The 72,089-nt window shown below is 38.5% G+C and overlaps 5 protein-coding genes and 1 long non-coding RNA gene across 6 annotated transcripts; 3 read left to right on the forward strand and 3 right to left on the reverse strand.

Moving 5' to 3' along the window:
* Positions 1-5,999: 5,999 nt before the first annotated feature.
* On the forward strand, positions 6,000-25,665 carry LOC135472385 (lysosome membrane protein 2-like). Its single transcript, XM_064751861.1, has 13 exons — positions 6,000-6,448; positions 7,416-7,582; positions 9,118-9,259; positions 13,884-14,096; positions 14,359-14,450; positions 16,199-16,248; positions 17,684-17,753; positions 17,999-18,177; positions 18,574-18,692; positions 21,789-21,862; positions 22,616-22,670; positions 23,223-23,387; positions 24,343-25,665. Exons 1-13 carry the CDS (start codon positions 6,329-6,331, stop codon positions 24,406-24,408), a joined length of 1,512 nt encoding a protein of 503 aa, XP_064607931.1. The 5' UTR covers positions 6,000-6,328; the 3' UTR covers positions 24,409-25,665.
* A 2,629-nt stretch (positions 25,666-28,294) lies between these two features.
* On the forward strand, positions 28,295-33,899 carry LOC135472444 (putative ankyrin repeat protein RF_0381). The gene is made up of 2 exons (XM_064751951.1): positions 28,295-28,689; positions 29,460-33,899. Exon 2 carries the CDS (start codon positions 29,498-29,500, stop codon positions 31,049-31,051), a length of 1,554 nt encoding a protein of 517 aa, XP_064608021.1. The 5' UTR covers positions 28,295-28,689; positions 29,460-29,497; the 3' UTR covers positions 31,052-33,899.
* A 559-nt stretch (positions 33,900-34,458) lies between these two features.
* LOC135473996 (NTF2-related export protein 1-like) lies at positions 34,459-40,636 on the forward strand. The gene is made up of 4 exons (XM_064753972.1): positions 34,459-34,529; positions 37,731-37,823; positions 38,666-38,810; positions 40,299-40,636. The coding sequence occupies exons 1-4, from the start codon at positions 34,512-34,514 to the stop codon at positions 40,454-40,456; spliced, it is 414 nt and encodes a 137-aa protein (XP_064610042.1). The 5' UTR covers positions 34,459-34,511; the 3' UTR covers positions 40,457-40,636.
* Positions 40,637-42,459: 1,823 nt separating this feature from the next.
* LOC135472874 (uncharacterized) lies at positions 42,460-45,061 on the reverse strand. Its single transcript, XR_010444562.1, has 3 exons — positions 44,983-45,061; positions 43,469-43,610; positions 42,460-42,550 (listed from the first exon to the last, which is right to left on the reverse strand). It is a non-coding gene; the product is annotated as an uncharacterized LOC135472874 (long non-coding RNA).
* Positions 45,062-48,124: 3,063 nt separating this feature from the next.
* Positions 48,125-59,040, reverse strand: LOC135473415 (sushi, von Willebrand factor type A, EGF and pentraxin domain-containing protein 1-like). The gene is made up of 11 exons (XM_064753265.1): positions 58,939-59,040; positions 58,201-58,392; positions 57,350-57,460; positions 55,018-55,191; positions 53,867-54,049; positions 53,068-53,241; positions 52,257-52,502; positions 51,179-51,309; positions 49,818-49,975; positions 49,347-49,501; positions 48,125-48,294 (listed from the first exon to the last, which is right to left on the reverse strand). Exons 1-11 carry the CDS (start codon positions 58,970-58,972, stop codon positions 48,125-48,127), a joined length of 1,728 nt encoding a protein of 575 aa, XP_064609335.1. The 5' UTR covers positions 58,973-59,040.
* A 4,055-nt stretch (positions 59,041-63,095) lies between these two features.
* Positions 63,096-67,752, reverse strand: LOC135472222 (uncharacterized). Its single transcript, XM_064751614.1, has 6 exons — positions 67,727-67,752; positions 65,461-65,580; positions 65,089-65,159; positions 64,587-64,675; positions 63,835-63,930; positions 63,096-63,188 (listed from the first exon to the last, which is right to left on the reverse strand). The coding sequence occupies exons 2-6, from the start codon at positions 65,577-65,579 to the stop codon at positions 63,171-63,173; spliced, it is 393 nt and encodes a 130-aa protein (XP_064607684.1). The 5' UTR covers position 65,580; positions 67,727-67,752; the 3' UTR covers positions 63,096-63,170.
* Between the last annotated feature and the right edge of the window lie 4,337 nt (positions 67,753-72,089).

Here is a 72,089-nt window from a genome sequence, read left to right on the forward strand (position 1 = left end):
ACATTGACTAAATCGCGTCAAAACTTTTTTCGTGTATTATTTCCTTCATCAGGTAAGTCTCAGGTTATCTAATTAAAGGTATTGGCTGTGGTTCATTAATTAAGAATGTACACCATTTTTTTCTTACCTTATGCGCTTATGTTAGACCAGAAAACAACGTTGTTTCTTAATCACTTAATAGCTTAAGAGCTTACAATCGCTTCACCTTCCGGTGATGCCATCTGTTACTTCTTCGTGTTCAACAACCATGCCGGTCCGTCATCAGCGTGTGCTCCTACCATACCAACCAAATAAATAAATAAATCCTACAATACCATTTTCATACTACAGTTATATTACAGCTTCCCTAAAAACATCTGTTGTCTGAGTGATATATTCTGTTATTATAACATAATGCTGTATCATATTCAACTTAATATTCTGTTAGTACAATACAGTACAATCACTATCTTAAATTGAAAAATATGTTTGCTCAGTATTTAATCACAATAATTTGTTGCAATAACAGAATTAATTTTAGCATCAATCAAACAACAGACTTCCTCTTCAGTTTCATAATTTTTTTTTTTTTGGAGTTGTATTTATTATCCAAACAATAATCCCTGGTATAACTGAACCTCGTAACCATGTGCCGAGGATACATGTACTTAAATATGTAGACCCATACCGTTCAGAGAAACTTAAGAACCCCTCCTCACACAGAAAATGCAAACAAGGTTTTCGCGAAGACAGACGTCTCTTCGCGGTTACATGTGAAGAGCTCTCAATATGTACATGTATTCGAGACTACAACCGCCACTTTTTATGCCGGGAACGCGTGCGGTCTGCGGAAATGAAGTGGTTTTGGCGGAAGTTGTTCGACCCCTTGTGGGCACCCGGCAGATAAGGGGCGTCTGGTGTGCAACAGACTAATGCTTAACCGAGTACCAGGGAGCTCACCATCAGCGGGTTCTACCAGCGTCCGCACCCAGTCACAGGAAATGGAAGCCAGCTGGATCGGGCATTGTCACTATACGATATGAACCCGTTATATGGCTTATGGTTGTCATCTGGAGTGTATATTGTGACGGGAAGTTAGACAGTTGTGAGGTGTTTGTCGAAAGTTAAGGGCGTTTGAGAGCAGAGGTTATGGTGTTTATGAAACGTAGTGATCTTTATACCAATTGCTGTCATGTACGTGTGTGGGCAAGTGCAGTTAATTGTGGTTTACAAAAAAACCTGTGAAAATATCTATATAGGTGCATTTCACGTGTAACCGGGTTACATATAGGGTATATAGCCTACGATGATAGAAGCGGGGAGGGGCATGACCGAGGGGATAGCGTGCGATCGATGTGAGTTCAAGTCCAGCTCATGCTGGCTTCCCCTCAGGTCGCACTGCTGTACTGATAAACTAGTATTAGATCTGTATATGAAGACGAAAGGAATCATGCCTGTTACAACCATACATTCAAAGATTATTTAGCTACAAAATGTTTGTGTATGCGTCGGTCGTGCCATGAATGTCCTAAACAGCTTATTTTAACCGTCCTGAAATGCAGAATATATATAGTTCTATATAGGTGGACAGTTGGAATACCCGTACATCATTTATCAAAATTCCACTGACCAACGCAATAACACAGGAATAGATGAAAGAAACGCATGTAGTGTTATGAAAAGATCATCATGTGTCAATCGCCAACTCCATCTTTATGTCAGCAGGGCGAGAAATTCCGGCGAGATATGATCTCAGCGCCAAATCAGTGCGCAACGGAAGATGATTATATTCTCATCCATCAGCGCTCTATCGGTTAAGGACTTGGGGCCTGACAGACGTCTAACACTAATGATAAATGAGATATTCTACTTGTGGTCTCTGGTGGCCAGGACGTCAGCCTGCAAGTAATGGCCTCCTAAGTAGAAGAACCTTAACCTCCTGCCGGAGGGACAGCTCAGTTGCTTGCCTCAGGGGTCGGGCGTCTTCAGACTGCATGGGATGTGTAAAGAGGTCTGGAGAGTGTCGCAACCAACACGGCACTTTCGAAATGCATGTCCAAGGCGGGAGCGAGACTGCATGGTTAGAACCGCGCGGTGTATTTATTCATTTATTTGTATTATTGGTGTTTTACGCCGTATTCAAGAAGATTTCACTTATACGACGTCTATCAGCATTATGGTGAGGAAAAAGGTGACGCCCACAACCATGCGCAGACAGTTGGCAGATTTTCGCACGCTCGACTGGAGAGGAAGTCACAATGAACAGGATTTGAACTCACGCTAACCATTCGGCCCCGGAGACCCCCGTTCCGCGCGGTGTATGCTAGAGAAATTATTACGTTCTTGATTTCGATTTTTGTCTTGGTTGTTGAGCGATTACTTGAATCGTTAACAACTAAATTAACACTTTCATCTGTTGAACGAATGACAGCTTATGTCTTAATGCCTTCATCGGTTCAGTTCTTTGTTTAATTGTTATTATTGTTTATTTAGATATAGATACATTAATTATTACCTCCTTTACATATCTCCGAATGACTGGATGACTGATTCAGTGAATTATAACTTTAAGGGATATGATGCATGTAAGTATAATTAAGTCTCCAGTACAAATTCTATTCTGGTATACGATATATATAGGCCTATATCTACGCTTGAGTTGTCCACACAAAAAAAAATTCATTTATGTTAAATTTTCTTCATTTCATGATTTCGCCCACCTGTTGACCTGTTAGCGCATACAAGCAATCTTTCCAGTCGTCTGATCGAATCGAAGTCGACCCTTGTATTTAATGTCCGTTATAACAGTGATAGATTGGCGAAGGGGTCTGTAGCCTCTTGACCCTAATGAAATGTGCGACAAAGTATTTTATTTATTTATTTATTTATTTGGTTAGTGTTTTACGCCGTTCTCAAGAATATTTCACTTATACGACGGCGGCTAGCATTATGGTGGGAGGAAACCCAATACCATCCGCAGGTTGGTGACAGACCTTCCTACATACGGCTGGAGAGGAAGCCAGCATGAGCTGGACTTGAACTCACAGCGACCGCATTGGCGACAAAGTAGGCCCCAGGAGGACTATATATGTAACTGTATATATCACATTGCATTGGATAGAACAATAGAACATCATTCCAAATACACGTGTACACGTAAACTTTGTACTCGTCTCAAAACATACACTATGATATCCACTCAGCTGCTTAAAGCGAAAACTCGCTTCAAATATATTAAATCCCCTGACCAGTGAGGTCAAGCGTTCGAATCCAGCTCTTGTTGCTCTGACTTTAAATCGGGGTGTTTGTCAGTTATCTAGTGATGGTCGGTGGTTTATTATACTCCATATTTTCCATGCACCCATAACCCTGACAGCAGTATTATAGGCCTAAGTGACAAATCCTTGAGTACTGCGTTGAATACCAATGAAAAAAAAGAAATAAATAAAAGTATTATATTATATTATATTATATTATATTGTATTATATAAGGCGCTTAAATTTAATGACATGCTGTTAAATCAAATCGTTGTATAAGTGACCTACAAAACACTGTCAACGTGAGCAATAAAAAAGACAAGGTAAAAGTTATGTATTCAACCGTACCGATCGATTCAAATACACTGCCCTATGCAGGTCTAGGCCTATATATGTATATGTATGCTGAAATGAAATAATTGAAATGATTAACTCTAGGTCATTTAACTTGGAGTACGTTCTACTCAATACGAATCGAAATATAGGCACGTGGCCAATATGAATCAGGGTGAAGATTCTGAGAAATGACCCTGTAAATTGGGAACATAGTTACATGCATGTATGTCACTGTAGGTTTATACATGCCAATCACAGATGTAACCTAACGATTGGGCTATGTATTTTTTATGCTGTCTCTATCTTGAATTGAAATTATTTTATTTCACCGACTCCTTAAGTTCACTATGAATGCATTGTTCTATTTTATGATTTCTGGGTTGACAGCAATACGTACTGATGAGATCAAATCTGATTAAAGGGGGGTAATACATGAGTATAATGATGTCAAATTACATGGTAATCTCCCCTGTTTCGTCAGCGGAGAAATCAGTATGTTCAACTTATGAACCATCTATATGGTTGCATATTTGGTAATTTTTTTTCTTCATAGATAAATTTATTATTGAATTGTAATCAAAGAACGCCATCCAGGCAACATGTAACTGTTATCCGACTACAGGACAGTATCCCCGTAATCCACATGTATACTTGATATACATATTTATTTAATTCGTGGTTTTCGCGCTAAGTCCGGGGAAACCCACGCCCATCCGCAGGTTGCTGGCAGACTTCCCACTTACACGGCGGGGGAGGAGTTCAACATCGAGTTCACTTCAAAGCAGGTTATACAAAACATATGATGGCTTACCAAGAAAAACTTCAGTTTTCATATATACCGGTACAAATTTCTTCCATCCACTTAAAAGCTGTCAGTACGCCTCATTTAGAGGTGCAATTTATACAATTTCTTGATGCATGTCACAATGTCGCCCCTAAAGTTTAAGATCAAAATATTCAACTTTTTAATAGATGTGCACCTGGTTAGCGTCATGCAAGCTCCACATATACTTACCCCGGTCAGGGTTAAGATAACCCGTCTAATTAATGCGCGCATGCCTGTAGCTATCGCTATACAGGCGATGACGAGGAGGTCTTTATTTGTTTTATTTATTTATTTAATTCAGCTTCGGGTGTACTTAGGAAGGTCTGCAGCAACCTGTTGATGGTCGTGGGTTTTCCACCGGGTTCTGCCCGGTTTCCTCTCACCATAATGTTGGCCGCCGTTGTATAAGTGACATATTCTTGAGTATAGTGTAAAACACCAATGAAATAAATAAATCAAATAAATATTTAATTCAGGTTTATTTTTTATTTCATACTTGGAAATATTTCACTTTTATGAATATGTAATGTCGGCCAGGATGATGGGATGAGAGGGGCCTCCGTGACCGAGCGGTACGTCTTGGATATGTCTTGGATTTGATTCTATTAAGAACTTATGGTCTGTCAGTGACCTGCGGATGGTCATGGGTTTCCCCCAGGTTCTGCCCGGTTTCCTCCCACCATAATGCTGGATGAGGTCACATAAGTGAAATATTCTTGCGTATAGCGTAAAACACCAGTCAAATATACAAAATAAATAAATCAAGAATTTGGAAGTGTGTCGGCATTGGGCCTGCTGTTAGCCCAATAAGTACATGTAGGCCTATAACCAAATAAGTATGGACTCTATTTTCTGTTTTGATGTTTTTGCCTTCATGTTTGTGGAAAAGTTTGCATGCATGTGGCATGGGACGCTGCATGCCACGTCTCTTATATACACCAGTAGGCCTATAGAATACAAATTGTAGGCTACACCTGTGTAGAGGCCTAATGGAAGACGACACACGTGTCTTCCAGAAATGTTAAGAGCAATAGTGAAGTACAACCCTGAGTAATGCTGCCATTTTGTTTCGATTTCACTCAAAACTATTTCCAAAACCATGAACGGGTCGACTAATCTTACAAAGAAATCATAGACAAGATAAGATAGGCTTAAGTCAAACTTTAAATTGGATTGACGTGTGAATTCATAGGCCTAGAGCCAGATTGTGAACGGACACACAAGTTAACAGTGATGCATGGTGCACAGTATGTATAGACTTGCAGTAGTTTTTATCATCTTTAACAAATGCATGGTTACCCGGTTTGGCCTATATAGGCCTACCAATAACGAAAATGGATTACAAAACGATCCAGATTTCAGGTAAACCGTCCACATTTTACTTCATAATACAAGAGGTTAACAATGGTCATACAGATAACATTGTGTCCCACATGTATGGCCCCAGGCTACAGGTGTAGTATGCCGAGATACAAATTCAAATGTCAGTGGGTCGCAGTGCTCATCGGGTCACTACCGAGTTACTTCCCCAAGAATACAGGGGAAGTAAGCATGTGTGGACGAATCTCAGACGGAATGTGACTTCTCTGCGCAGATTTGATCGTGGAGCAGACGACATTTTGAGTGTTACTCCGAAGGACGTTGGAATTCGGTGTTTGATTTGACATTAGTGCTTGGCAATCCTGTTGCTAACATTTTCGGAAAGGAACCTTTTTTTCCTGACTCTCAGATTGGAGAATTATCACGTGAACGTTGAGTTTAAGCAGGCCGAGTGCACTCACCCGCACAACTGATAGAAGTCTTGTCATGTGACGGTGAATCTTTGCGTTCATTGTGAAAAAAGAATGCTTTTATTCTGATGACAGCGTATTCTGGAAATCTGCCTGTCATTGTATGATGGTTGTCTGAGGGTGGTATTTTACCGTGAGAATGGGTCGGCGTGCTGTCGTGTGTGCAACTCTAACAGGTGTGATAGGACTGGCATTCCTAGTAACAGGAGCTGTCCTCATCCCTGTACTGAAAAACATCACTGTGCACAAGGTTGATGATGTAAGGCATAGTATAAGGACATGTGTACTAGAACGTCTGTAGTCAGCTAGTTTTTACACACTCATTAATACAGCATGCAACCTTTAATCATGGATATTTTTGAAGCTTAATTAATTAGCTGGTGATCGATTTTAAGTATATGCATCTAATTTATTATATTAGTTAGTTTATAGTGTGTTAATTATAGCTAGCTGCATTTGAAGTCATAGTTCAATTAAAGTAAACGTTGAGATCTATTTTCAACACTTTCTGATATTTACCTGCCGATACCAGAAATTGTTGAAAATAGACCTGAATGTTTTTTAAGTCGATATATAGGCCAAGTCACAAGAGACGTAGGATCAATCCCACTGTCAGACTGAATTTTCAACAACCGCCCGTCCTACCTCCACATTTTATGACATTCATTTTGTGGGTCGACCGAGAAGGTAAATGTTAGAATGTTAAAGAAAGAGGAAGATCAATTACCTTGTGTAGTCTTAGATCAGTTCGCTGGAGACCACTTGCTTTTCACCTGTGTCACACAGGGAAAAGCTTGCTTTAACTTGACGAGTGTTGGTGATTTACTCCAGGCAGTCGAATTTCTCTTACCCGTAATGTACTGGTCACCATCATATGGGCTGGAACTACATGATATAAAATACATATATGTATAATAGATTATAGCCCCAGATCGGAGTGAAAAATTATTACCTTGAGACAAAAACAGGAAAAAATGAAAAATATTTATTATATATACCGTTATACAGCTGTAAAAAATTTTTGTAAAGATTGTTCAGTTCAGTGATGAAGCATTCAATTTATTTATTTTGTTTGAATGGTGTTTAACTAAGCCATACTCAAGGATATTTCACTTATATGACGGCAGTGAAGTATTCAGTCATGTATATTATTTATATTGCATATATATATATATATATATATATATATATATATATATATATATATGCTAAATCATCATTTTCAGACGATACCAATAACAGAAGGATCTGTGACTTACGATGCCTGGAAAACTCCATCGGATTCAGCTCCAATATACTTTCAAACTTACCTCTTTGACCTGGTCAACCATGAAGAGGTTATCCTGGAGGGGAAGAAACCAATCCTGCAGCAGAAAGGACCTTACACCTACCAGTGAGTAACCATGCAGTTGTAGTATAAACATTTGATCCAGTGGCCCTGGAAGATGGCCATGTTCTGCAAAGAAATTCGCCTCAAATATCTTGATATCTTCAGATATAACACTACTTGGCATTGGAATAGATCTTTTCGAACTGTCAATCAAGAACATGAAATTGACCAATTAAGCAATATTGTTGCAAATAAGTCAACCAGATGTCCCACACACTGGTTAAAAATGTTCGTTCATTCTATGACGTCACAATGGGGACCTGTCAGACGCCAGGCAGCAGGACCTTGACTTTGTTTTATGGGAGACTCGAGGACGAGCTATACAGAAGGTCCAAACGAGAGTAAAACACATTGTTTTTTCATGTGACATTGCAGCGCCCCTGTACTTCATATATGTTTTATGAGCACACGTACACTGACAATTGTGATGTGATAAAGGGAAGAACAAAAGAGTACACAGCTTTGGACTGTCTTGATACAGACGGGAAGGAGTTTTACGAGTGTATGTAACAATGGCTCGAGGTCCGCCTTCACACTGATGCCTCCTCACGGGATTAAAAAATATGCAGCCTCCCCATTGGTATCACTGGGAATGGAATGTAAAGTAACAATGTTACGAGAAGGGGTGGTGGGACATTGGATGTATTGGATCCATCTATTTGTGGATTCCAAAAATCTCACTATTTGTGGGGCCTTGGTGACAAAAAGATGTTGATGATGCTTGTGTGGTATATTTCTGGCTATCTGTACAGTCTTTCGATGAAGACCGCTTGTCTTCCACCAACATGGCCTGTGTATCAGGGGCCATTTTGACAAAACTTTGTCAAAGACATCTGGTTTATAGGTGACGTCATTTACGAAAAAAAGCCACTGTTTTCAGAACTTTTTACATGGGAGATATAGGAAAAATTGAAATCTGGACACCTTGCTGAAAAAGGCCCTCAAAAAGGACAAAATAGACACCCTCACATTTCAATTTCAGCCTATTAAAAAATGTGGCTGGTGAGAGGGGTTGAAGCTAAGGTTGTCTCATTCAGCTAACGAGATGTTCTTACCACACCTGATGGGCTTCTGACAAGTGAGACACCAGAGATATCAAATTCTTGATGATTTAGCTGCGACCTTAAGTCAAGGGGTGTCTCTGATATCTCCCCTTCCACGCTATTATAATAGAAAAATGTCAGTGTTAAAATACAAAGGAAATCAAGGAAATAAATAAATGAACTCAACTGCCTGCAGTATGTTATAGTATGTTGGTTAAAGAAGCTAGGCCACAGATTTTTGAGAAAAAATCGATTGGCCTAAATCCATTCCAGTTTTTGCTGTTACACAATAATTACTACTGTATATGTACAGGTCTGATATTTACTAAAGGGAGATGAGTTAATTAAGCTATTCTTACTAAATAGCAGTATTTTGTTTTTATTAGCAAATATGCAATTTTTGCAAAAAATTTCTCCAGTATAGCCTCTGTAAATTCTGTTTTGAATTCTCTTTTCATAAAATATTCTCAGATTTGTATATTTTTTTTAATACAGGGAGAAGAGAAAGAAAGTAAACATAACCTTTCATGACAATGGGACAGTATCCTACAGAGAACTACATTATTATATATTTGACCGTGAGATGTCAGTAGGGGACGAGAATGACACATTTACAACAATCAACTTACCAATGGTGGTGAGTACATTTGATAACCCCAGGATGCATGTAAGGCCATGCCAAATGTATTTCACATATCAAACGGGGCTGAGTTATCTTTATTTGCTTGTTTTGTGTGGTCATTTAAAAGTATTTTGGTCTTTTAATCAAGCTTGTCTTAGCACAGATCTACAATTTATAGGCTTTGCCTCCATGTAAAGAGCGTATGCCAACGTTTTCAGAAGTGTTATCACACTAATTGTTGTGCAGTGTGAAGCAACAAGTTAAAAGGCCATATGATATGTCTGAAACAAAAAGAAATAAGGATTGGTGGAAGTAATTTGATTTTCAAATTTTAGAAGAAAAAGAAAAGCTGTTTTAACTGAGTCTGCTCATGAAGGTATATATATATATATATATATATATATATATATTTTTTTTTTTTTTTTTTTTTTTTTTTGATTGGTGTTTTACGCCGTACTCAAGAATATTTCACTTATACGACGGCGGCCAGCGTTATGGTGGGTGGAAACCGGGCAGAGTATATATATATATATATATATATATATATATATATATATATATATATAGTTTTACCCCCATGGCGTGTGTATGAAACTCAGTAGACATACACAAGACATAATTCAACAAGGCAAGCCCCTGTTTCGTCAATTTGACACTTTGAGCATAAGGGCATTTGTTTATTTTTCTTATGCCAACATGTTTTTCACGTAAAGACACAGCCGCTGTTTCTAAATAACATAGGAGTTTATACAAAGCTCTGAACCTGAACCAGATTTTGTTAAAATTCACAATTCATATGTGCTGTGGAGACTGTTATCTAAAATACTCCAATTTCCAATTGTAGTTTTCAAAATATTAATAGTACTGTCATGACATTGGTGTTTTCGTGGCCTCGAATAAGTCCGGAATATGTGAGAATCAATAACTGCTGCATATATATTGTTATAAACATGCAAATATATAACTCTTGTACAGTAAGTATATAGACACTGCATGTTGTAACCCAAAAGCAACTATATGAAAATTGTATGAATAAAGTGGTGTACGCAAGGGAAGTAGTCTTAAAAGAAGTCCTTCAGAACCATAAGTACAGTTTTATAGCAATTCTGCTTCTCTAATTTTGTAGTAATATTAATTGTTAAAGGTGTGGCCTGAATCAAAAAGTGTGAACCCTGTCAACTTGGGTTTATCAATTATCTGTGTATCTGACATTGTCATACAATGTAGGCTGAAATGAAGATATTGTTGACCCTGTGCTACGTGGACATATTAACCTCTTATGATGAGTCTGCATTTGTAGAGCATACACAGTTTTAGAGCATCTGATATCTATATAGGCTTCAAAAGCAGGGGGCAGAAAATTCCAGGTCATCCTTTACCCTTAAAAGGTGTACTGGAGGTATACTAGAGGTACATCTGAATGGGTACACCCATAGGGGTGTAGCATATCTGAGCTGAGGTGTATCTAAGGTACTCTAAAGTGTATTGAAGGTGTATCTGAGGTACTGCCAATTGTGCAAATTAATTAATTATGCAAATTACACCTCAGTGGAAGTGTACCCTGTAAATATTAGGTAAAAAATATGATGGATGCATGAGGTGTATGCTTATTGGCCAGGTGGATACAGACTGTTTTCAATTTTATTTGATAGAAAACAAGCTCAAAACACTTAAATATCGGCTGTATTAATTATAGATAAGTTTAAGTAAGTTTCTAAGTGCATACTGTTCTTTGTTTACAGTATCTGTAAATCTCAGGTGATTTACAACAACAATTAACAGTGATATACATTTATATGAGGCTTTCTAGCTGCTTGTTCAAAATTTACTACTTCTCATTTTCTATGTCCTTCAGAACTGTTCATGTGTCCAAACAGGTTACAAATTGTGCCCCAGGAAACTTCAAGCAGTGCATAATTGGGTTGTTTTCCTGGAATATGTATGGCTGCAGACCTCTATTAATTTTCCATAAGCGACAGTGTTAACATTTAGCGCTGTAGCTCAGATCAGAACATTCCGTGGCCAATAAGCTCTGGTGCATACCTGGCCCAGCCTGTGAGAAAGCAGCCATAAAAATCTTGGCACAGGTTGACCAGCAAAATCTGGACCTTTCTGTGCCGGCAGCTCAGAGGGGTGGCTTGCAACGCCAAGGCGATGTCACTCGCAGCCTCATCACCACCTGTCTCCTTGTGTTCTCTCGCCCGGAATTTCATCATTAAAACTCATATTTGCCCAAAGCTTAGACAATTTCCATCCTTTTGATACCAAGCATGCATCTGTACACCAAAAAAATGGCAAGCTGGCAGCGAAAAAATACTTTACACCCCAAAATTCTCTGCTGAGAAATGGAAGTGCTAATGGGGTCCTGATTCCATATATTTGCATATTGTTCAGGGTAGCCATCTTGGAATAATGAGGAGCAAATATATCCGGTCTCTGTAATTGGTCAATATTTAAACACTGAATTGCAAGTCAGTATAGGGTGAGGCAAAGACTTATATTATTTTAAAACTTTTAGAAAGTGACTGAGGTATCTGACCTCTAAATTATAATCAAAAATTCTCAGAGTTTCTAAATTGTACCTGAGGTACACGTTCTAAGTGTTAATTTTTTAAAAGTTGCTGAGGTGTATTATACATTATCTCATATTCAAAAACTGCTCAAAAACTTCTAAGGTGTTTCTAAGGTGCATCATTCATTTTTTTTAACTTTCAAAGTTTCTAAAGTGCACTTAAGGTACATGTTCTAAGTGTCAATTTTTTCAAAGTTCCTGAGGTACATCTGAGGTACACTGTATAGTCATATGGCTGGGGTACATGTATACTTGAGGTACAGTACACCTCAGATAATATAGATTAGGGTGTACTTCTCGTCTATACCTTACACTAAGGTGTACACGAGGCATACACCCCATATACACCTCATCTATACCTCACACTGAGGTGTACACTTCATGTGTGTAAGGGTGACCTCAACAGAATGGGAAACTTGTAGAACTTCTTCCCACCTGTGTGAAGACACTCAATAGCTGTGAACTCATTTGTTCTTTCCTTTTATATTACATCACAGTTATCGGTGTATGTGTCCTCATGAAACATATATGAAGTACACATGCACTGCAACATCACAGAAAAAAATGATGCACTCTGCTGTCATTTGGATCGTTTGTCCAGCTCGTCTTCAAGCCTTCATTAGCTCCAATACAGCATGTACAGCAAAGCAAATCCTGGGTTTAAGTCGAGTAATGTAGTATAAATAAGACTTTGAAAACTGACAATTTTGGTGCATGCACATGTACATTCATTTGGCACGGATTGAAATAACACCTGCCTACCTGCCACTGTCAAGAAATTTGAGAGGTGGAAGCTGAAGGAAAAACAAAAAGATTCACTTTCAAATGCAGGGTTAAGGAGATAATGCTTTGTGTGATTATCCTCTCAGCAACTTAAACCTGTGGCACTAGTTCATGTAACTTTTTCAGAAACTTTTTTTATGCCAGTTATACTCATCATATATATTAAAGTGAGTGGCTATGGACCAGGTGTTACAGATACGCTCCCTCAAAGTGTCATTTAAACTGTAACAGGGTGGGGTACTTATTTATTTGATTGGTGTTTTACGCCGTACTCAAGAGTATTTCACATATGACGGTGGCCAGCATTGTGATGAGAGGAAACAGGGCAGAGCTCTTGAGAAATCCACGACCCTCCACAGGTTGCGGACAGACCTTCCCACATATGGCTGGAGAGAAAGCCAAAATCAGCTGGACTTATACTCACAGCAACATCATTATGAGAGGCTCCTAGGGACAGGATGGGGTCTTTGACGTGGTGTTCCTGAAGGTGGCAGGATAAAAGTGTTAAATACACCGATCAGAATAATGGAAAAGTTGAAGAGGTGTTTGACTCTAATAAGTCTTTAAAATAAAGAGCCATATACAATGACAGTTTGAAACCCTTTAAGTATCCAAATTAAAGTATACCCTAAAAAGCTTAAATTATGGGAAATTGTGCATGATAATAGCTTATATGTTCTTAAAAGTTCCCTGTATTCATGTAAATTGTTATAAGTATTTAAAAGTAATATTGACACTATAATTTGCTACACATTAAGACATTGTGAAGGTTTCTTAATATCTGTAAATATTTTAGCCAAAATCAGCCCACTAACAAGATGCCAAAATGAAAAAGCTGTATTCGGCCGTAAACCAAAAGTTTGAACATCACAGCAAACAGCCCTCTACAGGCGGAAAGTACTCACATTTAACTAAGTAAAGCAAACAATGTACTTATCCATTTATTTGGTTGGTGTTTGCTCAAGAATATTTCACTTGTGCGACAGCAGCCAGCATTATGGTGGGAGAAAAGCAGGCAGAACCTGGAGGAAACCCACGTCAAACCGCAGGTTGGTGCAACCCCCTCCCAAGAACCACCAGAGAGGAAGCACAAGTAATGTATGTACACTGTATATTTATGTTCATTTGATTGGGTTGTTACATGTATGCCACACTCTTGTATATAACTCATTATATGTGATGATGCTCCAGGCCTTATAATTAATGTATCACTGCTCAGTGCTGTGGTTGAAGAACCTTTTTCAAGACATTACCTGTTAAACATTTGCATGTTGACTGTTGCAGACCCTGGCCAACATGTTGAGGTTTGAATATGATGTGATCCTCCAAGGCCTTCAAGCACTGTTTACCACTGTGGGGGAGAACCTATTTCTGGAACTGTCAGTGGCTGACATTCTCTGGGGATATGAGGATAACCTGTTGAAGGAGGCCAAACACATCCTAGCTGATTACAACCTTACGTTTCCCATTGATGATAAGTTTGGACTTTTCTACAAGGTGATGCAGTTGTTTCTGTTCAGCTTAGTTGGTTATGAATTTTGATCATGATAAATAGATTAGATGTATAATGAAGCTGTTTGTTTATTGTTTTAGATAGAGTTTAGCATTCAGATTATGTTTGGTTGTATTTTTTTTGCCATTTTCCCAGAGAGAGAAAAAGGAAAACATTTTACATAAGAAAGTTGCCTAGGTTTGTCATATATTTTAACGTACAAAGCATACACAGTTAAATTAACATATATTCAAATTTCTGCTACAGCAAAACACCTCAGATGATGGGGAATATATGATATACACTGGCCAGAGTGACTTGAGAAACTTTGCGTATATTGAGTCTTGGAATGGAAAGAGGTTGGTTTAATAAATATTTGTAGATTTTGGAAGCATGTTCAAATGGACATATGTAATCATTAGGAATCATCAGATGGCCTGAAAATAACCTAAAATTTTTAAAATTTGATGGATAAGTTGCACATTTTGCCTGATTCCCGAGAGTTCAATTGATCTTACAAATTTTGTTTTGAGGTTTGGAAGGTAGAATAATTTCTGAGGCAAATTTTGAGATAATTTAACGTGTTACATATTGAGAGTGTAAATAGATAGAGTCTATCTTTCCATACTTGAATAGGCAGACAAAAGCAAACTTAATTTTTTTTTTAACATTTCAGTCACTTTCAGGAGTAAATTTCATCCCAAGATGGTTATGAGCACAGAATCATCCACTTCACATTAGTGTGAATTGGTCTCCTAAATTGGCTCGTAATGTCCATGAACAAAATCCCTGTTGAACTCTTTATGGAATGATTGATTGTTGCTTTTGTCTCATTATTTATTTATGTATTTGTTTGGTGTTTTATGTTATACTCTAGAATATTTCACTTATATTTCAATATACGACGACAGCCAGCATTATGGTGGGAGAAAACCGGGCAAAGCCCGGGGTGGAGTGCTGGGAAATACAAGCCAAGAGTGTTAAAAAAACGTACATGGAGGTTTGAGAAACCCTATGATAAAACATAATTAAAGATTTTGCACATGGTTGTGCTATATACTCATCATGAATGCACAGATCAGCCACATCGTATCATGTCCAGAAATGAGATTCAACATGTGGGATAAATATATGCATTAGTCCTGGCAAATACCAAGATTTACAAATTTGTTATGAGCAGTTAAAACATAAGTATTGTAACATAATATTTCTGAAGTGCTGTTATACAGATATTGGTATTTAGTTATTTATTTATTTATTTGATTGGCGTTTTCCGCCGTACTCAAGAGTATTTCACTTATATGACAGCGACCAGCATTATGGTGGGAGGCAACCGGGCAGAGCCCGGGAGAAACCCATGACCATCCGAAGGTTGCTGCAGATCTTCTCACGTACGACTGGAGTGGAAGCCAGCATAAGCTGGACTTGAACTCACAGTGACAGCATTGGTTAGAGGCCCTTGGGTCATTACGCTGCGCTAGCGTGCTAACCAACTGAGCTTTTGCCTCATAAAGATGTATACTTAATTGTTAATCCCTGTATAATCCCTGGATAATTCCTGTTTTCATTTAGATTGAGGCTTACAGTCACAGTTATGCTGGAGAATTAAACTGTTACATATTTTGTTTTAATTGCATATTATACACGAATAGTGGTTCCTGAATTTTTGTCCTTCACTGCGCATGTTTAAGGGATAAGGGTGTACATTCAGCTGTGCCAAGCCGATTCTGAAATTTAATGACAAGAATTTCTCAACATTTGTGCATGCACCTCTTTTGGGATCACACTAATATGACTAATCTTCAGTTTGATCTAACACAGGTAAATTATTTTCATGCAGAAAACTATTTGTTAGTGCCTTGTGGTGTACTACACAAATGCATGTTGTGGAAGGGTACTTCAGTTTTTTAAGCCTTATCCTGTACAAAACATGCACCGTTGCTGGTTTTTAAACAGTAAACATGTCTTGAAAAACCCTAAAAAACCATCAAAAATATTTATAAAAATAAAGGTTTAATAAAATTTCCAAATGTTTATTTTGTGTATGTATCTCTCTATATATAACAATAAAATAAGTATCACTGCATCCTTGTTGTTTATTTTGTAGTACTCTTGATTTTTGGACGACTGATCAGGCAAATCAGATTAATGGTACAGGTAAGAAAATCTCAAACTAATTAATAATTAGCATTTCAGACTTATCTACACTTTCCAATATTACGTTCAAAACAGAATACTTAAGACAATATGTGCACAGCTTTTTGATTGCCAATTTGTTAGCTATAGGGTTGATGTTGCTTTCAGTATTATTCTGACAGTCACCATTCGATGACAGATATCTTATAACTGTAAGCTAGACTTATACCAGACTGAGAAATTTAACCTCTTTGAGATAGAATTTAGTACATTTACTGCTACGTGGTTTTACATAAAAGCTCCCATTCAGTGTCAATTTTACTGATTTCAGACCATAAAAGGATTGCAAATGTTGATTCCTCACTTGTAATGATCAGGGGGTGAAAATGTTTGATATATCAAGCTCCTCAAAAGTCATGTCATCCAAAATTGTGAAATATATTACATTCAATTAATAGAGATTTTGTTAAACATCATGTAAGAGCTTTTATGGGTGTAAAGATATGAATACTTCAGCGACACAAAATCATTCTTGTGGTTATCACCCCTTGGTCATCATTTTTATTTTGAGCTCATAAAAATGATAGAATGACCAAATATATTAAAACCTGAACGAAACATTCTCACGTAACAACTTAAAGGTGAAATGCCCAGGGTTGAAAGCTTTCATTCTCCTCTTTCTTTCTACATCAGGTAACCACTTTATCTATAAATTAAATTGTGCAAAAAAATTAATTCTTAGTTGTGTCACTGAAGAATGACTCTTCCAGAAAAGTAATGGCCAAATTCCTCTCAAAAGTCAAATAAAGAACATTACAAAAGTCCCTGGCCCAGATCACTAATCAATATTAGACTCAAGTCAAAATTTCATACCACTTTAAAATTGTTATTTCCTATGTAACAGTGTCAAAATATTGCTTCACATTGTACATTCTTGGTAAGTTATTGTTAAACAAATTTCAGCTAAAATAATGAAAATTTTGTAAACAAAGTTTAATGATTGAAATTTTGACTTAAGTCTAAGATCGCTTCGTGATCCTGGAGCCTAGTATCAATTAGCACTGCTTAGACTACTGGGCCCAGTGAGAGACCTTTCCACAATACAAGTGCCTTACCCTCGGTTTGAGTTGCCAGAATCACAGCTATGGCAAATTCAACAGCAGAGGAAAGAAACCAAAGACCAAATCAAGACCAAAGCTAGAACTTGATCTAGCTGTGGCTTGTTTTAGTGGGCCCTACAGGAAGCCAAGCACCAAAATAATATGCATAATTCTCAAACAGTCATAATTTTTGTTGAAAAAGAACAAGATGAGTCGGCAGATCTGTTTTATGAGGGACTGATACACAAGGGGTACCAGTAAGGAAACAGCAATAATGAAAATTAGGGTCAATCACTGTCAAGGAAAGAATTTATCACAAATTTTATTCGTTCTTGTATTCAATTTCTGTCTTTTAGCTGGAACTATGTACCCACCTTTTGTGAAGAAAGAAGATATTCTGTATTTGTTCTCATCTGATATTGGCAGGTAAGATTTGGCATTAGCTGAAGCTTAGCCAGCTTTCAATCCAGAAAACCCAAAGACTGGCAAATCAATGCAAATTTCCATTGATCATAGAGGATGTGTTCATTAATATTTAAGACTTACACAGGCTGAAACAGCATGCCTACCATCAAACATAAAATGGAAGAAACTTTATCAAATCAAACTTTGTCAAAGAAGCAATCAAATCAAACCTTTATTATTAGTTATATGTTCATTTTCTTGCACAGATCAGTATATGGGACATACACACAAGACCAGAATCTGTATGACATAGAACTCCTGAGGTTTGTGCCTCCTAAAGCTGTGTTTGAGAACCACACTCTTAACCCAGCCAACACTGGCTTCTGTGTTCCTGTAGGAACTTGCCTGGACTCTGGTGTCTTAAATATCAGCGTCTTTAAACAAGGTAGGCGATATTCAATCCTGATATAACTTTAGCTGGCCTGTACAGAGTACAAGATTAGCTTATGCCCTGAGTGTTGGATAACAGGGAAAGTAATGTGAGGGGTGGGTGTTTTAAAAAGACTGCGTGTATTGGGCCCAAGTTTTGCACACATGTATGGTACAACAACAGGAGAGGGATTGTATTGTTTATTAGCTAAAATCAATGTTAAACAAAATATAAGGGTTGGTATTTTAAAAAGTACTGCATGTACTGCCAAACAACCTCCAGATCATGAGAAATGTGGTTGTAAATTTTAGATCTAACCAAATTACATGTAAGACCAAAAACAAGATGCTTAAATTAGGGTAATCTGAGTAAAATGTACTGAGTAATCTGTCTCTGGCTTGTGTAATGCAGGTGCCCCTGTAGTGATGTCTCAACCTCACTTCCTGGCCGGGGCCCAGAAGTACATCAGTGGTGTGGAGGGCATGCACCCAAATCAAGAGGAACACCAGACCTTCTTTGATGTAGAACCTGTGAGTCTGAAGTCATTATATTACCAGATGATTTCTGTTTACAAATCACATTCTTTAACCAGGGCAGAATCTAGAACCTTTTTTTTTTTAATTCCAAAAATGTTTGAGCTCCCATTCTACTTAAGCTGTATTGAAACTAACAAGTAAATTGAACAAAAATGTGTTGGTTTACCAGTAAAAAGTTAAGGTTTCATAAAAGCACTTCAGAAGCTCTTTGTAAGATTTCTTAGTGCATGGTCATAATGTCACCATTGAAGTTTGGGATAAGGTCCTTAAATTTTTCTAAACGGCCTTGATATGGCTCAATGGTTTTGTGATTAGAAGGATATCAAAGATTGTAAGTTTCACCTGTCATGACTTCACAGAATGATTGAGTATCATTACCATTGTGTGGCCGATGATTTGTAACTTTTTATTATGTTTCTGGTAAAGGCATCATGATGCTTGCAGAAAGATAGAACCTGTGTATGCAGCAGGTAGTAAATAATGCTTGGCAGCAGTGTGCAGCCAGATTCACTTGCACTAGGGGAAAAGGAGATCCTACAAATTTCCAGTAGCTGCATTTGTGATAAATGAGATATTCATTTGAACTTAGTTCAGTAACTGGGGCCTCCGTGGCCAAGGTGGTTGACGTGGCGCAGCGCAATTACCAATGCGGTCATTGTGAGTTCAAGTCCAGCTCATGCTGGCTTCCTCTCCAACCACATGTGGGAAGGTCTGATAGCAACCTGCGTATGGTTGTGGGTTTCCCTCAGGCTCTGCCCGGTTTCCTCCCACCATAATGCTGGCCACCATTGTATAAGTGAAATATTCTTGAAGCAATTCAGTAACCAGGGGTTGATTCCACGAGACAATTTTGACTTTGAGTCAAAATTATAAAACAGGATCCTAAAGATACTGCCCTATACTATCGATATACTCTGCGTCTATCATCCTCCCATTCTACGCGCATCTTGATCAGATGTGGAGTGGATCATATGGCCATGATGGGCGGCCCATGCGCGTGTTGGCACCATCCTGATCGCACCTTACACGGATCTTGATTGGCCGGTTCTGCAGTCTCGTTAAGATCGTTTTACGGCACTTTAGCCTTTGCTAGCTATAAACATGACAGGATGTATCTTCAGTTTGCTTACCTGGTGGTGAGCAAGCCTGGTGAGTATTAGTGAATTGTCTATCATTCGCCAAACTCTCACTCATTCAAGCCAGCAAAACAATCAGCTAGCCCAATGCATGACTTCTGAGTTTTGCTTTTCTGTTTCTCGACAAAGTTTATTTGTGTCAGCGGAAATGTAAAATCGTAACCGCATTCCCGGACAACAGAGATGATGCAAGTTCTTGCCAAGAGCTGAACTAATATTATAAATTAGCCAGTCATGGTGCCTAAATTATCACATTTAAGTTCTGTTATAACTATACACTATATGCAGCATTAAATTGACTTCCTCAGAAAATTTTGGACTGAAGAAAATCGTAGATTGTACATGTAGAATGTGGTTTGGCATTTTACTTAATAATTTTTTTTGGAAACAGTCTAAACTCGATTTGCATATTATCATGATTATGTGCGAATTAGTAACCACGTTGAGAACTACACCTTTATTTCGAGAAAACAAACAAGGTTGGCAAACAAAGTGGCATATGTTTTAAGTTAGATGAGTTTATGTGTGAATGTTAGCTCATGGCGTAAAATCCTACACGGATGATGGTCAGATCCTATGCCCGTTCTACGCAGATGGTACACCCATCTTGGCTGTATGATCGACGTATGACGTGATCTTGCTGTGATATTACGCCCTTCTAACGCAGATGTTCTAATCCATATCAGTGCCAGATATATCCTTAGGATCAAGCAGTACTGTATACTAGAATCACACTTTCTGTGTGTGCATCTGTCTTTCTGCCTGTAGACATGATTTTTTCCGTGCAGCTCTTCCTAAAGTACTGAAACTATTTCCATGAAACATACCATGCATCTTACCTTTCATCTGAACTGGTGCATACTTAAATTTAATGGCAGTCAGGTAATTATTTTCATAATAACCCCCATTTAGGACTTTGTGTAATAACTATTTGTTTTTCGAAGTATTCAGATTTTGTCCAACTCCTTTATTAAACCTATTTCCATGAAAATTAGCACATATCTTCCCCATTACCCAAACTTGTGCATGCTGGAGTTCAATTACCTTTGGGTATTCTTGAGTATGGCATGAAACGCCGATCAAATAAATAAATTACAAATCGGGTAATTGTTTTCATAATTACTCCCATTTAGGAACTCTATGCAGTTATAATGGATTGTGGATTATAATAGATTATAATATAATTATAATATAATTGGATTATAATGGATTATAATAGTTATAATGTAACTGACCTGCTACTGTATTGCACCAATTTGATCGAAACTTTTGTGTCTTTTTACATCATCTAAACATCTACATGGTTAATAATAATGATAGTCTGATTATTATTTTTAGTTTCATAGGTATCCCCATACATGTACATGGCCTTATGCTTGTCATACATACAGCCAAATGGTCAGGCCTAAGAAACATTTCATTATCATGATGTTGTACTCAAAGTTCTGTATTTCAATAAGTATTTGTCACTATCTTTTTGTCTATTGTTGGAAAAATTGGGTGAAGGAAAGTGGGTATTTCGACCATGTGGATTTTAGTTGCCCATACAACTGCTACTAGACCAGTAGCTGAATCCTTATACCCTTAAATTTTATACGCATGTTCAAGGGCCTGGTCTAAAAGTCACAGCTCTGGTGTAAGAGAATATTACAACATAAACCCTAATGAAATTAGGTAAATTGGGTATTTAATTTGTTACATGTGCAGTGTAGCCTTAAACATTATCCCGACAGTCAGACAAACTGTACTATGAACAAAGTCACTGCTGATTGAAATTCAGTTCACCTACTGGTAATCCAGTGTACATTCAGCAAGCTGAGAAGTTGACTTCTGACTCATCATTTCAGCCAATATGTTTTGTAATGAATCCTGCTCCTTAGTTTAAAGTGATACTTTCCAAGTACGTGCACATCTTCATGGAATTTGTTTATATTTTGCATTTTACTGATTTCAGACAACAGGTGTTGTGATGAATGTAGCAAAGAGACTTCAGGTTAATGTGTACCTCCAACACATACCCTTCATAACGTGAGTCGCATTGGTTTTTTAATACCACAAAGGCATTGTGTTTGTTGTGTGTCCATACTTCAGGTAAATAAAGTATTTCAAGAATGCTTTTACTCAGTTAATTAGAAAAAGCAAGAGACATATTGAATTCTAAGATTTGTTGATATGTTTTACCTCTGAGCAGAGTTTTGAGAATATTTTCTCTGAGCAGAGTTTTGAGACTGAAAATATTTTCTCAAGATTTCTTTTATTGTGTGTCAGGCATTTGGTTTACACTGGTGCCAAGAAGCCTATTGAATTTCAGGTCTTCAGTCTTCTTGGTAAGTTGTACAAGAGCTAAACATAAGGGGCTTTCCGAAAATATAAAAAGATACATGTATATTAAACTTGATTGTGCATGATTTCTGCAGATGAGTTTCATGAAGGAGTTTCTGTGTAACTGTTTCTGACATGTTTAATTTAAGGAATAATGGTTCTTCAAAACTGTGAACCAAATGATGATTGATTGACGCAGCCAGTTTGCCATAGGGCTGTTTTAGTGCTAATGCTCTGCTTTTTTTTTTAGTTAGGTAAACTATTGAAGGCCTCAATTGAATAATAATTGAGAATAAAACATGTGATTGCGTCTTATTCATAGTAGATGTCAGATTATAAGCAACCTGTTAATTTCACACTTTTCCACCACACATTTGAAAGCTGGACATCTGAATCATAAAAACTATACTTTAATGTTTGAGAAGTACATGTAGATGTTTGTGATTGGTTTACTTACAGGGACTTGGAGAAGATTACTAAGCCAATACTGTTCCCAGTCGTGTGGGTCAATGAAGTAAGATCATGAATAGAATTTATTTTGGGAGCAATTGAACACTTTTCTGATTTGGACCCAAACTAAAATGAGCATTGGCCAGTAGAGCTGCTTAAAATATACATGCAGAACTGTTTATATGACATTAAAACATGGCAAAAGACATGAGAGAGAACAGAGCTTTATTCTGAATTGCTTCAAAAGAGGAGAATTTGCCTTAAAGGGACAAAAATGGCATATTAGAAGGCACTTCATAAAATCTGGTAGTAATAATCATGATTTTTGCCTGTGCAGATGTGAAATAATTTTAAATTTCACCCATGACTATATTGCTTTATTTGACTCTGACAGTTCTGTAGATCTTTAAAGGTATTTTTAGGTTTGTTCAAAATTTTGCGATGATATTTTAGTGTAAATGTGCATTTTTCAGTAGGAGGCCTATGTTATCATATCTTACCTCTAAATTAAAATGCACTATTTTGGGAGAAAATCTAGATCACTTACCTAATGTATACTGTTCTAAAAATATGTTTTGGTAAACTTGTGATTTTCTGTGTTGTCATTAAATTCTAGAGTGCCACCATCACTCAGAAGACTGCCAGTGCTTTTAAGAAGCAGGTTCAGGATCCGATGAAGCTGACTAAGGCACTGGAGTATACTCTCATCATTGTCGGTGTTGCCATGATCATCTTTGTTCTCGCGTACTTTATACGGAAGGCGATCTCCAAGTTTAATCAGGTCAGTACAACTTCTGAATATTTTGAGTGACTGGACATATTGTAGAATTTCATTTCATCATTTGATTTTATTTTTATTTATTTATTTATTTTTTTTGGTTTTTACATGTCAGTATCCTTGTGATTTCACAGCCAGGGTAACAGGTGATATGTTCATGAATGCGAAAGCCCTTGCTCACTCACAACAAAAAGCACGGACTTGCTGTCATTTCCAGGCTTTAGATCAGTCAAATTGGGTGTGCAAATCACTCCTGTGGTGATGGTTTATGGTTTATGTTGTCAGGAGGGTGGTGGGTTTCTGTGGGCAGTTTAACAGTTTCCTCTACCCATAAACTTGACAGTCATCATAGAAGTGAAAAAACAAAAACAATGTCTGTGATTGTTGTTCTTTTAGTTCAATATACTTAAGAATATTTCCCCAACACAACAAATATGGTGTTTGCAGGTGGAGGAACATCCTATTCCAGTTCTACAAAACCATAGGTTAGAGTTGCTTATGTATAGTTTATAGATAAAATGCATAACTTGGTGTAATGTTAACTTAAAGCTGATAGACCATCCAGATCATCTGTTAATGAGGGGAAGAATGTTTTCAGTCGTGACAGAGTGTAAATATTGACATCACATGTAGAGAAATGGTCGGACGTATGTGACAACGTTCTAGCTGGATACTTTGTCCTATCTGGTGTCTTTGGTAAGGTATTTCCAGGAGAAATACGGCATCTTGAGAAGCTAGTGTCATGCAGAAGTTGTTGTATGACAGAAATGGTGAACACGGTGAGTCTCTAGTTTTGTTGAATGTAGTTATTGATTGATTGATTAGTTTACTTAGCCCATGAACAGGACTTCTGATTGCACAGCAGTAGTCGTTGCCCTAGTTTTCCCTGTCATGCTTTTCATGTAGCTGCATGGTGTAACATATGATCTCTGATGATTCTTTCCTTTCATCATTTCAGCCAGTGAAAAAAGAGCTGAACCATGTAGAAGACGTCAGAGACACGACTAACTTGGTGACTGAATGAGACTGCATTTCTTCCGCCTCACTCATATAGCACTGTGATAACAACTGTAATTTTGTACAAACTTATTTGATTTTGGGGGCTTTCCTGGTTAGCACCCCAGGGCAGCGTAATGGCCCAGGAGCCTCACACCACTGTGGTTGCTGTGAGTAACAAGTCCACCTTATACTGGCATACTCTCTGGTAGTACGTGAGAATCTGTGAGCAGCCTGCAGATGGTTGTGAGTTTCCCAAGCGCTCTGTTCAGTTTCCTCCCTCCATAATGCTGGCCTTTGTGGTATAAAGTGAAATATTCTTGAGTGCAGTGTAAAACACCAATCAAATAAATAAATATGAAATAAATTAAATGATTCCAAATTTGCTAACTTAGAATTACAAGTGTGCACATATCTCTATTTTAACTGGATGTGAATATGTAATGTACAGTGTATATGAATAATGGGTGCTTTCATATTATTCCTACAACTGAACATTGTGTTCGTCTACATTTATAAAAGCAGCACATTAAGAACATGCATTTTCATGTGTATGCAATAATAAGATATGACTTGTCATGTAGGAATTTTAAATCTTGACATATCATTCCAGAGAAGCTGCTTTTACAACAAACTGTAGATATGTAATTAACAATATGATTGGCTTCCCAAGTGCTGTATTACATTATTGTTGAAAGATAGGAGAAATCAGGAGAAACATTTACATTTACATGATTGTGAACATTATTGGTTTATTGCATAAATATTTTAGTACATGAGTGCATATATTTCAACATTCGCCCATTTTACTTTCCTGTTATGTACTTTGAATGTGATCTCTATTAGTATGTGGCTATGATCAAGTGAGTTACATAAATATCTCGATTGTTTGTTTTATGGTTTATGGAACTGCCATTGGAGGAGCCAGATTGAGTTCCATATGTAATATTGTAATATTCCTATGAAATAGACATGTGTGATATTGCAGGAGATACATTTAAATAATGACAACTGATAGTTAAAGGTATAAATCATCTCTATATCCGTATGTAGTTCATACAAGTACGGCAATTATGATCTCTGTTGACACATGTTGGTGAAGTTGGTGTGTTTTTCAGCTAGCACTCATCTTAACCACTCAACTTGAGCAGACTACATAACCACACGTACAGATCTCCTGACACTTTATGTTAACTGATCATTAGTTGTATTTGCATGGTATTAAACCAAAAGGATTTGTGGAACAATGCATGAACATGTAAGTTTAGATATACACATATATATATATATATATATATATATATATATAGGCTCAATGTAAATGTCATAAATCAAACGTACCTGTGATGTACATGAATAGATTTTAATATAGAGTACTCAAATCATTCCACATGTTTCTTCTTACCCCTTTGTTCCATGACAGATGCTAATATTCTGCCTTATCTTACATTTTTTTAATGCTTTCCTATAATATCAAATGGATAGTAGGCTGTTTATGTGTTTACAAATGTAAATGGTTGGCATGATTTTTGATGAATTGAATACAACTTAGGAGACAATTTATAACTGTAAATGGTGAGTAATGTGTAAGTGCAATTTGACAGGACATATAAACACTGTATTGAGAATCTATGCACTATCATGTATGTGACATGACTACTATTTCTGTACCTTTTTTATGTTATGAACAGTGATTATATTTTATAAGAATTTGATTGTAATAATTAGAGGACATAATTAAAATCACACAAATTGGAAAGGTATTTCTGAAATCATTCTGATAAACTGTTTTTCTTTTTAATTTACCAAAGAAATTTGTTTGTCATAATTTTTAATGATATCACAATTACTGTGTTATGTACCATTTACAATTCAGGTATTTACAGTTGGATGTATTAATTTGCACAAAAAGATGACCAGACACTCAACTAAACACTTTATTCTAAAATACCATCCTTTTTGCTAAAGAAGAACAGATTTAAATACATGTATGAGAAATGTAAAATAGACTATATTGATGGTACTGGGTACCATTTCTCTCTTGAGCCAAGTCCTGTACGTACAGTTGAAACACATGTAGCTTTAAGGTAATCCTGCACATTAATTAATGCCCTTGACAAGAATTTTGTCAGTAGCCAAAGGGTAAAGGTGGAATGAAAAGCTCATAATTTTATTCACACCAAGGAATATAGATAAGGTCCATGCCTCTCTTGAAGAATCATATGAAGAGATGTCAGACGTGACCCCCCACCCAGTCACATTATACTGACACCAGGCCAACCAGTCCTTTTTCCTTGCTCTAACCTCTCAGTGCTGAGTGTCACGCAAAGCAGCAACATGTACCATTTTGAAAACCTTTGGTATGACTCGACCCGGGTTTGATCACGGGTCTCTCGACCTTGAGGTGGACGCTCTAACCGTAAAGCCACCGAAGTGGTCTCATGTAGGTCGTGTAGTTTGCATCACGGTACGCTTGTTTGATATAATATCCATCATTAGGCCTACTGGCTTAAGCTGAGATTCCTTACATGCGGTAGCGGTATATGGTACGCGGTATGCGGTACGCGGCAAAAAGTCGAAATAGTTAAAATAAGTTGCAATGATTCCATAGGTACGGTCGCGGATCCGTTTTTTCATGCGGAAACGTATACGGCAAAATCAATAGCACCATGTAGCGATCGGTACGGTATGCGTTTTCAAAATCGGGGTATCCCAAGAAATGACGTCACTGGTGGGGTGTTTCCCCGACACGTGGTCGGAACTTGTTTAAATTGTTCTCTGGTTAGACGAAAGTACCTTTGGAATTTTTCTCCATCCAGCTGCAATTCCGAGACCAAGTTATGGAAAGCTCCCTGCTGAGCTCTTTGCCGCAAAATACTGTACCATCGATGTTTTCTCTTTTTACGCTTCTTTAGTTGCAACAACTTATATGACATTGATATTATGGCAAGGCCTGAATCTTGCTCTAAAGCCACACGTCGTGAAATGGAGGAATGCGACATGTTTGCTCTGATAAAAACGCACCATGAATGAAAGAAAACGCATAGGTTACCGCATAAATGGAATCAGAGAAAGCGCATACCGCATGCCGTATCCGCGTACCGCGTGCCGTATACCGCAAACCGCATACCGCGTATATGGAATCTCAGCTTTACACACAGATGTATTGCAGTCAGGTGAAACTCTGCCGTAGCATGAAGAACTTAGTGAGAACTCCCTTTCCCCCCACCATAAAACTCCTGACGCTCATATATGTGAAGTGTCCACAAAACGTATTTTAGAGTATGGTATTACAACACTCGTCAAAAGGTCAGTCAGTTATTTATCCTTATTAGAGGTTTAAGCCTATTTATATTGTTTTGTAACTTTGTGTTTCGTAAGGGGGAGATCTGGGGTCAACCCCAAGATGAGTCATACCCAAGACTTAAAAATCTGCAACCTTTTATGGGATACCTCATTCCGTGCTCTGTATAGGTCTACCCGGTATGTGACGAACAGAGCCAAGTATAGGCTACCGTAGTTGGTCTGGTGTCTCATGGTCAGGCTGTGACTGGGTGGGACTTTGATAGCATCTGGTGTCTTCAGCATGGCAGGCCAGCGAGACAGCACTGAACACAAGAAGACAACGTCACGATATGACCACTATATTGTTTAAATGTCATGTTAAACCCAAATCAAACCGAGCTTCCATACCGTATCATGGTGGTCAGTTTTTTCAAGATTGTGGTAAAAAATGTCCAGCAGAAAAGTTCGTCTTACAGTGTTATGTAGGTTTTAGATATTTATCACAAAATAGCAAAGTTATGAAGCTATCAACAGTGAGTGTTAAACTGACTGTATAAATGTTGACAAAATGATGAAAATCTCGTTCAGTGATGCTTTTTGCGACTATGAAATCAGAGGAAACACTCAAGGGAGACAACTTAGCCATGACATACATGATAGGGTGATGGAAACCCTGTGTGTAGACGAGATAAGTGACGTCTTGTGCATTTCCGACAGCAGTCAAGTGTGAAATCATGTGACCTAAAAGAAAATGGCGACCTGCATCGAGCCTGGGTGAGTAAGGAATGTACATGGTTTGCACTTGTTTCTCGGCGTTACACGCGTTAAAGTCTCGCGTTTTTGTTAAACCACACACGAAGCTCACTCGTTTAAACTATTCTGTTTGTATGTTGTAGGGGAGGGAGAAGGCAGATTGCTCTGCGGCATTTTGCCAACCAATTTGTTGCTCAGTGAGATTGACCCTGACAGTCTGCTTCATTAGAGACCCAGTGAATGCATGACATTACTCTGTCGATTTAGTAATGTATGTAGGAGTGTTACTGTACTTTAGCAAGTCATTATAGATGCACAGTATCAACGTAAATTACTAAATTATATTGACTTTACATCCATGATACACTAACTGATACCCGGTACGGTACCTTAATTTACCGTAGACCTACTCAGTGCTCATAAATTAAATGGATTTGGATAGCAAGCAGTCTCCACATATCATTAAAAGCTAGAAAACACTTGATGAATCTGTTAGCAGGGCAAAAGAACACTCACTTTCCACTGGTAGTTGGCACACATACAAACCTATCTTGGGGCCTCGGTGGCCGAGGGGTTAACACACCAGCATGGCACAATGACCCAGGGCCTCTCATCAATGCTGTGAGTCCAGCTCATGCTGGCTTCGTCTCTGGTCGTCCTTGAGAAAGTCTGCCAGCCAACCACGAATGTTCATAGGTTTACTCGGGCTTTGCTTGGTTTCCTCCCACCATTATGCTGGCCGTAGTCATGTTGTTAGAGCATTCTACAGACCACATGTTGTAAACCATCCAATAATATTTTGTGTGTGGATTTTCTGTCTTCCAGGCATTTCAGCCAAGTGATTGGCTCTCTGATAAATGGGTAAGGAAGGTGTTTTAACAGAGAATAAAGCTGTATTTATCAGGGAGTACAGAATGACGAGATAGGCCACTGATATTATGAGTGTATGTGCTTGAATGCTTCTGTGTTTCGCAGCTTTAAATTCTTTACATATCTTTTGTGTTGTAATTTTTTATCTGTATGTTTTTTTATTGTTTTTAGGTGACTGTGTATGTCTGACTGCTGTGACCTAGACAATCATGATGATGGAGACACAAACATGTGAAGTAGAGGTTGAGCAGAGAATGCTGGCCTCCAAGGTGAGCGACATGCAGGGGGAAGAAGAGAATGTATACACTGAGGGTGACGAGGAGTACTCAGCCCAGGGGAAATCCGGCTCTGTGGAGACGTCAGACATACAGCAGTTCTACCATGCCCTGGTGGAGGGAGACATGGACACTATCGGGCTGATGGTGAGATCAAGAAGGGTGGACATCAACCACATCTTTAGCGACTCCTGCATTCAGTCATGGCATCGAGGTCAGGGCGCTATCCATTTGATCACGCGGAAAGGGAAAGTCAATCTGATAAAGACATTAGTGGATATAGGGGCGTCTGTCAGACTACGCAATAAAACAGGAGACACCTCACTACATATAGCATGTAAATATGGTTTCCACGAATGTGCAGAGTATTTACTGAGGTGTGACCCTGAATTGAAGGACGCGCAAAACAATCAAGGGCTGACCCCTTTAGTCAAGGCAGTGTTTCGATTTGAGAACGCTTATCGTTACGACCATGCATTCCGGTTCAACTACATGAAAACCATAAGGCACCTGGTAGAAAATCACGTCAATGTGAATCTGTGCCCAGCCTCTGGGATCACACCACTACACATCGCTGCTGGGAAGGGCGACGCAGATCTGTTGCGACTGCTGAAAAGTGGTGGTGCAAATGTGAACGCCATCTGCAGTAAAGGTTTCAGCCCATTGCTAACTGCCCTCTGCCGTACACGTATCCACACAGAGAGCATCAAGCTTCTGCTGGATTCTGGTGCCGACGTCAATGTGTGCACTGTGGCCGGTAGGACTGCGTTGCACCTCGCAGTCTCAAAGAGCGATGACATCTCGGTGCAGCACTTGCTCGATGCTGGTGCCGATCCCAACTACCAGGACAACTACAGCAAGACACCGCTGTGGATCGCCGTACACGAGAACAATATTCAAATAGTGCCCATGCTGATTAAGTTTGGCGGGAATGTGAATCACTTCACCCTGCCCTCCAGGGAATCTCTTCTGTCGCTTGCTATCCAGAAGCAGTTTGAGAAGATGGCCAGACTCCTGGTGGCCAACGGTGCAGATGTGAGCGCTGAATCTGCACTCAGTGCCACCCCGCTACATCGCGCGGTGGAGGTTCAGAGTGTTGCGATGGTGAAACTGCTGCTCCTCCATAACTGCTATCTGGAAGAGGAGAGCAACTCGCAGAGAATCCTCTGTCCGCAAACGCCGCTACAACTCGTCCTGGAGACAGGACATCTTCCTCTCATCCAGCTCCTTATGCGAGCTGGCTGCAAAGCCAAGGAAGTTTGGTTGCAGCAGGATAATCTGTCTATAGCCTTGACTTGTCAGCCAGCCATCATACCCTGGATTCTGGACTACTTCTATAGCCCTAAATCCCTCTCGCACATCGCAACCTTGGCCTGTCGCAGGCTTCTAGGCAGGAACATAATGGATAAAGTGGCCAGTCTAGTTTCTGACAGATACATTCCTGCTAAAGCAGGACAAAATATACTGATGCTTGACTTGTTATGTTAAAAAAAAAGCAACAAAAAAATCTTCATCAGACATTTCACTAAAAATGATCTTGAATGGAGTTGAGTGCATTCAAGTACATGTATTTGAAATACTAGCTGGGCAGTTTCTTCCACACATAAAACTATAATCAGTGAAAAATTCTTAATGATTATTATGATATATATATATATTGTTGGGCCGCAATGATGTCATAGAAACTTTTTGTACCTACCTACCTAATTCTGTTCTTTTTTTTTTTTGTTAAAATGAAGTTTTCAGTTTTTACTAATGTGTCTGATGAAGAAGACTTAAATTTTTCAATTTATGGTGCCTTTCCTTATTATGGGATGTATACACATACATTTATATGCCTTTAAATGGAGCGTTTCTGATAGGGCCTTTTTGTTTATGACTATTATTAATATTATGTTTCTCTGGCTATATGTGGGAAGGTCTGCCACCAACCTGTGAATGGTCCTGGGTTTCCCCCAGGCTCTGCCCGGCTTCCCTTCACCATAATGCTGGCCGCCATAATATAAGTGAAATATCCTTGAGTACGGCGTAGAACACTAATCAAATAAATAAATAAATATCATGTATCAGATCATGACTGGTATCAACAGAGCAACCTCATTCGTGTTTCATTTTGTGCAGTACTTGGATTATTTTCTATGGTAAAATTTAAACTCACTGTACTTTGCATATGCTGTATGCAGTCAACGCAGTTCTCTAACAAACAATGGCAAAATTTAAGAACACATTTTCATGTATCCACAGATTTAGGATGCAGCTTAAACAGATGTGATTATGCGATATACAACCTCTAAATTAGTAAAACAGAATGGTAAAGACATTCATACGATTTATATGCATGTACATTTGATTTTATAAAGGGAGATAACAAAGTTTGCCACCCAATGTCGTGTATTATATTCATCTTTGACTGAAGTTATATTATTTGGTTATTACATTCTAAGCTGAATGACTCAAACAGATGATTTTTAGCACATTTTCATCAAAAGTGTTTAGTAGTTGAAAAGGTTGAAGATTTACAGTTTAGATTTACAATTTACATTTGTTTAGCTGATCTTTGAAATGGCCTTAATTATATCTCTGGAGCAGGACTATACATGGAGTGCACCTTGAATGACCATGCCATATAATATGTTAACATATTAGTCAAATAACAAATGATCTATTAGGAATATCTACCCTGAATGTCACAGTGTCACAATCTTTTTCGGAGCTGAAATCAACCAAGGTTAGAGGTTCATGGAAATCATGCCAATTTGATAATTTTCGGTTAATATCATGTACAGGTACGTGAGAATATAAATATCAGGTGTATAAAACTATATGTCTCCTCCAGGCTATGAACTCTTGCTCATGACGAACCTGACTGATAAATTGTACCTCAATCTTGGAGAGCTTTCCACATCTATATCTATATTTTTTTGTTATACTCTGTTAGATTGTAATTAAAAATACAATAATTATTTAACGTGACCAACATGCATATTTTTATTCTTTATCTGTATGGACTGGAGAAGAAAATATTATGAAAATTTCACCATATATAAAAAGGATGTATATTTGTATTGCATTTGCGCTTTAAATATTATTTTTATTATATACATGTATTGATGTATAAGTATGAGTGTGAGTATTTAGTGAGAGTGTTTTTCTTGTGCATATATGTGAGCTATGAGTTATAGGATGGCTATGTTATCTGGTTCTTTCTGCTGATGTGATCTGAACTGGTTGTGATTTAATTGTTCCTAATTGTTTGTGTTTTGTATAATTGTGAAGCTTGCATTGTACAGGTTATACTCTCTGGGACAATTTCATCTTTTCTCTGCAGGTAACATTTTAAGTTTCATGTTTATGGAAGATTTGCTGCTGTGCCACTTGTATACTGCTTAGTACTTGGTGTTTTTAAAACCTTTATTAAAAACAGACTGCTTTTAAATTAAACTTTCACAGGAAATAATATGATTAACTTGAAATTAACACAAAATTTAAGTGAGGTATTAGGGGTGAAGTACATGTATATTTCATATTATTCACTATTATTTCTTTTTTTTTTTTTTTCTTTTTTTTTCTGTTGATAAATTTTGTATGGGGCATAGGGATTACAGAATGTGTAACTTCTTACATGCCTTTATCTGGGATTATGAATGTTAACTTTGACTCACAATGGAGTCCCCCCTCTCACTTTTGTTCAGGATGTGTACTGCTTCTGATCAAATTAATTATCAAAACTTATAACAGTATTTTGCCTACTGTAAGATGAACTTTTGTTCAGGATGTGTACTGCTTCTGATCAAATCAATTATCAAAACTTATAACAGTATTTTGCCTACTGTAAGATGAACTTTTGTTCAGGATGTGTACTGCTTCTGATCAAATCAATTATCAAAACTTATAACAGTATTCTGCCTACTGTAAGATGAATTTTATAAAATACATGTGTAGGCAGACATTAATACATGTTGAGATTTCTCAGTGTGGAAGGTAATAGTAATATCTAAACTGAAACTTCTTTGTATCATCATCATTGATTTTTCTAATGTGAGAGCTTCATCTGTGTAGGCCTGTGAAGGTTTATGAAGGGTCAACAATTTTTGTCTAACACTAACTGGAATTGGTCTGAAATATTAGTTTCAGTAAACAAGAAATGCATTGGAAATCAAAGTAAAAAGTAGTTGGCAGAAAGGAATATCTATATGTATAGTCATCAGATTTCCAGGTATGGGCATTCAGCGTGTAGTCAAGGTATTGATTTTATTATAATGGGTTTTGTGATCTGAAATTTTACATTGTTAATTATCATAGAGCTTTATTATTAATATATACAAGCAAATGAATAAACAAGACTACATCTGTGAAGTGTTCATGTGGTTTTATTTTTGATAACTTTTAATATTTTTGATTACTAGATATCGTACAACCAGAATTAGGAGCCTCTCACCAATGCAGTCGCTGTCAGTTCAAGCCCATAGGAGCAGTGTGCTGGGATGTCTGACAGCAACCTGCTGATGGTTGTGGGTTTTACCCGGGCCCTGCCCAGCTTCATCCCACAACAATGCTAGTCGCCATCGTATAAGTGAAATATTCTTGAATACAGAGTAAAAATCCAATTAAATAAAAAAAATCAAATAAATATCACCGGTAAATTATTAAGACTGTTCCATATACTTATTGTTAGTGTGTATGTATACATTTACACGATTAGACTATTTAAAGTCTACTATTTGAATTTACATACCCTAATAGTTTCCACAACAGATATAAAGCCGTAATGGGGTGGGGGGGGGGGGGATAAATGTATATGTAGGTATTTTGTCGTGAAATAGCAAAACCTGAAGAAGAGTCATTAGCAAATAGTCCGTTACCGGAACTTGTATTAGGTTCAACCTGTTGTGGATTTTGTTGTGGCGAGTAGGAAAGGAGCGTGAAGAAAAAGAGGAAAAAAAAACCAATGGCTGTGTCATCTGAGGTAATATTTCAGGAAAATATGACTTCTTCCAGCGTTCCTGTATGTAAACACTGCTTGTGTGTTTCATTTGCTAAATCGAACTGTCCAGCAGGGAAGCACTGGGTAACCCTACAGCAAGACTATGAGATCAAATATGTTGTTGTTGTTGTTAATGTCCCTTTACAGTTAGGTGACTGGTTATAACGGGTTAACCATGAGGAGAGAAATGCCCTTACCAGGCAGCCATCCCACCTCGCCTCCCCCCACCCCACACACAATCGCATCTTCAACCATCGTTCCTACCAACTGAACAATTCCGAATCAGTGGTGTAGAAAGGGAAATGGCCAGTGATGTCAGTGTTATTTTTAATGATTTCGCCGTCACCGATTCCTCATCCAAGGTGTAGCAATTGGGGTTCGCGATCTTGGCTTAGTATCGTGGAAATCAGGTGATATCACTGTCGTTTGTTTTGTTTCCATTGTTTTTTCATTTGTCATCCGGTGTAGTTTGTCATTTGAGCTCCGTGGTCTAGACTGTAGTTTAGTTAATTTTGAGGGGGCCTCTGTGGCTCAGTTGGATAGCGTGCTAGCGCAGCGTAATGACCCAGGAGCCTCTCACCAATGCGGTGGCTGTGAGTTCAGGTCCAGCTCAGGCTGGCGTCCTTTCCGGCCCTTCGTGGGCGCATAAGTGAAATATTCTTGAGTAGTGCGTAAAACTCCAATCAAACAAATAAATAAATAATTAAATTAGACACTGAGGTCTATTTTCAACAATTTCTGATATTTACCTGCCTCAGCGCTCAATCATTGGATTAAAAAATCCAGTCAGTCCATTCCCCAAGCTCTGTGCGGATTGAAGTGGCCCTTTGAGTTGAACACGTGTAACTAGCAGATGACGAGGTCAAAGAAAACGTGGAAAGGTAAATGACCAAGAAAGATGAGAACTATGCTTGATAATAGGTGCTTATCCTGAGTATCAGTTCATTGTTTCAATGTAATCCTTAACAGAGAAATAGGACCTGAAAGATTTGAACACAATAAGGAGACAAGCTCCATAGAGAACACATAAAATTTCGAAAAACAGGTTTCTCACAGGTAATTTTGCTGCACATTGCCACCTTGTTTTACAGTCATTTCAAAGTCATAGCAAGAAATTTGAGTGGCCAATCATCGATATCAGTGAACTACTAAAACATACCATTTTGTCCTGCAAGATTTTCATTTACATCATGTTTTTGATGGAAAGACAAAATGTATATGAGAAAGCAGATACACTGAAAATAACTGACTGATCCTCGGGCTAATAACTGTTGCCCTCCAGCTAAATAGTCCAAATAGAAAAATGCTGAGGTTCAGTGATACTACCAGTTGTACCTGTACATGTATTTGAAAATCATGTGCTGTAATGTGATGTTAATTTATTGGAAAATTTTGCTTTTCACAATGAATCTTAAAAGTGGGTTGATCCCCAACAAACACATGTTGGCAGCATTTATCAAACATCCAGCAGGTGGGTTGTTCACACATGGATTTAGCAGACAACCAGCAGGTGGGTTGTTCACACATGGATTTAGCAGACAACCAGCAGCTGGATTGTCCACACATGGATTTAGCAGACAACGATCTGGGTTGTTCACCAACAAACTCATGTTGGCAGGATTTAGCAGACAACCAGCAGGTGGGTTGTTAACACATGGATTTAGCAGACAACCAGCAGGTGGGTTTTTTCACCACCATTCACATGTTGGCAGGATTTAGCAGACAACCAGCAGGTGGGTTGTTCACACATGGATTTGCAAACAACCAGCGGGTGGGTTGTTCACCAACAAACACATGTTCGCAGGATTTAGCAGACATCTAGCAGGTGGGTAGTTCACACATAGATTTAGCAGACAACCAGCAGGTGGGTTGTTCACCAGCATTCACATGTTCGCAGGATTTAGCAGACAACCAGCAGGTGGGTTGTTCACACATGGATTTAGCAGACAACCAGCAGGTGGGTTGTTCACCAACATTCACATGTTGGCAGGATTTAGCAGACAACCAACATGTGGGTTGTTCACCACCATTCACATGTTGGCAGGATTTAGCAGACAACCAGCAGGTGGGTTGTTCACACATGGATTTGCAAACAACCAGCGGGTGGGTTGTTCACCAACAAACACATGTTCGCAGGATTTAGCAGACATTTAGCAGGTGGGTAGTTCACACATGGATTTAGCAGACAACCAGCAGGTGGGTTGTTCACCAGCATTCACATGTTGGCAGGATTTAGCAGACAACCAGCAGGTGGGTTGTTCACACATGGATTTAGCAGACATCCAGCAGGTGGGTTGTTCACCAACATTCACATGTTGGCAGGATTTAGCAGACATCTAGCAGGTGGGTTGTTCACCAACATTCACATGTTGGCAGGATTTAGCAGACATCCAGCAGGTGGGTTGTTCACCAACATTCACATGTTGGCAGGATTTAGCAGACAACCAGCAGGTGGGTTGTTCACCAGCATTCACATGTTGGCAGGATTTAGCAGACAACCAGCAGGTGGGTTGTTCACACATGGATTTAGCAGACATCCAGCAGGTGGGTTGTTCACCAACATTCACATGTTGGCAGGATTTAGCAGACAATCAGCAGATTCTTTACTTTTCTCCAGATACTGTGCACTATCAGTGTTTAAATGATTCAGTGTAAGAAGTTTGAAGTAGCAAACTGTGACAACATTTATATGACAGTTTGTGCCGGTTAATATTCGTTTTATCTGTTTGTAATAAGTGGGATAGTTCATGAGTTTTAAAATTACCTAAGGTTGGTTGTCTATGCTTAGGCAGTCCAGTTTTTCCTCCACCTGTAAAACTGACCATCATAAATGTAAATAATTCTTGAGTATGGCATTAAGCAACGATCAGATAGATAAATAAATAAATAAATAAAATAGCAGACTGTGTCCTAGCCTAATTTTTTATTCTTAACAGAGCAGTATTTTACATCCTCTTTTGATCTGAACACAAAGCGTTTGAAAAGGGTTGGTCACTCCAAAGAACTTTATTTTTATCTATTTAAATATTAAACAGGGCAAAATATGAACAAGCACTGACATTAGCTACATGTACAAGGTGCTGATTTTCGCTCCCTCTTCAAAGGTTAGACAGTGTTTTTGAACATGAGCATTAAGGATTTATAATCAGTTTTCTGAGGCATTCTCTGATGATGTGTTCACAGGATGCTGACTTCAAATTGAAGGTTGACCAGGCCTGTCTAGCTGCAGAAGAATTTTCTAAGCTGTACTATGAGACATTTGACAAGAAAAGACACGTAAGTTGTTAGGTTATAGTACCATATATATATATATATATATATATATATATATATATGGTAGGGAGGGGGCATCTGCTTCGGGGGGCAGTAGATCCAGGGTCAATCCTGGATCAGGTCACACCTAAGATCTTAAAAAAGAGGAAAGCTTCTTTGCTTGGCATTCAGCATTAAGGGGATACTGCAACAACTGGTTGACCCGTATCAGTATAATGGTTTGGGTGGGGCAGCGTACTTGTCTTCGGTAAGTCGTCTAAGTGAAGCAACACTACATAAATGAGCAGTGGAAATCCATTCTGCAACAAGGAGGCACATTACATGCTCACGAAGGACTCCTTCGTCATCATATGACTGAAAAATTGTTTAAGCACTACTTAAACCCCAAGCACTCTTTCACTCATTCAGTTTTATTATGGGCAAGCCGACACTAAAAATCGAAAAATGAAATTCAAATAAAACTAAAAACCTACCTTTTATTTTGTCCAATCTTGAGGTTTTTATGAATTTCCTGTTTGTAAAAGCTTTCCAATCATCTAAATAAGTCTTCAATAGGGAGACTTTCTGAGATAGTCCAAATATCTCACAAATGAGATGATTTTCCAGATTTATTTCATGTTGACACCTTCATGCAACATTGAAAAAAAGATTTATTTTGCCCGTAAAAGACAACAATTTAAATAAGTGTGGCCTGAGGTAGAATTTTAAATGTGGCAGAGTTTAGAAATGCCAAAATATGCTGAGAGATACAAAAAGCAGCTGGTGTGCAATCCTAAAATACAGTACATATCAAACAAATCAGGAGTGTTTTGTGAATTAAAGATTACTTTTCTTGTATTTCACAGCTGGTAAGTAAACTGTATATGGACACAGCTGTCCTAGTGTGGAATGGTAACAGTATCACAGGAAGCACCGAGATCGTCAAATTCTTTGAGAACCTTCCATCATCAGAGCATGTCCCAGAAACATTAGACTGTCAGCCATTAATAGGTGAGTTATTCACTGCTCAGTTTCACATCACTGAGAGTCTCAAGCCCCTATTTATTTGTGATTTAAAGTTTTTTCTAGCTTGCCAGATTTTTTAAGTGCGGTGATGCCTGGAGAGCGACGGCTTTATCGTATGTCAAGAACAATGTCAAATACCAAAGGGGAGTTTGAGTTGGAACTCTTTTATTGCTAAAGGTAAAAAAATCGTCCTGCACCATGTGACCTGTCAAAAATGTTGAGCAGCTATTGCAGGATGACATTTACCATAACATGGGCACCTGAATAAAGTTTCGCAAATAGTTATTTAGAATAGACCACACAGTGCAGAAATTGAGGAGCTGAACTTTTGTGGATTGAGAAGTCTGAAAAGGAAAGAGGTCTCATTTGTGCCCCTGGAACATGGTAAGACAAGTGATCGATAAATTGATGTCTGCATTAGTTACCCAACATTTTTCACAAGAAACTTAATACAGGATGACTGTTTTTACCATCAATGATAAAAGAGTTTCTAACTCGAAACTCCCCTATTACTTGGCAGGGCATGGTGGTTGCCTCATTGCTCAGCCCGTTAGATCCACCCATATTAAAAAAAGACTTGCAGTATAGCGAGTAAAAGCAGAGTAGCGATAGCAGTGTGATAATTGGCAAATGGTCACGTGCAACAAGTGAAATTTGGCCTTTTGTCATTTCAAAATGTCATGTATGTGCTTAAATACATGTAGTGGCAAATTCCGAACCCTTTAAAACCATAGCTTAAACAGAATTAGGTAGAAAAAAATATATATATGAATGGATGTGAATAGCAGTATATTAGACATAACTGGTTTAGAATTACTCAAGATGCTGTATTGTCATCACATTTAATACACACATTAAAACTGCAAACCTGCTGTTCATTAAATATGTACATGAAAGATGCCTATAAAAATTGTCATTGGTTTCCATTGTCGTCACAGTTCTAAGGCATTGTTTTCGCTGCATGCAGCCAGTTGGCCTTAGCATAACCATTGAGATTTTGTGGGCCAGGAAACATCGGGGTTTAATTGTCCTGAAGCTGACTTCATGTGCCCGGTCTGAGGATCATGCTGCTTATCACTGAGCCATGTCCAGCTCCTCTACAAATTGAAATGTTAACATACCCTAATTCTTCATCCTTTTCAACCGCCTCTGCAACAAATATTTTGAAATATTCTGAGAGAACTATGGGATGTAGAGAACTAATTTGCGCTTTGTATCTTTATGATGTTTATTGGCACAAAACATAGGATTTTTAGTGTCATTTTAATAGTTGTTTGCTTAAATTTCACTGAAAGAAAGTACTTTATTGGTTGAAAAGGTTATTCATTCTGCTATTTCGTTTTACTGAGGTGCCATCAGTTGCCTGGTGCACATCTACATTTAAACTGTATTGGCACATGTATACGGCAGAGCAAGGTTTAAAGTTTAGAAATGCAGGACATCGATAACATGAAATGATTTTGTTATTTTCAGATCAGTTGACGCCTGGAAAGCTCACAATCATCGTCACGGTTTCAGGATCGTCCAAGTACCAACATAACAAAGCCACGACTTTCATGCAGAACTTCACTTTAACTTCTGTCAATAATGTATGGAAGATTGTATCCGACTCCATACGCTTTCAGGAATAACATTTCATGACATCTGACATTTCATGATATCTGACATTTCATGATATCTAACTTTTCATGACATCTTACATTTCGCTTTTTGTATAGTCATAAGTCATATGTACAGTCCTTTCATAATTCATCTGCATCAGTGTTAAGTGTAAATTGTGTAAAATTCATAAATAAACAAGAGAAAGATGATATCTGTTGTGTGTTGAAAGCATTTAGACAGTGTATCAGCGTACTTTAAACGCACCATCTGTTAGGACCTTATTTATCAGGGGTTCATTTAGGTTTGAATACCTACTATATCCATTCGGATTATTTCTTTGTTGTACATTTTATGGCAAAATGACAATGAAACTTCAGTATAATTTAGGAAAGGATCTGGAGTTATGATTTTTTTTATCTTTTGGAAACATTTTGTAGCGTGACTTGGCGCCATATTTGATTTTGTGCCAAACCTAAAAAAAAGTCTTCTCCTTCAGAATGGCTAATGCGAGAGCAGAAATTTTAACTGCAGTTGCTCAAAACATAGGCACATTCAGGATGAGATTGCGTACTTTTTCCGTTGGAAATTGTACAAGCTCACTACTGGATGAAATGTCATGTGACCAAAAAATGTGTTTTATGCTAAGAATTTCTAAACTTCTTCAGATGATGTCCAGCAGATAGTCCTGTCTGATGCAGCTTTGGACGCTGATGCCAAAAATGCAATTTTTGCAAAACCGGAAGTAACATCCACAGAATTGGAAGTGGGCTTATCTTCTTAACCAGTGAAGCAGGAGATGTAATCTTAAGGTCTAACATCACCCCTAGGAAAGGAGAAAAAATTTACATATCCTTTAATGATGTCCGCAAACCGGATGTAGGACATGTCAAAAAAAATTGTCATTTTTACACTTTTCAAAACCGAAGATCTTCTACAGCCAAAAGTGCTCCACAGAAATGCCAGAAAGTGAGGCTTATGATAGACCTTCGTGATTTGGCGGCCATTTTAGGTTGAAGTGAAAACATTTGAGAGTCACTATCTTCAGAACTGCATGTGCGGTCAACTTGAAGTTTAATAAACATAACAAGCGTTTTCTGGGGGTTATTTGGAAAGAAAAAGAATGCAATGTGTATGCAAATTAGGTACAGCGGAAGTGATGTCATGTGAAGAAGAAAATTTGAATTTGAAGATTCTGAACATGTTCCTTGACGCAGTTTGACGTCCTGATGACGAAACCGTTCTTATTTTCTTCCTGCCATGTAAATTTTTGTCGCAGAATGCGATCAAATTGTGAATATCCGCAATTTCCCCATTATTTGCAGGTCATGTGACAGAAAACTATTACAGCTGTAAAACGGAAAATCGCTGTGAAAAAGGTCTATATACGAATGTTGAAAATCGTTGAGACTTGTTAAAAACCACAGGACATGTACGCCTTCATAGATTGTCAAAAAGGCAGATTTACTACGTTTGGCACATTCACATGTGCATGCTATATAGTGTACATGCAAGATGTTGATGGCCATGAAGAATTTACGCTTTCGAATGAAGTTGGTTATGTATTAGTGCATTAAGACATCATTCAAGTAATGGAAGTGACGTCGCATAGGCGGGAAATACCCGCTTGAACTCCGATATCGCTGCTCTAGCAGCTATATTTTTTATTGATGTTAAATGCTGCACTCAAGAATATTTCACTTATACGTCAACGGCCAGCATTATGGTTGGAGGAAACCGGACAGAGCCCGCCAAGGGGAAACCCACGACCATCCAAAGGGTTGGACTTTCATATAAAACCTTCTAAGGTAGACTTTGTCTCTGTTGATTGAACTTTTTACTGGAGATGCCATGAATGTTAATAAACATTTAAATCCAGCTGAATAAGGGTCCACAGTGAAACCTTTACAGTCTGGCTGATATCAAGCAGATTAACAGTTTTGCAGTATTGTGAATTTTTTTTATTTTCCAACAGGTATAAATTTTCTTTTAACATCAAATTTGAAAATTAGTAAATCTCTGTGTCTTGTGCTTTTCTTGAGGGAACATGGGAACACATTGGTTCACACAGGTCATTGTGAGATTGATGAATGGAGGTGACCTTCGAACTCAAACTCACAGAACCACTGAAATGAAATCCGTAAAGCAACATATTTAACCATCTTATAGGAGGAAAATATAATGGACAATAGACAGATCTGAGAAAAGAGTTGATAATAAAAGTTGATGCTACTAACACACACTGGTTAAGTCATTCATCAGAAAATAAGAATCGAAAACGTGTCCAGAAAGCGCCTGATGCCCTTCTACATAACACATTCAGTTTATATTTTCTTTTTATATTTAGTTTCTGTAGTATTATTTTCCAAAGTTAATGCATCAAATAGGATTTTATAGTGGATAATTTCTACTGTTAATATGCGCGATTTTCAAAATATGCTTATGCTTTGATCGTGTTTATCTGATTAGTGTTTAATAGTGCTCTACTCATAGGTTTTCCCCTTACATACCAGCAGTTAGGTTTAGAGATGAAGAAAACCAGAGTGCTTGCAGTAAGCCAGTCTTCTTCACCAGGTACCTGACAAACCAGGTATCAATCGAGACAAGGCCCACAGGTAATTTTAGCTTAACTGACTCAGTCTTGTATCTTTCATCAGTCTTATTTATTTATTTGATTGGTGTTTTACGCTGTACTCAAGAATATTTCGCTTATACGACGGCGGCTGGTATTATGGTGGCAGGAAACCGGGCAGAACCCGGGGGAAACCCACGACCATCCGCAGGTTGCTGAAGAGACCTTCCCACGTACGACCGGGGAGAAAGCCAGCCTGAGCTGGACTTGAACTCACAGCGACCGTATTGGTGAGAGGCTCCTGGGTCATTACGCTGCGCTAGCGCGCTAACCACCTGAGCCACGGAGGCCCCACTGCATCAGTCTTAACAGAAACAACTGCTTGATGGAAATCTATGTCAACGTTCGGAGTCACCTTTTTAATACCTTTGTGAGCATTTTAGGCACTTGACTGAATGTATATGTAAATTACCTTCCACTGCTCCTTTAAGGAAAAATTATACCTGTGCAATTGCCACCAGTGTGAGAATCACAGATACACTTATAGCTGCCTGGTGTGTTCACACAGGTGTGGCCATCTGGGCAGGTGTCCGGAAACCGACACTCGTCAATGTCTGAAAAGTGAATACATGTAACAGTGTTAACTTCTTGCATTTACACAGGCGTGGCCAGATGACAAGGTGTCCGGAAACCGAAGCTGGTCAAAATCTGAAAAGTTTATAAATGTAACAGTATTATCGTCATGCATTTATACAGGTGTGGGCAGGTAAACAGGTGTCAGGAAACCGACACTCGTCAACATCTGGAAAGCTAGTAATTGTAACAATGCATCGTGCATTTATACAGATGTGAACAGGTGACAGGAAACCGATACTCGTCAAGGTGTTCGAAAATCAACATCTGAAGAGTTAATTCATTTAATAGTTTAATCTTCGTGAATTCACACAGGTGTGGGCCGGTGGACAGATCTCTGGAAACCGGCACTCGTCAACGTTTGAAAAGTTAATACATGTACCAGTGTTCCATGTATTCATGCCTTCAAACACGTGTGGCCTGGGGAGCAGGTTTCCGGAAACCGACACTTCTTTCACATAGGTGTGAACAGGTGTCGGAAAACCGACGCTCGTCAACATCTGAAGAGTTAATACATGTAACTGTGTTGACTTCGTTCATTCACACTCGTGTGAACAGGTGTTCAGAAATCAACATCTGAAAAGTTAATACGTGTAACAGTGTTAACTTCGTGCATTCACACAGGTGTGGACAGGTGTTCGGAAACCAATACTCCTCAGCATCTGAAAAGTTAACACATGTAATTTTCGTGCATTCACACAGGTGTAGCCAGGTGAACAGGCGTTCAGAGACCGACACTCGCCAAGGCCTGGAAAGTCAATACATGTAATCTGTTGGGCCTATTGATTAGTTTCAGGTAATACATTACACTGCATTAGAGTGCAGGTAACTCCGAAGAAAAGTCAAGCTTTCACTGTGGTAGATCTATATTTCGATGTACATTTATGTCATCGTCAGGCAACAATCAGTTTATAAGAACAAGCTAACATAGTTCATAGCAGCTATACCAGCAATAAAACAACGGGAAAAAAAGAAGAAATACAAATAAACAGAAAGGCGAAAAGGAAGACGAAGGATACTTGAAAAAGACGAGTTCCTCGCTTACTTTTGTGCCGTGATTCAGGCTGGAGGAGTTTCGTCAAAAGTCCAAGGCCACTTTGATCTATAGCCCATTCTACTTTCTGCTAGAGTCTACAGGTTTGCAGTTTTGTAGCAGGAAATAATGAAGTAGACTGGGAGACTCCCCGTTCAACGTAATGAGGAAGACTACAAGATCTTTACAATATTGAAAGCTGTCACAGGTGTATATGTGAGAAATTCTACACTGACTGCTGGTCCAACGTTCACCACTACCTAAAACCACAAAGTAAACCACCGTGATGAAGGCCAGATGGGTCAAGGACAAGCACCTACCTGCGCAATCTGGCCCACCAAATCCCACCTCACATACACACAGGTAAGAGCCTGGTAAATTGAAACAGTAACTTTCTCCGGTACACACTGTCTTCTGGCACTCGTCAATATCTGAAAACCAGTGACAAAACTATAATTTTACATAACGAGTAAACATGAATGACCTTTTTCCTTTCTTTTTTTTTTCTTCCGTCACCGGGGTTTAAATATCAAGGCAGTCATCTCATTGTGGCAGGCTAATTGTGATGTCGACAATGCTGCCGAAGACACCGGACATGACACCTAACTAAGTAAACTGAGACCAAGCGCCAAGTAAGGCAGTACCTATCAAGGTTGTAGAAATGTAACAACACGACACCAGGACACAGAACATGTGTCTCAAACGTGCGAGTCAGGGACTTTAAACTACTGGCCTCTGCAGTGGGAGTCAGGTTATGGGAAAAGTACATAGCTGACTGCGTAAGCCACTGTCCGCTAAGGTGTTAATCCCTTGGTTAATGCTCTCGTTGGAACCCCGCTTGTCGAGTGCTCTTTAATGTGGGTTCTTCTGGAAGCTGACTATAGACCTTGACCAATAAGTTTACACTCGCTCCGGTTGATCTGTCTGCGGCTTAAAATCGGGTTTTTTTTGTCGGTACCTAGTGAGTTACCCTCGGCATTTCTTTACCATTAGTACCACTTCGGTGGCCTAATGGTTAGACCGTCCGCCTCGAAATCGGGAGACCAGGATCGGGTCATACCAAAGACTTTAAAAATGGTACTTGTTGCTGCCTCACTTGGCGCTTAGCACTTAGAGGTCAGAACAAAGAGACAGGACTGGTTGGTCCGGGATCAGTATAATGTGACTGGGTGGGGTGTCATGTGTGGTGTCTTCGGCATGATAATTTAATGGCGGCAGCAGTTTGGCGGCATGGATTCACCCTGCCCCAAGGAGAGACAATCTATGTACACACACCTAATGACTCCTCGTCGTCATATGATTGAAAAATTGTTAACTACGACCACGCCCCCATTCATTCATTTATTCATTCATTTTCCATTAAGAGCTAATGACAGGCTACACAAAAATGTCCAAACCTCAGTGAAAACATGCTGTAACGCTACAGTGTTTGTGTGCAAGATCGACCAAAGTGTTTTATTATAACACACCTACATACATCCATGCCCTTAAATTTTGTTGGGTATGGCGTAAACCCACGTTTCAAAAACATACAAACACTGTATATATGTATTAAAAGAAGATCACGTGAAAATGAAGTGACCATCAGGAGAAAGACGACTAAAAACTGTACTGAAAATACTTTTACCAATTTTTTTTTTGTTTTATGTTTTGCTTTTTGCACCAACTTGATAATGTGTGTCACCAGTGCCAATGACGTCACACAACTTTTTGTAAAGTTTTGAAAACTATTCATGTGAACTTAACTCATGTGTGCCTGTGCTCGAAAGATCGAACCTAACAATAAGTAAAAGTCGGCATGACGTCAATGGCGGCATGCTTTATTAATATTGTACATAAAGCCCACCGTATATTCAAAATGTCTGACTTCATCTAATTCTGTAAAAAAAAAGTAAAGGTATTTTCAGGCACAGTTTTAAATCGTCATTCTGTTGGTGCTTACTTTATTTTTATTCTTTCCATCCATATAACACAAGTCCAATGTTTAACACATATGAAATTGTATTTCACCTTTGCACTCCCTTAGGCCTTCCTGCGAATACCCAGGCTTGCATTGGCACTTGTACCCATCGTCCGTCAACTCACAGGGATTTTCCCCACAGTTACAGTCCGCCAAAGCTGCAAACAATCGTAGTTCTTCTGTCTCAGATACAGCTTGTAAGAACGCGAGAGAACATTTAAATAGCTGTACTGAAATGCATCTACCTACAGGACTGAATCCGTTATTATGGTAATGAAAACATTAATGGAGTGTATGTCCTGGAAATTTTTTTAGAATTTACTTCAACCGGGTAAGTGTTTTCAGAACATCGGATTCTTTGGCATCCTGTCGGAACACAATGAGTATCATGACGTCATTTTCATATCCCTTGCTTGAAATACATCGTAATTCGCCGTCACGTCCATTAAGTGAATGCATTCATAGCTCTGCATTAAATTTCTTCTATATATCACTGTGTGTTAAACTTTTTCCTGGAAAAGCGTTAAGGATCTTTCTTCTGCATGACATAAGTTTCATATTGGTGTTTTCGTTATATTAAAGTACATGTATATAGAATGGTTTTCCTTTATGGAGGCTGAGTTCAGTAAGAAACAGTCAAATCTGGATGTCATTATTGCTACCCTAAATTTCTGGCTAGATGTAAAGACAGAAGAATAGAAAAGTAAAGGAACATATAAAAATATCAGTATCCTGTACATCAGTTGAAGGCATGATCAAATATTCATTATGGGTTAAACTATACAACTGTCTGTTAAAACCACCCTTTCAATGATGATTCGATACAGTTATTCTGGGCCATTTTCACTTCAATGCTGGCTCCCTGAACATAAGAAATATACTACAGAAATAGCAAAATGGCACATATAATTCCACAGAACCTCAAAATGTTCCTCCGTGTGACGTATAGTGAGTAGTTCTAATTGGATAAACCGTGTTTGTGCTTCTTATGTCTGGAAAATTTCCCAGGTGCAACATCGGTATCTGATTACGTGGCTTTGTTTACGTCTGGCACGGTCTAATTTCTTGTCCTGTCATACGCGTCCGACAGTATGTCCATTATTTGTGAGCCGTTATACGTGAAGTGATCTTAAGTGGAACGTGAAACATCTACCACATAGTAATGCTACCATTAATAAAGAACTCTAACAAGACATTCATTTTACGTAAGAGCCTTTTCCACTACGCAAAAGTTGTATACATGCATATATATATAGTACAATTAGTTGTCCCTTCTGATATATATATATATATATATATATATATATATATATATATATATATATATATATATATATATATATATATATATATATATATATATATATATCAGAACCAAACAGGTGTTTCGTTGAGCTGCTTTAACCCGGTTTCAAGAATCCAATGTTGGATAAGATGTGAAAACAACTAATAGCACGCTTCATAGAAAGCTGGCCAGGCATGTCCTTATACTCGCATCAGGATTAGTTACCTAGACAACCGGACGAGGCTTTTGTCCCTTCCCTGGCCGTGGTTGTTCCCCCTGGGCATTTAATACAGTGGCTTGAGGACTGATTCGGCTGGTAGAAACCTATAGGGCATGGGTCACAGCGCCTCATGTCTCGGTGGTAAAATGACCCACTTGGACATGGATCTGGAATAGACGAAATTATACTGTCTCTGTTCAAATTTCAAAACCCTTTCAATGTTCGGATACAACTCAGTTGGGCACTTCTCCACAATGTCATACAGTGATACAAAATTTACTTCGTAACTGTTTAATTTCAGTTAAAGGTGTTCTCAGGATAATATCAAATAATATATGGACCAAAGGTTGGCGCACCTTCTAGGCTGTACAGAAGGGTATAAGTATGGCAATTTGCCTGGCATTGCAAATTGAAATATTTATTAACCATAAGTTAAGTCTTATTGTTCATAAAATATCTATCTTCTTTGACCATAACCATAATATCGTAATTCTGACCCCATAACTCATATCCTTTTTCGCGCAGAACGTTTTCAAAATCTTCAATATTGCATCTTATTACATTGGCGTTGAGCATAATTTCCAGATTTAAATAAACATTGCTTTCCTGCAAGACACTTAAAATTATAACATTTTTGACAATGCACATTACACATAAAATTTCAAAACATTAACATTAATAATAAAATCATTTACATCATCTTAAACTAACGTCTTCTATAGCATCAAACACAAAACGATTTTCCTAATTTATGAATTTATGTCTTCTTGGCATTAAACATAAAATCATCTCCTTATCTTGTAACTTATGTCTTCTTTAGAATATTGCGTAGAATTATTTTGTGTCAGTTGCCTTCTTGACATGAAGCATAAAATCATCTCTCACGCAAATTTACAGGCTTATGTCTTCTTTAGAATATAGCAGAAAATAATTTTTGCATACAAATTTTCAAACTTATGTCTTCTATGGCAGGTAACAAAGAATGGTTTTCGATGCAAATTTTCAACTTATGTTTTCTTTGGCAAATAGCAAAAAAAATCGTGTTATTTTTTCGTACAAATTTCCAAAGTTAGGTCTTCTTTGGCATGTAGCAGAAAATGTTTTTTTTTCTTTTCGTGTTCAATTATTCAATTTTATGTCTTCTTTGGCATGTAGCGGAATAGATTTTCCGTCTCTTTACGTGTTATTTCGAACGTGTACATGACACAGCTGGTCTTACAGCAGAAAGGATACTCGGCCGTGTATCCAGCTGGACAATCCAGCTCCTGTGTGCCAACAAGGATCTGATTCTCCAGCCAGGCAAACGAAGCGTTATTCTCACAGGATGATGGGGTGCCCGTACTCATGTTGTTTTGTAAGTTATTCACAACGTCTCTGAAAAATATGTACTTACATGTATTTACTTAGAACTTAGGTCTATAGAGTAAAGAGTATACTAGCATAATAACTGTTAGGTTCACACGTGGAGACAACCTAACGAGACCTTCGATATAATATGTGGTAAGTCCCGGCATTTGTTTCTATATTACGCGTTATGTAAACTAATAATAATAATGATAGTCTGACGTACCTTTGTTGTATTTATGACACAAAATAATATGGCAAAAACCATTTAGCTTCCGGATAACCGCTTACCAGCAAACGTTCTGAACACATGTTTATAACAGGACACGTCTGAAAGATTTCGTACTTCATGTGGTTTAGTGTGTTGTTCCATTCCTGCACGACTTTGTCTTGATCGGTCACTCCCCCGCCCGTGTGGGTTGGCTGGGATAAGGTAAACTGTATCTCCATAAATTCACGATGTCCGCCAGTAGGGGATAGAGTCTGCAGTCGAACTTCTGAGGCCTGGTGATTCGAGAACATATAATATTACGAAATGAAAATGTGACCAAGATAAAAGTAAGTTTGACACACATAATCCGACCGTGTTAACAGCTATGTAAACTCAGATTATGCCGTTTATTATTTTCAGCTGGTTGCTTCAGGAACCAGAAATCTCATGGATTCCGTCCTATAGCGTAAACTGAAAGTACTTGCCCCAACCTCCACACGCCAATGTGAGTCTGAATAGCATATTTTGAATCTACCCGTTGGATTTTTGTTCTCGCGTCATTGAATCTGGTTATTTTCAGTTCGTTCCCAAAAAGACCAAAAGTCGATCCAGCCTCAGTTTAATAAGAAAGTAACTCACCCCAAAAGGAAACTATACGCGAAATTTGAAATCCCTGTGTGAAAGGGTATAACGTGTGTTCAAATCTTTAATATTTTCCATTTCTGTTGAGAAAATTTGTTCCAAAGAGGGGATTTCAAATAAGAATAAACAGGTCATCCCAAAATAAACCATGATAAGACATGAGTAAAGGCAGTAAAGGCGAGGATTTGTCCCATAGCTGTTACGGAGTATGTCAATTTGAACGCGGTCGACATGTCCCCTTCGCTTTCAGTGATCGTTTATGGCAAAACTGTAATCAGGAATACTTCTTAGGCCCGAAAGATAATCTATCAATATCTTCCTCAACTATCAACATTTTCAAGATTTACAGAGGACATAACCGGGAATATCCTTGTTGCTGGTTTGGTTGCACGCATATAGTTTTTAATGGAAAAGAAAAAAAGATTAATGGAAAGCACCATTTAATAAACCACTTAAAGCTATGCAAAGGTTTAAGTTCTAAGGCGGGCTTTGTGGACCATACTATCAGAGTATAGGAACTCTGACGTCTCAGCAAGACTTTAATCGCGACTCTGAGTGTTGGAATAGCTCTTTTTATCCATGACTTAAAGATTACTGAAATAATGTTCCCAAATATTCATTCCTTCTGGTCAACATCACGAAAAATGGTGATGAGACGTCAGAGTTGCTAGATACCGTCAGTATGGCTCATAAAATTCAAATATTTGAATGCCTTTCAACACTCTTCAAAAAAATCTAAAAAAAAATAAATGAAAGTATTTTTACGCATAGTTTACAGTTATCTGTATGATTAACCTTACTTCACATATTAGCTTTCTTCTACTTTAAACATCAATGAGCATATTTCCACCTACCTTGCACTTACTTCCACAGATAATGTCTAGTATATTCCTCAAGCAGCCATTGGGATCTGTGTCTTTGTCGTGGAGAGTCACCTCAGCAAAAAGCCCCTCTATGGAGAGCGTCATAAGGGGATTCACTGGTTCTGGTGACAAAAGAAATACAAAATATATATTGTTAGCATTGTTACCTTAATTTTGTTATTTTTGGCCTTGAAGTCCGCGTATGTGGGTTATACCACCCGAAGTAGGGCCTACTGTCATATATCACTCGCTGCATAGCTGTTCACAGCTCAAGGGTAGAAAATGATAAACGTAGTTTGTACATTTTAGATGAATGTAGAGCGCGGGTACTCACAGGTTATTTCATACGGCAAGTAAATCATGTATTGGGGGGAAAAAACTTCTGATTCAATATTAACACCTTTCCTTTATCCAGACGGAGGTGAGACATAACATTTCTCGTAAATATAGCATCTTGGCGTCATCAAATTCATCATTAAAATAAATGAAAGCAAGTTATGGATTTTCAAGAATACTTTACAGTTTTTAACTTTATTAAATTATCTGAATTTTTGGAAGTTTGAAAGAGGTGTTTAAATACACACACATCCACAAACAAATTACATGATGTGCATGTGGACCTGCAAATATTAGCCAATCAGGGAGCCATATGGTATTCAATATACTCCGGGCAGGAAGTGAAGCACACGACGCTCAAGTCTTTCTTCCTTATATTGTGCATAACATGCACGAGACTCAGCTCTTATCCTGCTATAATCTGAAGATGCAGATACAAATTATACTTCATAGGCCTCACAACCACCTAGACGTTTAACGCCATACCGAAAACTTTTCCACATGCATGTTGGCTGTCACCTAACAAACTTTCTCACGTTTGACACACAGACTGGCCCGTCATATCGGTGGAAGATTCGCGGTTTTCAACAAACGTACGTGTGTGCAAACGGCAATATTAGCGCGTCCTCAACCGCTCCCTTCAAACAGTGCGAGCGTCGGAATCTACACTCCCTGTCCTGGATGATGGAATGACGAAGACTAATTATACTTTAAATGCAATTAAAAATCTTACCCACACAAGAGCCTAGTTCCATTGCCCGTGAGCCGAGACTTGAGAAGACAAGCCAACCTGGGAACCTCTCCTCTGTATCACAGATGTGCTTGTTAAACCGACTTGGCTGGTACGTTCTGTTGTGACCTTGACATTGGATACTGCACTCGCTGTACACTGAATCCATTTTAGTGCAATTCACTCGAGCACCCTGCCCCTTTAGCTCAAGATCTTTAATATCGCTGCAGTTCCAAAGGTTCCTGATTGCTACAACGTACACACGAACACTTGATATCAAAATTTATTCATAACAGTTATGTCCACAACAGTTAAGTCTTCAATAGAGCAAAAATGGTTACAATTTTGTTGGAAATGGACAAAACAGCCCGATAATTAAAGTTAATCCGAAACTTCAATAAGCATGTGTAGAGATATGGCGTTACGACAACACACGCCTCGGCGCTTTACAGCACAGTAGTGCCAATCTGCCAATTTTAGCATTGTGTGGTATATAGAATATAGAAAACTAATTTGAACATATGGGGTGCAAAACTGTAGTCCTCCCCCACCACCGATTCCCGGGTATCAGTATAGAGGACTATTAACCCAGGGCTGATGAGAAACGAATCTATTGCTGTATCAAACTTTTGTGTCCAATTCAACAGGATATAGTATTACATTGTACAAGTTATCTGACAAAAAAAACGTGAATTCTCTTTAGGCAGGGCCATATTATCAATAATATAATATTTATTTTAGCTCTTAAGGTTCAAAAGCCTTATGAAATTGTAAATGTTACCATTCGTTTATACCCCACAGAATTCAAGCTTACGTTTGCAATACGGCAGAGAGTCGTTCCAGTGACCTGTGCCATTACACTGAACGGTTCCCGGACCTTCCAGGTTAAATCTGGTATCGCAAGTGAATGTCACAGTTTCTCCTTGCTTGGTCACATTGGACGACGCCTTTCCGTGCCGGATACCATCAATGAGAGGACATCTTGAAGCTGAAGTGATGTCATTCCTCATCGAATTACATGCATATGAAACAGTGCTCAGCATCAAGAAACGTGAAGTCATCTATCAATTAACCTTATAAATCAGTGTTTTTCGATAAGTTTACACAGTGTAGTACACAATTAAGATATTTTTTCAGTGTAGTGGTGGAAGTAGAAAAATTAACATGCACATTACCACTGCGAATAGAAGAAACTAAAGTGTGCCTGTTTGATTGGCAATAATATTGTTAGGCGTTTTCAAAAAGACCTGTTCTGTTAATTGCTGAGTTTGTATGGAAAAATAGTAAACAAAATGTTTCAAAAATCATTTGATGTCAGTGTCCAGGTGACTATAGTACTAATAAATATAAAAATATATCGTATATATAGACATTGTAAAATTCACACACATATAGACATATTAAGGTCTGTCAGCAACCTGGGGATGGTCGTGGGTTTCCCCCTGGGCTCTGCCCGGTTTCTTTACCGCCATAACGCTGGTTGCCGTCGTATAAGTGAAATATTCTTGAGTACAGCGTAAAACACCATTGAAATACATAAACAGAGGCATGTTAAAAGTTTACACAGGAGTAGAAAGCAAGACATCTATAGGAAAGTATAGACTTCTGTATACCTTGGCAGATTGGAGCAGATCCCGTCCACTGTCCGTTCGTCAGACACAGTATAGTGTCTTGTCCAATCAAGTGAAAACCATAGTCACAGCTAAACGTGACTGTCACGATCCCAGACAACTCTTCTGTCTGATTCATTTCACCGTGTTCTGGCTTATGTAACAGTCTGGTGTTGCAAGGTATGGCTGAAAACAAACAGCCAGGTTCAGATATGAGATTGGTTTTACAAGGTACGGTTGAAAACAACGAGATTTGCTTTTCTCCTATTCGTCCCATTATGTGACGATCGTCCGGTTTTTCAGTGCCTGTTGGTTGTCCAATTTGTTTACCGAGTGTTTTTTACCCCCTCCCCCTGCACTCCCCTCCCCCACCACCGCTTCCTATGCAACTAAATGGCAGGAATGAACAATATAAATTGATTTATTTAATTTATTGCCGTTACTCAAGAATACTCCACTTATAGGACGACGGTTATCGTTATGGTGTGAGGAAACCCGGGCGGAGTCCCATAACCACCCGCCATTAATATGCCTATATGTCTGTCTGTGAATTTTACAATGTTTCTCCAAGCACTCACTCTATGTATATAGACCGGGAGAAACCATCCGCAGGTTGCTGACGGACTTTCCCACGCACGACCGGAGCGAGGGTAGTGCTTTAAGTATATTCTAAATGAGTGTCGTATATGGTCCCTAAAGCAAAGTTAATTACAAATGATCCCTGGTTACCTCACCCTGCAAGATGGCTGCGCCCCTGTCTATTGCATTGTTGTTGCTACGGTAAGCTTTTGAACTCAAAATTTTAGATTGAATACATTACAGTCAGCGTGAGCTGGACTTGAACACACATGCGCAACGACCGCATTAGTAAGAGGCTCATGGGTCATTGCGCCGCGATGGCACGCTTAAGCAGCCCGGCCACGGTCACCAAATTGGTCATCAAAGAGATAAATTTACGTTTATTCGTATTTCATGTATCTCACAGTTGCCTGATACAAAATGGTCGTTGGCGGGATGCGCTGGTAAATTCACTGATTAAGGTCATAGAAAAAGATGAAAATGAAAACCGGGAATGGCTTTTACATGCTTGCACACACTGATAAGTTTAAGACTATCCGATGTTATCTGCAACACGAAAACAATTTAACGCTTACGTTCGCACGTTGGCACGGTGCCAAGCCACGTGCCATTCTTGGAGCAAACGACTGACGTCGGTTTTCGCTGATGGAATCCGAAGTCACATCTGAAGTTAATCACCGCACCGTACCCTTGTTCCGCGCTTGTGGCAGACCCATTGGTCGGACCTTCCAAGGATGTACACCGGACCACTAAATATTGGAAAATATTTTACAAACGTTTATTCATCAACAGTCGGAATACAAATGGATACAATAAAATCCAATAAATAAGATATTAGTAAGCATTTACATTTGTAAAGAAAGAGTGAGTAAGTGCTTGGGGTTTAACGTCATACCATAAAGAATGAGAGTTAATAGTTTTAAAATATTCTCTTAGTTTGTTCCATTCCCGAGGGCTATTCGAATGGATCGAATACATAGAGATGTTAGTCCTTGTAATGGAGATTCAGTCTTTGATTTCGTGTGGGGTAAAGGTGTACATCGGATTGCATTTTGAAAAAGGTTCGAAACGTTGCTGGAATTAGTGCTTGGGGCTTAACAACATACTTAACAATTTTGACGTCGTCATATGACGACGATAAACGTTGCTGGAAGGTTAAAGGGACTCGGTGTAAAAGTATGGACAATTTGGAGACAAGAGAAGGTGTTACGTTGAAATATATCGAAGATTTTTAGTTGCTGGAATAAGAGCATGCAGGGTATGGACAAGTTTGTGTGATGAAATGAGAATGCAAATTGTCCGCTTTTGCAATGTGCGCAAAGGGATTCAGGTGCGTTCTCATAAAGGGTGTTACCCCAATGTGCATAAGCATCAGGCAGATATGGTAGAATGAGGGAGTATGAGGGAGTGGGAATAGTACCAGTAGTGTTTTTTGCTAATTCACTTCATGATATGTTTTATAATTCCTCTGTTACTTGAACTTTTATTTGAAATTTTATTTGAAATATATGTAATGTGTGATGTCCATGGCAAATTTTCATCGAAGGCAGTGGCAAGAAACTTGAAATCAGTCATTTAACTTATTTCAAAGTTGGCTATTTTTAATTTCGGGATATCTAACAAGAGTAATCCCTGGTATGATTTAATGATCACGCATTTAGTTTCAATATTATTAAGTAAAAAGTTATTGGCATGGACAGCGTTTGCCTGTCATAATATCAATAATTTCCTCAATAGTATAACCGGAAAAATCAAGGCTGGTGTCATCGGCAAAAAGAATGAACCTGAGAAAGAGGAGAGGGGTGCTAATACGGAACCTTGGGGCATTACGCATGCAGTGAATTGGAGATATAAGCGAGATTTCCTCTTTTGCGAAACACATTGTGTTGGGCAGATAAACTCTGCACTAGTCATTTATGTCTCGACAACCATGGTGCATGCTGTTTTTGTAGTAATATATTATGGTCCACTGCGTCGAAATCTTTGGATAGGTCAGTGAAAATAACTACACTGAATTTGTGCTGTTCCTCACCGGAAACTAATTTTTCGCATAATACACTGGCGGCGTGTAAAGTGGAATGATTTGATCGAAATCTGTCCTTAAAATTTGTTTTTATGGCATTTGTGTGCAAAAAATCAACTAGTAGACGGGTGACTAACTTTTCTACAACCTTGTTTATGGCAGGCAGTAACGAGATCGGTCCATAGTTAGAATAGGTAAATATATCACCAGATAGGCGTTATTCTGCCAGTTTTTAGCAGTATTGGGATAACTTCAGTGTAAAGGGGCACTGAGATATAGTCTGAGACTGATTTTCAGCACAGACATACGAACATCATCAATACCTGGGTACAGCAAATTTAACTGTAGAGTTTAATACAGCCTCAGTGCAAGACATCATCTTTTTGCGAATGTTGCAGCCGGTATACTCTCAAAAAGCAAATGTGTACCGTTTTGTACACATTTGTTTTGCAAACAAAGATGTGTGTCACACATACACAATTTGGTACACATTAAATATGTATTTGTATGTACGTAAACATGATGTATGCAAGGTATATATTAATATTCCTGTGCAAATTTGCTACAATTAATGTGTATTTGTCTGTGGTGCACATCTTGGGTACACAATTGTTTTTAGAGAGAATATTATTTTTCTGTCCATCTTAAGGCGGTAGGCTGAACGCATTATTATGTGCACAATTACTTTCACAGAGAATGTTATTTTCCTGTCATTCTTAAGGCGGTAGGTTAAAAGTATTATTGTGTACACAATTGTTTTCAGAGAGTATGTTATTTTTCTGTCCTTCTTACGGGGGTAGGGTTAAACGTATTATTGTGTTGAGAATAAATAACAGCTATACATTTCACTGAATTAACTATTCTTAATTCCTAAGTTCACGTACAAGTGCATTTGCTGCCCGACATTTCATAACCGTCTTCACAAACACATTTGCTTCCAGTTTCTTGTGTCACACACACCGACCCAACCGAACACCCCTGTGAAGAGCACGCATCTGTGAATAAAACAAACACAAGTTGATAAGCGGAGTCAATTATACTCTTGATGACGTTATCCATACCAATGGTTCACACGTAAAGCGAAATTAGTCTTGTACAGTATACACTCAAAATATAATCTGTTATTTTTTAACAGAAAGTCTGTTGCCTGAGTGATGCTAGAATGTATTTCTTATTGTAACATAATATTGTGTCATATTCAGAATCATGTTGGTCTTATATTAAGCATTTATTCATTTGATTGGTGTTTTACACCGTACGCAAGAATATTTCACTTATACGATGGTGGTCAACATTATGGTGGAAGGAAACCGGGCAGTGCCCGGGGGAAGCCCACGGCCATCTGCAGGTTGCTGCACACCTTCTCACGAACGATAAAGTGTTATAAAACCTCAATCAAATAAATAAATAGATAAATAAATCCACCATTGCCAAAATGTTGAGTTATCATTATTAAAGTTACATATAAAATTTCAGTTTTAAGAAATTATATGTTTTAGATTGTGATTATGCTTATGACAGTTATTCCTCATTAATGTTCAGTTGTTTATTTATCTGGTGTTTTACGCTCATACACAGAAATGTTTCACTTGTACGACGGCAGCCAGCATTATGGCGGGAGGAAACCGGGAAGAGTCTGGGACACCCACGGCCATCGGCAGATTGCTGGCAGACCTTCCAACGTGCAGTCAGTTGTTTACAAGTACCTTATTCCCATGACTAAAAGGCAGCTTACTTTCACAGGTTGGAACAGCATCAGACCATTTTCCCGCGGGACTCATGTGAGGGTGTCGACATTTCAAAATGGCGCTACCATTAATGTTGTAACCTGGGTTACAAGCAAAATGTGTCTCATCGTTAGTCTTGTTTCCGTCACTGTGCTCGATGAAACCATTCTCCGGGGATGACAGTGCTGGGCACAGGGCCTCTGCGTGAAAATGATAAAGAGTGAAATTTCAAAAAAACGCATGCAGCCTTAGGAAAGAGAGTACTTTGACTGAAAATGTGACTCTAATCAAAACAATGTTCCAAAAGGTACATTTTAGACATGCAGGTACACTCAAAAAATTAATCTGTTAAACTTAACAGAAAGTCTTAATAACCACTCTGTTTTATGCATATTTTCCGTCAGTCTTCTAGAGTATTCGGAAATGACGTCATCGATGCACATACTGGGAAAGCGATACCAGCTTATCGCCCTCAGTTCGGCCTTTCCCCCCAAAAAGTTGTTTGGACAGCTATTACGGTTGACGTCACCACAGCAAGCAACTTAATTTCTGGACTCACTGCTGGAGCCTTAGAAAAACTGTAGTTTAAAGCCATTTTACATGAAGACAAAAGATGAGAAGCTTTTTGGTATGTTTATGTGTTAGGCCACATTCTGATCTCATTTATATTTATGTATCATTTAAACACTACTTTGTTTGTACAGGTAACATGTATAGTCAGACTTTTTGAGTGGAATTATCATTACCTGTGCATGTTTTGCCATCTCCATAAAACCCCATCTTACAGATACACCTCTCCCTGGATCCATATTTAACGCATGATGCATTCGCAGAACAGCCTCCACTGCAACTAGCTGATGGAAGGAATCGAAATACGTGTATATGGGATACTATGTATAGCTAAACATTTTCCCCCTTTTACGATGGTGGCCATATATATATATATATATATATATATATATATATATATATATATATATATATATAATATATATATATATATATATATATATATATATATATATATATATATATATATATATATATATATATATATATATATATGCCTACATATATTATTACATGTAATATATGTAATAATATATATATATACATATATATTATTACGTATATATACATATGTAATAATGTACATATTATGGGTGGAGTGCCCTTGACAAACCACTGGCCACAGAGCAGTTTTCTAACGAACTTTCTCACGTACAGCTATATAATGGTATACTAGTATGCCATACTGGTGTAAGACAAGTGGTCTTCAACGAAGCTTAGATGGCCAGACGAGCGCCATCGACCGCTAATCCTCTCCTAGACCCCACAAGAGAGAATCTACACGACAGACTTGTAGGCGGCTATTTTAACACAAATGCAACAAGGTAAACACCAGGGCCCAGTTGTTCGAAAATGTATTAGTAAATAAGATTTTAGCCAAATTCAGCAGGCAATGCAGTTGTTCAACATCAGATTATAAAAGCAGCAGTTCATATTTAATATGTTGTTATAATTATTTTTATAACTACAAAACTGAAGACTTAACTTAAAGTTACGTATGATATTAAGTCTTAACACAGTTTTGAGCAACCGGACAGAGAAGGCGTCTGTCATGAACAGTTAAAGGCAACAAAAAGTCTTCTATGGACTGATAATTTTCATATTAAAAACTATATTGATTCCAAGCTGGTTAAAACAATGAAGTCCAGGCCACAATATGTCTGAGATCTTGGCAATGTAGGCTTATTTGACCCAGGTAAACGTTCAAATGAAAAGATAACATAGACAAGGTTTCCGCAGGCTTCCAATAGACAAAACCATGTCATTAAGATTTATTTGTTTTATAATTGAGCTTCAAGTATGTGTGTGTTTTTTTACGAAAAATGTTAATCAATACTTCTAACATGTGAGAACACTTTGACATATTTATACAACACAAAATATACAGAACCTTTTTGCTTTTTACCTATATCTCAGAATGATTCCAGCCAGCAGTAACGGCCTATCACAATGGACGGATTCCTCAGCGAATTTCGAAGAAGGAAGCGATGTCAAAAGCATTTGGCTTTGGAAGCCATGGCATATTTTGACAGCCAATTTTTAAAACTATTTAGACAAATGTTCTGAATTTTAACTTTCAATACAGTTATAAACATGCCTTCGAATCGCTTCTCCGTTTCTGACGGCACCCCCAAACTGTCTTTTTTAATTCTTAACCCATGACAATTAAGGGGAAAGTACTTACGAAGGCACAGAGGGGCTTGAAAGCTCCAGACCCCGTTGTATTCACAATGGGTTATATGTGCCCCTAGCAAGCTGTATCCCGAGGAACAGCTGTACGTGCATTGGAGCCGTACTTGTAGTCCCCGTTGACCGTGACCTGCCCATGGTTCGGGTTGGACAGGCTGCCACACTTGATTCTGAGATTGTTTAGAAGTGAGAGGTGAATGGATATGTCCGTGGAGTTGAGAAATGAAATCTGAACACAAACAAGTCATTGTTTTTTTGTACTTTCATTTTTTACGTAAAACGAGAAATGACATGGTAATTATGACACTAAGTCTATACTGTTATAGGATATAACGCCTACTGGCTTGGCTATATATATATATATATATATATATATATATATATATATATATATATATATATATATATATATATATATATATATATATATATATATATGTATAGCCTAGGATTTGAAAATGTGAAGAGGGGACTATAGGGATTTACTAACAGATATTTGAAAGAAATACAGCTTTAAATGAATTAACCAGACGAAAGTAACAATGAAGATTGATAAACTAAACGTTTTGTTGTGAATAAGTGGCTACAAGTAATAAAAATGTGTGAAATACCTCTGAACGTTTGAAAATGCAACTAACTAGAACTATAACTAAGCCGTCACATGGGACGTCAGTAGTCCTGTGAGAGTTCTAGATAGAGTACATGTACGTATATACTCGGACTGTACGCTTGGCAGTGAACACCTACGCTTGCCAGTGAACACCTACGCTGCCAGTGAATATCTAGATGACGTCATCGATCAAGACTAAATGGCATTCCAAAACCTATCGTAAATAGTTGTTCAAAACTGAACATCGAAACAACAGCGAAAACAGAGGACATGGTACTGTTAGGCGGATAATTGGCCTCAGAGGGGTACGATAACAAAGTGCAAATTTCAATAATGTAAATTTCCGAGTCAGAAGTATAAAACTTGGTCGAAGCGCCACTAAAAGTTATATGGCCATAGATGAGCCGGTTACATAGTAATAACTCGCCCTATACTCTCTCGATCAAAAAGCCAAATTTTGGGTCACACGAGGAACTGTTTTAAGTTAGTGTATGAAGATCGACGCTAACCAAAAAAATATTTTTACTGAAGCTTTCAGGTGTGTATATCTGCGTGCTGTGAAAGGTTTGTTTTGTTTACTGTTGTGTACAACATAAAATGTGATCAGTTTTTTTTTCCTTATTTCTGCCGAAGCCTGTAAGACGCCTATCATAAGACAGTGAACTAACCAAAAAAACACCTAATACACGGAGAAAGTGTCCGAATCTTAATGTTTCTTTTTCGCTGTGGAAATATACTTTTGCGAGCGTAAAGATATAGATCAACTTGTGTTGAAAAGTGTTTACAGGAATCATAATCAATCGTTGTGAAGGTATGCTAATACGTAACATTTGTGAGTCCTGCTTGAGAGCCCATGTGGTCGTCTGTAACTGACTTGTCAGGCTGTGTAGTACCAGAAGTCCATTATATACCTAGAAAGTATGCAACTTACCTATAGCTAGCAACCTCCCTAACAAATTATGTGACGTATATGTGCAGCGTGCTGAAGAATTTTTCAAAAATCACACTTTTGATGCAATGATTTTTCCTCACTCTACAGTGTATAAAACAAAAAAAACGTATTTCAGTGTGACTACAAGGCTACCATTTTACGATTTTATGCCCTGTACATCTCTGACACGTATACAGATGTAGCCTCGTTTTAGTGCATGTTTTGCTAGGCTCATAGATGTAAATCACACGCTTGACATATTATAGGAAAAGATGGGCAATGCAGAACTGAAAACTGAAGTGGCCTTAGGAATAGTGGCAACATCTGTCAATCACAGCTATAGTCAGTTTCGCTTCTTGCGGTACACACTTTTTTGCACTGAGCCTGTTCCCCACCTTACCATACCAGGTCCTTTCTCTGAACATTTTATTTTTTTGTTTGTTTGGTGCTCTACGCCGTACTCAAGAATTTTGGAGGCGGCCAGCATTATGCCGTGTGAGAGGAAACCTCTCTGAACATAGGTAGGGGGCCAAAAAATAAGTACACATATGAATCTTCACATGATTATGCTGTTTAACTTCATTTTAAGTATAGGATAATTCTAATACGATTTCATTTTCAGTCATGTTAGACATTGAGAAATTCAGATTGTCACTCACCATAAAATAAGCTACATTAGCTGATTCAGTGAAGATTATGTATGTTTTGGGTTTTTACGTGGTATTTAACAATTATTCAGTCATATGAAGGCAAGGAGCCATTAGGTGTGTGTGTGTGTGCTCTATTTATGGGGAGTCCATATCGCCATGTTTCTGTCCTGTTTCCTTGCTTTAACCTCTCAGTGCTAAGCGCCAAGCTACCATCAACAAGTACCATTTTTAAAGTTTCTCATATGATCAGACCCAGTTTTGATCCCGGGTCTCCCGACTTCGAGGCGGACGCTCTATGCATTAGGCTACCGAAGCGGCGGTGGATGTTCATCTCTGCCTCTGGTGACAATACCATCCGCCGCTTTCGCATTTCTTTCTTGAGACAGAGAATTCATATGACTCCGCCACCTTTGAGCTTCTCGTTTTCCTTCTTACCGTGGCAATGAAAACCATCCCCACTATATCCGTGTTTACAAACACACGACACCGTGTGCCCAGTGTCTTCGCAATGCGCATGGACTGAGCACTTCAATTCACTGCATCTCTCTGTTCAACATAAGAGTTCAAATTTGATATTGTCAAATACATATTGCCTTCCACACAAGGTAACACAACAAGGAACATTTACTGATCATAATTTATTCACTGTTCGTAATTAGTCTATCTTCAAATGGCGTATCGGGGCTGAGTAATTAGCAACAATTTAAAGAGGAGGTGCGGTTCTGACAATATTCTTTGTTTCCAACTCCGCACAATGCCAAACACAATGGTGGAAAAACCGAGCATTGTTTAAAATATCTTTGTACTTAGTCTCACAGATACAACAAAGTTGACACTGCAAATGTCCTTGAATTAAGAATGTACAATATAATCAATATAATCCTCATAACTAAGATCAAACATAAAGGAAATAGAAAAAAACAAAATGAAAGAAAATGTTCATCAAGAAAAATAATGATATAGTCACATCAAATTATCCAGTGCAAAAAGGATCGTTCTCCAGTTAGATCAGAACAATAATGACTTTCCATTGACTAATTAAAGGTGCGTATGCATACTGTATGTGGAAATGAGACTCTGGCATGGCTAAGCGGCATCTTGTCTTTCTCAAAAGACACATGAAGCTTGATGTACGGTAATCAAATACCCGAATTCAAAGTTAACAGTTTGGGCGAAAACAATATTTACTTACGTGCAGGAATAGGTTGACACAAGTACGAGCCGATTGTATTGTTACAGTTGTAGCCTTCTGGGCATGGATTAGACTGACACTCGTCAATGTCTTTTTCTTAAAACAAGGTAAAAGAATGTGTTGATGTTGGTGTTAGGCCTCAGAAATGGTTTGTATTTCACAATTATACACATTACATCCATTATATTGCATGTAGTATTTTTTGTATAAGAGGCCTATTCATATCTTTTTTTCAATTGTGTTGAATTTACCATTTATCTTTTTGCAATTGATGAGTATTCATAAAGGTGTTACCGGTACCTGATTTCCAACAAAACGTCATCAATAAGACAGGAACGACCATTATTAGGCTAAACAACTTAGGTTCCATTTGCACCAGTAAAATGCGGCAGTGAATATAGTAATACATACTCCTGTCCATCGAGTTCACCATCCAAAATTGTTTGCATCTTTGTTAGTCGGTTTGCTTGGAGTTCAACTCCGCTTTCAATCATATGTGTCTCTTTGTAAGAGGCAGTGTCGACATATGCTTAATGCTGCCTCACTGGAATGCTATGTCAGTCCCATGCCACAGCCACAATAGGTATGGGATTGACTATTAAACTACTTGGAGAGCAACCAGCGAAGTACCAAGATTACCGATTTTGAACTCATACATGTAGACCTGTGTCAATGATCTCGATCCAAGGTCTCCAGTTTACGGCGCGCCCACTGCCCATACGTCTTCGTCTTACACTGGACTGGTTCTTTACCACATGTGGGCATGGTGTATCCCTCCTGACAGGCACACGTCTCCCATCCAATACACACGCCTCCGTCTGACAGGCTTTGGGGCAAACGGCTACAAAACATACATGTACAAAAGCCGCATGCGGCGAGTTAATTTAGCATCCAAGCTAGCACTGGAAGTCTAACTGATATGTCTACATGCCACATTGTTTATTTTTAAATGTCAAATAATCAAATCTGAAAGATTTACCAGTGCTATACTTGACATACTAGGTTGTCATAGCTTATGAAGATGAATAAAGTTACATGTATTTCTACCTAAAAAAGCTTTCCGGTCATTTATTGATTCAGTGATTTATTATCGTGGTTACTAAATCAATAAAGGGTAAGAACGATTGATTGTTCTTGTTACGTATGCTATTCAATAAAGCGGGAAAATTATTGTTCTGGTTACTTATTGAATAAAGGGGAAGTATGATTGGTTGTTGTGGTTACTAATTGAATAAGCGTAAGAATGGTGAAGACCTGAACAGGTGTGTCCGTCATCGTTCTCGACATAGTGTTCACAGCAAACACTGGCGTTTTTGTGGCTAACTCTGTGGGATCAAAATCGGCGGACATGTAAGCACGCTTGATATCAGATCATATTACCAAAAAATTCACTTGAAAAGGAAATAATAAATTTTCAACACAGAAATTTGGTATTAATAAGCCTATATATTTAGAGGGAGAAAGATATATAGGTAGGTATATTATAACCATGTCGACAGTTATAAAAGACATTAATCAAAATCGGCACTGATTGTAGATTATATAACAAACAACTGATCAGAAAAAGAACGAGATCGTAAATACGTTCATTTAGAAAGAAGACAGAATTGTTTAGGAGAGACTTACTCGAATCTATCACATGTGTTACTGAACCACCATCCACACTGGTACTGGGTTTTGTTAACGGACGGGAGAAGCTGGAAGCATTGCTTCGGCACTGATACGGCGTTAAGCATCACTAACATCCTGAAGGTGAGGGAAAGTCCTTTGACAGAAAGTGCGCAACTAAGACTGTTTATAACAACCGGAAACTGGGATAGGTTTCGTGGCACAATACTTTCTATCAAAGTTAATTGGAGTCCACATGCGTAGTCTGTTGATGACGATGATGATGATTCCGATGACGACGATGATGATGACGACGATCGTCACGACGGCGATGATGATGATGACGATGGTAAAGATGACTATGATGACGACGACGATGGTCATGACGGCGATGATTGTGATGATGACAATGACGGTGATGATGATGATGACGGTGGTGATGGTTACTATGATGATGACAAAGATAGTCATGACGGCAATGATTGTGATGATGATGATGACGATGATGATGATTACGATGACGACGACGACGATGATGATGATGACGACGACGACTACCATATATCTATACACCGTTTACACATATTAGCCTACTCTTGCAGTGAGGCCATTGCTTGTTTATCTCCCCTCTCAGATCATCATAAAGATCGACAAGAATAACATGCAAACAGGAACATCACACAGATAAAAACTTCATGCAGAATATGTAGTCCTTTGTTCTTTCATTCCTGACTTTACATGAACACGTGGAATCAGCACATCGATTCAAGTCACTTGATACTTGTCACCAGCTATCACCAATTACAGAAGGCGAGGAAGCTGTAATTTGCTTCTATTTACACATTTACGTGAACAGATAAAACCCTTAATGAGGTAAACTGGCAAGAGGCCGTATTTCACCGGTTACGTATGATCATTTGCCAGCTATCGCACTTTCGTGGGTGCTCTGGTTTTACTCTCTGTGATGTACGTCTTTAATTATATTTGTGAAGACGTCTTGGGGGTAAACTGGTTAAAAATCACTCACGTGTGGAAAAAAAGCAATAGTAAATCCAGCTATAGCACAAGAGTAATCAATGAGTGGGTCGACCGTCCGAGTATAAATAATATATCTTGCATATACACTATTCAGGTCTCTTCGCCTGATAGATCCATAATATAAAACAAATATAAACTGAAACGCATTAAAAACGCACCAAAAAAGGTAAAAAGCTAAAAAGTGAAATTGCTGATAAATCCAGTTTTTTTTTTTTTTTTTTTTTTTTGGTGTTGGCTGTGTATTACATTCACACTCAGATATGTCAGTTACGCATTAGTAATAACAAGTGTCATTGGAATGTAGACAGTTCTAATGTAGAGGAAATGGAACGCACAAGATGTCCAAAGACAAAGTCAGTATCACGTTTGGCTTATGACCACCCCTATTTGCAATGCATGCCACACAACGCCTTTTGATCAGAGCAGAGAATGTCATGCCAGCGTCGAAGTAACCCTTGTCTGTACCTCAGCGACCTTATAGACGTGCATTTTGGTGCCTTAGGGTCAGAATCGGGCTGACGAACGTGTGTTGAATCACGTACATGAGCCCTCACAAGCTGTCGGTCTTCCCTGGCTATTGTCACACGTGGTTGCCATCGACGTTGTCGGTATATGATCTGTTGAAATCGCTGGTTCAGTCTTGTGATGACCCTTGTAGTCTGGCCAGCTTCAACGAAGGCAATGACGCGTTCCCGTTCCTCGGGTGTCAGTCGCGGCATTACGTCCATAGTGCTATTCCGCATATACAGCGATTATGCGGACAGCTTTTGAATGTCACCCCTTTATACCCAACTTCCAACAATGTCCTGATCATGCAAGACGCTAAATATATAACTCCCATAGGATTCACCAATTTATGTATAATATGCAAAGTTATAAAAAATAGATAAATTTAAAACTGGGAGCTATTAATGAAAACGGGATTGATAGATCACGCTGGATTCTTCACCTGCCGATGGGTTCTGTACGCTTTCCTCCCACCCAAATGCTGACTGTCCTCGTATAGGCCAAAGTGAAATATTCTTGATTACACCCCAGTCAAATAAACATATCAAGTGAATAAGCTGCTATCGATTCCAACAGGTTTTACACAGCCTATGGCTCTTGTTCAACCTTATTCCATTGAAGAAAGTGTTCTTCAGGAAGAACTTCTTTGATGTGCGCGTATGCATACACAAAATTAACATGGATTTGTGAATACATCACCCCTTAGCTAACGACCTGGATCTCTTGATCATAAACTTACCCCACCAGGAATACGAAGGGCGCCAAGAGTTGTTGTACACGGTAAGAAGCCATTGTTTAGGCCTTATCTTCACACTTATGTCTGACCGACATTGGAGTGGCTGAACTTGATACGACCCTACCAGATGTTCGTTTCCCAGGCTGTGGGAAATCTAAGCTAAATATTTTTTTTTCCTTTTCTGATATAGACTTGATGTAACTTGACAAGTTTATTACTTTTGGATGAATTTAAAATGGCCGAGGTTAATTTCGTAGAACAAATTTCTAAAACAGGTTTAAATCTGGTTCCACATGCAATGTTAGGGGGAGGGGGTTGACCTTGCTACAAATATCCATGCGCATGTCCTTTTTGGGCAGTTTGAAAAACTCACATCAAAGACTAAAAATTTGTCTATTTTTCATTGGGGTTTAACGCCGTACTCGTTAACATATAGCCTGGTTTTGGGTGGTGGTAACCGACGGCATTTGCCTGCTGCTTTCACCTGATACAGTTCTTTGAAAGCCACAGACACTCCAGCGAGAGCTGGAATCGAACACCTTGTTTCTTACGTCCAGCCACTAGACATGCATCAAGCATAAGGCGTTAGGCCAATCCAGCAGACAAAATATATTAACACACACTTGCCCACGTATTACAGTTGTAAGTACTTTTGCTTACAATATTTCGTACGAGCCCTCTGAAGTGGGGGGAGGCCGGGGAGGCGGAGTGCTGAAAAGATGTACGTGGCTGAATGGTTATAAATGTTTGAGACACTCGAGGTGCGGTTTCAATACAAATGGCTTTAACTGATCGGAAAATTTATGGGATTCCTCTGCACTCTCATTGTTCGTGGGTTTTTAAGACCACTTGTCTTTCACTAATATGGTGTGTACGTGACTTGTGAGAAAGGAACTTGCAACAGGTCGATGCATGGCTTATCCCCGCCACTCTGCTTCCTCCACGCACTAAACTGACAGTACGTCAAAAATTCGGGAGTATACAGCGTTAAAACTACGCAGAAAACCAACAGGAAAGGAAAAACGGGCACAAAGACAGTGATTTCATTGATTAATCTACATTTTACCAAATAAAGAGGTAAAAACGTGGATTCCCAGATGAAATTATCAAACAAACTCATTTCTTCCGAAAGCTCAGCGAATCACTGAACACACAACTTAGAATATTCTTAAGTGAAAGAAAAAAGTATGTAAGCGTCAGAGTCAGTGGAAAAACTATATGAAAATTACCTCTATTTTTTTAAAATATTTTTATTTTCACACTTTTTAAAATCGTATAAAATGATAGGTTTCTATGGCGGGCATTATGAATCACATTGATAAATTTTGTTGTGGCATTGATAATGCCAGTGGTGTGAAACTGGGATTTATATTGTCTTTCTCAAATTTTAAAGAAATTATTATGTGCACTATATTACATTATTTATTCATGCGCATATAAACACGCTATTTCCATTAACTGACCGGCCCGGATAGCACAGTTGGTAGAGCGTCCGCTTCGGGACCGGTAGATCCAGGATCAATCCTTGATCGAGTCACACCTAAGACTTTAAAAGAGGAAGTTGTAACTTCCTCGCTTGGCGTTCAGCATGAAGGGGATAGTGCAACGACTGGTTGACCCGTATCAGTATAATGGCTCGGGCGGGGCGGCTTACTTGCCTTCAGTAAGTTGTCTCAGTGAAGCAGCACTAAATAAAAGAGCGGTGGAAATCCGTCCTGCAAACAAGGAGGCACATTACACGTACATGCACCATAATGATTCCTTCGTCGTCATATGACTGAAAAATTGTTGAGTACGACGTTAAACCCCAAGCACTCACTCACTCACTCCATTAACTGACACCGGTTTTGCTTTGGGATGGATAAAGTTGGTGACGCCAGTGACGCCTACAGCATTCCTACAGACCTCTAACAATTATTTACATTTCGTTCATGTAATACAAAATCTCCCAAAACGTAATTTTGATACAATTTTCAGGTGTCATCACTACAGTCGAAAACAACACATTATATTCCTTTCAGTGACATTTATTTTCTGATATATTTCGCACAGGCACTTTTCATTATGACTGAGCAATTCTTTATAATGTACAAACACTCTTCAATATATTTATGCTTTGTACCTTCTAATTCTTCTAAGTTTTGGGACATCTGGATTGCTCCTTTTAGCCAATGCACACGTAACTGCAAGAGGAACACAGACAATTTCTTAATTCCATCTAAAAAAAACAACACATTCAAATCTGTAATTTCCAAAAAAAAGGTGGGAGGGATATGTATTTTTTAACTTTACCAACATCTGTCCCAAAAATTAGAAGAATTACAGTAGGCCTATGATTTATTTGATTTATTTGATTGGTGTTTTACGCCGTACTCAAGAATATTTCACTTATACGACGGCGGCCAGCATTATGGTGGGTGGAAACCGGGCACAGCCCGGGGAAAACCCACGACCATCCGCAGGTTGCTGAAGAGACCTTCCCACATACGGCCGGAGAGGAAGCCAGCATGAGCTGAACTTGAACTCACAGCGACCGCATTGGTGAGAGGCTCCTGGGTCATTACGCTGCGCTAGCAGTAGGCCTATGAATGTATCTTACTAATGCATGCATTTGCTCATTTACAGCTGGGCATGTCTATGGCCTTACGAGCACAATAAAAGTAAACAAAACATATGACACTCATAAAAGCCGAATATATTCGCTTATATATCTCCATATTGGACAAGAAAGAATTTAAACGTTTAAAGAATGCGGACAATTTCAGATGTGCACTTCTTTAGGGACACCAGTACAACTACATCTTGAGGCCTACATATTCGTAACTTCCGTGTTCAATCCCGCCAACCTACATGGTTCTCGTTAGATTTAGGGCTATGTCCAGTGTCATTCATTTTACTTAGTATTTACATGAAGTAAAATTGTCAACTCCAAAGTCAAAATATATATCTCCTACCTTGCATCACACAAACACATGCAAGTTGTACTTATCTCTAAATCAACTTAGCATGAACCATTTTTTGAGCTGTTAGTTGTTGCTGGAATGGAAGTCAAAGCATTTTGTCACCTTGGCAACCTTCAGGGGAGTGGGTAGTAGCACTGCTCAAAGAGTTAACCAGTTCTATTCAAAAACAGACAAAATTCTTATATATTTAAATATATAGCTGCAAATTAACAGTGTAGAAATGTGTAGTGTATGAACGACAAATAATGCATGTGTGGCCGTACTATCCTATCAGTGCGCCAGCACTCTTTAGTTCAGGGGTTAATTTTGGACCTAACTGCGCCCATTACGTATGTGTAACCTACTGGGTAATCACGCACCATGCCTGGTATCAACGAATGTCTTTCCAGTGAGGCAGCACTAGACTAGAGGTTCCACTGTTGTTCTGATGTCGTTCACAATCTAGGTCTAGCCCAGTTCAACATTTACTGACAGGCAGACTGCTGGGAATGAGAAAGTCTTCTTTGAATGTCATTTTTACCCTCTAATATGAAAACTGAGAAAATTATTTGTAACGTCATACACTTTATAATAATATAGAGCACAAACAAGGTATGTTTCAGGAATTCTTTTAATGATGGCAAGGGACAAATTTACACAGCAGGCTTGGAGAAAACTTGAATAGTCAAACAATCGAATTTTAATACCGCTATGTACATGTACATAAACTATAATGTTTTCTGATTAATAGCTATTATGCAAGCTTCCTTACGACCTTAAAGCAACTAATAGCTTTGTCATCAAAACTTTAACGTAAATTTAAGAAAAAAAGATGTAGTAATCTTTCATGAAGAGAAAGGCTATATGGGACAGGGAGCCATCATTGGCTCATCTCTCTCAAGGTTGCCAATTGGCCAAGACAGCGGGCCATCTTTGGCTTCTCTCTTTCAACACAGCCAATTGGCTGAGAGCAGATCAATGTTGGCTCATATATTACTAGGCAGCCCATTGGGCCTGACAGCAGGCATTGTCGGCTCATCTTTTTCAAGGCAACCAATTGGTGGCCATCTCTTTCAAGGCAGTCAACTGGTCGTGACAGCGGGCCGCATTTGACTTATGTCTTTAAAGGCAGCCAACTGACTGTGACACTGCGCCATTGTTGGCTCATCTCTTTTAAGGCAGCCACTTGACCTGACAGCGGGTCATCGTTGGGCCAAGAGGCCGTGACAGAGGGAGCCACTGCTGGCTCATCTCTCTCCAGATACGAACTTGCTGTAACATGAGACTATTACTGCTTACAACGAATAATATACATAAGATGTACTTACAATTAGTTACTATAATACTTATCATACCCATATACAATGTCCAGCGACATAATATTCAAGCCTTCTTTCATAATTCTAATTCACAATTATAATATA

The sequence above is a fragment of the Liolophura sinensis genome, chromosome 8 (genome assembly GCF_032854445.1).
Source record: "Liolophura sinensis isolate JHLJ2023 chromosome 8, CUHK_Ljap_v2, whole genome shotgun sequence".
Lineage (NCBI taxonomy): Eukaryota > Metazoa > Mollusca > Polyplacophora > Chitonida > Chitonidae > Liolophura > Liolophura sinensis.

What these genes read in the sequence shown, in the direction of transcription:
- LOC135472444 (XM_064751951.1), top strand. Translation starts at nt 29,498, where the DNA reads ATGATGATGGAGACACAAACATGTGAAGTAGAGGTTGAGCAGAGAATG.
- LOC135472222 (XM_064751614.1), bottom strand. Translation starts at nt 65,579, where the DNA reads ATGTTAGTGATGCTTAACGCCGTATCAGTGCCGAAGCAATGCTTCCAG. An exon ending in TGACGGACACACCTGTTCAG is followed by an intron (nt 64,676 to 65,088) that starts GTCTTCACCATT and finishes TATGTTTTGTAG; the next exon opens with CCGTTTGCCCCAAAGCCTGT. An exon ending in ATACACCATGCCCACATGTG is followed by an intron (nt 63,931 to 64,586) that starts GTAAAGAACCAG and finishes CCTTGTTTTAAG; the next exon opens with AAAAAGACATTGACGAGTGT.
- LOC135473415 (XM_064753265.1), bottom strand. Translation starts at nt 58,972, where the DNA reads ATGGGGTTTTATGGAGATGGCAAAACATGCACAG. An exon ending in CACCGTGCCAACGTGCGAAC is followed by an intron (nt 54,050 to 55,017) that starts GTAAGCGTTAAA and finishes GTTTGTTTTCAG; the next exon opens with CCATACCTTGCAACACCAGA. An exon ending in AACACACTAAACCACATGAA is followed by an intron (nt 49,502 to 49,817) that starts GTACGAAATCTT and finishes CATATTTTTCAG; the next exon opens with AGACGTTGTGAATAACTTAC.
- LOC135472385 (XM_064751861.1), top strand. Translation starts at nt 6,329, where the DNA reads ATGGGTCGGCGTGCTGTCGTGTGTGCAACTCTAACAGGTGTGATAGGA. An exon ending in CAATCAACTTACCAATGGTG is followed by an intron (nt 9,260 to 13,883) that starts GTGAGTACATTT and finishes TGACTGTTGCAG; the next exon opens with ACCCTGGCCAACATGTTGAG. An exon ending in CAGTCGTGTGGGTCAATGAA is followed by an intron (nt 22,671 to 23,222) that starts GTAAGATCATGA and finishes ATTAAATTCTAG; the next exon opens with AGTGCCACCATCACTCAGAA.
- LOC135473996 (XM_064753972.1), top strand. An exon ending in CATTTGACAAGAAAAGACAC is followed by an intron (nt 37,824 to 38,665) that starts GTAAGTTGTTAG and finishes TGTATTTCACAG; the next exon opens with CTGGTAAGTAAACTGTATAT. An exon ending in AGACTGTCAGCCATTAATAG is followed by an intron (nt 38,811 to 40,298) that starts GTGAGTTATTCA and finishes TGTTATTTTCAG; the next exon opens with ATCAGTTGACGCCTGGAAAG.